The sequence below is a fragment of the Lathyrus oleraceus genome, chromosome 7 (assembly GCF_024323335.1).
Source record: "Lathyrus oleraceus cultivar Zhongwan6 chromosome 7, CAAS_Psat_ZW6_1.0, whole genome shotgun sequence".
Classification (NCBI taxonomy): Eukaryota; Viridiplantae; Streptophyta; class Magnoliopsida; order Fabales; family Fabaceae; genus Lathyrus; species Lathyrus oleraceus.
Window position 1 is genome coordinate 346,495,891 of NC_066585.1, and position 72,089 is coordinate 346,567,979.

General features: G+C 35.8%; 1 protein-coding gene across 1 annotated transcript; it reads left to right on the top strand.

Annotated features, from left to right (window-relative positions):
• Positions 1–7,262: 7,262 nt before the first annotated feature.
• LOC127101419 (structural maintenance of chromosomes protein 6A) lies at positions 7,263–35,711 on the top strand. Its single transcript, XM_051038844.1, has 28 exons — positions 7,263–7,625; positions 8,451–8,556; positions 8,749–8,882; positions 12,289–12,344; positions 12,728–12,814; positions 12,892–13,212; positions 14,679–14,792; positions 16,766–16,900; positions 17,102–17,178; positions 17,268–17,343; positions 18,332–18,406; positions 18,533–18,637; positions 19,174–19,343; positions 19,463–19,565; positions 20,546–20,658; positions 26,776–26,980; positions 28,297–28,428; positions 29,105–29,219; positions 29,328–29,413; positions 29,504–29,599; positions 31,931–32,067; positions 32,200–32,302; positions 33,570–33,649; positions 34,432–34,510; positions 34,675–34,732; positions 34,952–35,049; positions 35,243–35,337; positions 35,463–35,711. Exons 1-28 carry the CDS (start codon positions 7,463–7,465, stop codon positions 35,518–35,520), a joined length of 3,177 nt encoding a protein of 1,058 aa, XP_050894801.1. The 5' UTR covers positions 7,263–7,462; the 3' UTR covers positions 35,521–35,711.
• Positions 35,712–72,089: the final 36,378 nt, after the last annotated feature.

Below are 72,089 nucleotides of genomic sequence, written 5' to 3' on the forward strand. Positions count from 1 at the left end.
AACGCAGACAGAACAGCAATTTCTCAGAAATCACAACAGTGTTAACCGGTTAACACCCTGGGTTAACCGGTTAACGCAGACAAAACAACAATTTTTCCCCATTTATAACAATGTTAACCGGTTAACACCCCGGGTTAACCGGTTAACGCAAGACAGAAAGCTGTTCCTGCGCTAACACGAAGCAGAATGCAGAATTCTCCGCATTTTCCGCCGTTGGAGGACTTCCGGACCTCCGATTCCGATTCCGTAAAAAGCTATACGTTCGGGAAATCACAACTCACACAAATACAGATTCAATTACAGCTTTAACACAACTTATCCAACACAATTTTTCAGCATTCAACATCCCAATTAGGGTCAATTCAACGGTTTATCACTACCCATTACATGTTAACCCATAATACCCATTAAACGACGATAAACCCCCCTTACCTGAGTTAATCCGGCAATCCTTTAGCCTCAAGCTCTTCCCTTCTCCAACCTTCTTCCTCTTGCTCTGCCTCTTTGCCCTTTTCCTCTTTTTGAGCCGCTTCTCTGTTTTCACGTGAAAACTCTTTTTACCAAAATGGAACTCTTTTTCCTTATTTCCAACTTATATATATTTTCCAATAATTATTATTCCAATAATAATAATAATCCAATAATTCCAATTATTTAATTAAATTAATAAATATAATATTAACTTAAATTAAATAATTATCTTATTTTTATCGGGGTGTTACACTGCCCCTAACAAACCCGCAAGGGGGCGCTGCCCCCTTGACCCCCGTCCGCCGAACGGTTAGCGTAACCCTCGTCCGTTGACCGAGCAACGGACCCCCGCTAACTCTGCGTAGTATGATCAATCGTTGAAATTTAATTTGGTTTTAATTAATTAATAGAATTTAAATTAATAATAATAATGTGTTTATTATTATTATCTTGTGGTGATCAATTATGGCCTTAGTTTTCCTTTATTTTGTTTTGGGATTTTAAAATACGACCTGTGTGTCATGCCTCTCTTTTAATCTCTTAATGTAACTTCTTTTCTCATCTCACTCCCTCGTATGTAAAATGAGTTTCTTTTATATAATGTAATTTTATGAAGAAAGAAAAGAATATAATATCAAAGGAGGACAACCTTGAAGATCTTGCTTGGAGAAGCTTAGATCGTTATTAGGTTAGCTTAGGGTCTCTCGTTGGCTTGGGAGAACAACTACGCTAGGGGTCATAACTGTTTCATTATGTATGTTGATGCATGTGAATGAATGTTGATGCGTGTGAGAGACGATTTATATGATAAATAAGTCGGTGAGATCAGAATAATTGCAAATTCCCTCAAATTAAATATTAAGTTTATGCTTTCCAAGTTTTAGCACTCATCAAGACTAGTATCGAATAATGTAGGTTTCGCCTACGCGAGGTACATATTCTATATTAGTAAGGTGCGATGGGATAATTGTAATATTCAATTGCTAAAACAATGGGTCAAACTTAACTAAATAAATTATAATAAGATTATATATGTTTAAAAGCAAGAGTTGGAAACGATCAATATGATGGATTGGAATAAGGAGTTATTCACCCAACTAAAATATTCGAGAGTTGTATTAGATACAATTGGAAGGAGTTCCTACCTAAATAACCTAGTTTTGTGTAATCCGCCTACACGAACTTAAAACAAAGTGAAATGTGGATCTCGACCCACTAGAAAATCTTCCAACGAGATTTTTCGAATCAAATGGTGAGGGTCATTTGTTTTGAGTAAAATAGTGTGAGCATATTTAATTAAATGCCCAACTAAATATGTTATTGATACTTATATTTTCATTATTTTCATATAGATTACCATGACAACAAACACCTCTAACAACATTTTACGATCAATCCTTGATAAGGAAAAATTGTTTGGGATAAATTTTCTGGATTGACACCGAAATCTGAGGATTATCCTCAAACATCATAGAAAGCTGTATGTCTTAGAGAAACCTGTTCCTGAAGAGGAACCCTAGTTCTGCACCTAAGGCAGAAAGAGATGCTTATAAGAAGCATGTCAATGATGCCAATGAAACTGCTTGCCTCATGCTAGCTACTATGAACTCATAGTTGCAAAAATAACATGAGAACATGGCAGCGTTCGATATGATCGAACACCTGAAGATGCTCTATCAAGAGCAAGCAAGGCATGAAAGGTTTGAAGTTTCAAAAGCCTTTTTTCAAGGAAAGTTAACTGAGAGAGCCCCTGTAGTTCCCCACGTGCTCAATATGATGAGGTATGTGGAGAACCTTGAGAGGTTGGGTTTTTCCCTCGGAAAGGAACTTGCGACTGATTTGATCTTGCAATCGTTGCCAAATAGATTCAGTCAATTTATCCTTAATTTCAATATGAATGATATGGACAAATCTCTTCCTGAACTGCTAGCCATGTTAAGAACTGCTGAGCAGAATCTAAAGTCAAAAGGGAAGTCCATTCTGATGATCGGAAATGGAAAGAGACAAAACAAAAGACCCACCAAGCAGGCTGATAAAGGGAAAGGCAAGGAAGTTGCCAAACCCAAACCCATTATTCCTTCTTTGAAGCCTAGTGGAGGCATAACAAAGAAAGGCACCTGCTTCCATTGCAGTAAGACCAGACACTGGAAGAGAAATTACCCAAAGTACCTGGAAGATAAGAAGAATGGAGTAGAGACTTCAACTTCAGGTATTTTTGTTATTGAAATTAATTTATCTACTAATGCATCATGGGTATTAGATACTGGATGCGGTTCTCACATTTGTACCAATGTGTAGGGGATAAAAAGGAGTAGAGATTTGGCAAAAGGTGAAGTTGACCTACGAGTTGGCAATGGAGCAAAGGTCGCTGCTTTAGCCGTAGGAACTTATGTATTGACTTTACCTAGTGGTTTAATAATTCAGTTAGAGAACTGTTATTATGTACCTGCAATTAGCAGGAATATTATTTTCGTTTCTTGTTTATACAAGTTTGGTTTTTCATTTATAATAAAGAACAATTTTTGCTCCATTTATTTGAATGATATATTCTATGCTACTGCACAAATGAACAATGGACTATATGTCCTTGATCTTGAAATGCCTATTTATAACATTAATACTAAAAGGATGAAACCTAATGAGTTAAATCCAACTTACTTTTGACATTGTCGATTAGGCCATATAAATGAGAAACGCATTCCCAAACTCCATAAAGATTGACTGTTGGACTCTTTTGATTATGAATCATATGAGACATGCAGATCTTGTTTAATTAGAAAGATGACAAAGTCTCCATTCACTGGAAAAGGTGAAAGAGCTAATGATCTTTTGGGCCTCATGCATACTAATGTATGTGGACCACTGAACATACCAGCTAGAGGAGGTTTTCAGTACTTTATCACATTTACTGATGATTTCAGTAGATATGGTTATGTGTATTTAATGAAACACAAATCATAGTCTTTTGAAAAGTTCAAGGAATTCAAGAATGAAGTACAGAACCAACTAGGTAAGAATATTAAAACTCTTCGATTAGATCGAGGTGGTGAGTATTTAAGCCTAGAGTTTGATGACCATCTGAAAGAGTGTGGGATCCTATCCCAACTTACTCCTCCTGGAACACCCTAATGGAATGGTGTATCTGAGAGAAGAAATTGAACCTTGTTAGACATGGTCCGATCCATGATAAGTCACGCCGATCTTCCAAACTCCTTTTGGGGACATGCACTATTGACAACAGCTTACACATTTAACCATGTTCTATCCAAAAAGGTTGAGAAGACACCATATGAGATATGGAGTGGTAAGAAACCACATATGTCTTACATGAATATTTCGGGTTTCGAAGTTTATGTGAAACTACAAATTTCAACTAAGCTTGAGCCCAAATATGACAAATGCTTATTTGTGGGGTATCCTAAAGAAACAAGAGGTTATTACTTCTACAATCCTTCTGAGGGCAAAGTGTTTGCCGCTCGAACTGGAGTTTTCCTAGAAAAGGATTTTATTTCCAAAGGAATCAGTGGGATGAAAGTAGAGCTTGAAGAAATTCAAGAATCATAAAGCCTTCATACACCTATGGAGGAACTAGAGCAGGAAACACAAGTAGTTGTGGAAGAGAAACCTGCTCAAGTAGAACAAGACCAACGTAGGTCAAGCAGGATACGTCACCTACCTGAGAGATATAGATATCTCATAATTGATCAAGGTGATGTATTACTCATGGATCAAGATGAGTCTGTGACCTACCAAGAGGCAATAACTGGTCCCGAGTCTGAGAAGTGGCTAGAAGCCATGAAATCTGAAATGGATTCCATGTACACAAACCAGGTTTGGACCTTGGTAGAGCCTCTTGTAGGAGTTAACCCTATAGGATGCAAATGGGTATTCAAAAAGAAGAATGATATGGATGGTAAGGTGCATACCTATAAGGCAAGACTGGTTGCAAAAGGATATAAACAAATTCATGGGGTTGACTATGATGAAACATTTTCACCAGTTGCAATGCTTAAATCTGTTCGAATTTTACTTGCTATCGCTGCATATCATGATTATGAAAAATGGCAGATGGATGTCAAAACTACTTTCCTTAATGGGAATCTTCTTGAGGATGTGTACATGACACAACCTGGAGGATTTGACATACTAGAAGAAGCCCAAAATATATGTAAGTTACAAAGATCAATCTATGGATTGAAGCAAGCTTTCAGAAGCTGGAATCTTCGTTTTGATGACATAGTAAAACAATATGGATTCATCAAGAATGAAGATGAGCCTTGTGTCTACAAGAAGGTTAGTGGGAGCATGATTGTCTTCCTGGTATTACATGTAGTAGGAGATTGTTGGTGTAAGCCCTAGAGGCCAATACTTTTGGTACTTGTATCAAATTATTTATTAATAATAAAAGGTTTTTTATTTATCATGTTTGCTTAATAAAGTCCCTAGAATAATTAGTCCGTTTAATGTATCAAGTGTGATTTAATAATGAGATCCCATTAAACATAAGGACATTATTCTTAAAGTATCCGTAGTCGAGCTTTATTGTGAAATGGGATAACTTAAAGCATTAAGACTATTATGTATATAGACTGATGATCACATCTCATGGATTATGGATAAGGAGTTATCAAGTCTTAAACATAGGTATGAATATTAAGAGTAATATTTATACTAGATTGACCCGCTATGGGAATACTATATAGAATGTTATGCAAAATGTCATAAGTTATTCTCATGGTGATGATGGTGTATACCACCCTTCGACCTGAAATCACTATGGACCCTAGATGTAGAGTCGAGTGCCTTATTGCTGATCAAACATTGTCCGTAACTGGATGACCATAAAGACCGTTGATGGGTACTCCACGAAGCATGCTGAGGGACATGAGTGACCTAAATGGAATTTGCCTATCCCGCGTAACAGGGTAAATGTCTACGGACCCAATACTGAACTGGACAAGGATGACACGGTCTATGCCTTGTGTTCAATATAGACATAAGGGCAAAAGGGTAATTATACACATAAGTATTATCACAAAAGGATTTGTCAGATCACATGACATTTTCGTGTCTTGGGTAACAGTGATGTGTTGCTAGATATCACTCACTGTTTATTATGTTAAATACGTGATTTAATATAATTGTCAATGCCGCGAAAACCTACAGGGTCACACACAAAAGGACGGATTGATGAGAGATAGAGTAACTAAGGAACACCGTAAGGTACGATGCACTTAAGTGAATTATAGAACATCGTAAGGTACATTGTACTTAAGTAGAATACAAAATATGGTAAGGTACCACGCGCTTAAGTGATTTTGGCATATTATAAGATATGGACCACGTACATTTAAGTGGGTTTTTTTAGCTTGCAGTCCACACAAGTGGTTCTATAAATAGAACCCTTGTGTAGAAGCATTTATGCAGTTGTAATTTTATTTCTCTCTCTCTCTCTCTCTCTCTCTCACACACACACACACACACACACACACACACACACACTCACTCAAAGCCTTCATTCGTAGCAGCTAGCACTGAGATTGAAGGAATCCGTTCGTGTGGACTGAGTAGAGGCGTTGTCACCATTCAATGTTCGTGATCGCTCCGTAGATCTGCATCAAAGGTTTCAATCGCCACAAGAGGTAACGATTCTATCACTGATCATGCCCATTCGTAAAGATCACTAAAGGAGAAAATTTTAAATTCCGCTGCGTTTTGGATCGCTATTCTCCTTCACGATCTACCATAGTTAAGAGCGACTGGAGCTACGTCGAAGGGTACATCAGATGGTTCTTCAGGGTGTCACATTCATACATGGTGTATGATGCTCTAGAAGATCCACCGAGACCATCTCATCGGGAGATACTAGAGGGGGAGCATGCTCAACTAGATCACACCAATGATGTCTTGCATAGGTGTCGTTGCATAATGGAGATTGCACGAGCGGACATTGACGATGGTATCTTTCCTGATGGGTCTGGTGTCAGGCGAGTCCTAGATGCCATCATGGTGAAGACACATAGGGACATTGTTGTACCAGCGACATTACCAGAGGACAAGCAAATTGATGGCCGAGGAGGTAAAGCAGACAAAGGAGGTAGATGAAAGGTTATCACACACACACAATAATAGTCTCTTATTATTTTGTTGTAGTATTATTATTTGTACTTTATGTTGACGATCTTACTATATTTTAGATCTCGATTGTACGACATTTTCGACATGTATTGCTATTTTATTTTCGACACACAGAGTAGTAGTCTCTTATTATTATGTACGTCAAATAACTTATAACATTAAATACTTGTTATGATACATTATAGAGATGTATCTCAAAAATATTCACGTATATGCATCTCCGGTACAATTCAAATGTAAATGGTTTCTGAGTTGATTGTATTGAATGTTTTAAATTATTCCGGAGATGCATCTCCAGAATATTTCAATGTTTATTCAGAAATAAGTGCGTCTGAAGATGTATTTCTGAAAACTAAAAACATTTAAATAATTTCGTGTGGTGGCTAAGAAGTATCTAGAATGCATTAAGAAATTCTCTAATATTTAATTTTAACTTTAAAAAAGAAAATGTTAGCTATGTTTTATGGTTTGTTAATGTACTTTTTAAAAATGTCATATTTTTAAAAATTTATGCAATTTTAAAAGATATTTAAGTATGATTAAAAATAAATTGTAGAGATCAATTGACCGAGAATATAAAAGAAATTATAAGTAAAAATGGAAAATGCAATAATAATAATAATAAGTTAATAACTAAAACACCCAAATCCAAACTCAACTCACATTCACAACCCAAGTTTTGTGCTGATATCGAGTCTTTCCCGCCAGTGACACTTTCGAGATTAGATTAGAAGCCTCGCCAAAAACACATAATTGGGGTTTCTCTCCTCAACTTTGGGGTTTCTTCCTCTTCATCAATTCTGATCAATCTCTATTTCGCCGTTCAAGTTCTCTCGCAAGAGAACGTTCCAGAATGAAGCGTGCGAGAAACACATGCGAGTCTAGCTCTTCTAGGGTTTCGCCAAGTCTCGAAGCAGGAGTCATCAAGAAGCTCCGGTTAGAGAATTTCATGTGTCATTCAAATCACGAAACCGTGTTTGGAAATCACGTTAATGTCATCACTGGACAAAACGGAAGTATGTTCTCTTCTCCTTCACTATTCGCATTCACGTTATAGCTTTATTTGTTTGATTTTCCGTTATCAATAGTCTTTTGTGGTTTATTATTTTTTGACTTTGTGATTTTTCTGTTTGATTGACATCATATTGATGATGTACCTAGTTTTGATGAGTTTATTTACCTAGCAATAGTCTTTGAAGTGCTCTACCCTGATGGCAGGGTGAAGTTGAAGAATAAGTTATTAAAGAGCTAACCTGTTCATAGCATTACTTAGGATTAAAAAGTAATTTTGTGAAACTGGAGTTAGTTGTGGAGTGCACTTAACCACCCTGAGGTGAAATTTTTGGAGCTCTTTAAAATTATGTACTTTAGTACTATTAGAGATACTCTAATGTTAGCTTAAGTAGGCTATACTTGTCTAGAGTGACACCTGTCAACTTGATTGTACCAAAACCCGCTATAGCAGGTCAACTGGTTGCTGGTATAAAAGCAAACAGTTGCAGTATTTTGTAACTAACTTTTTAGAAGTAAAAAAATTGTTACGACTGAAAATGAGAGACCTATCTTCATTTTCTATTATGGTATCAGATTGCCAGGTTCGATCTATCTTCACTTTCTATTAAGTACTACTAGTGTGTAACTATCAGTATTAAGTGAGTTGATTAAAAAAATGTGCTAAAGTGAGACCCACCGAATCATGCAACCCTTGGAATAAGTGTTGTACAACGGGCTTGTGTTTGACTTGTTGCGAGTCATGATATTTTCAATTTTATTCAGAACAGTGTTTGTAAATTTTATTTTCTAATGAATCCATGCTGTTTGTTTGACTCTGACATCTTCAGGTGGTAAAAGTGCAATACTTACTGCGTTGTGTGTTGCATTTGGTTGTCGAGCTAAAGGGACTCAAAGAGCATCTACTTTGAAGGATTTCATCAAAACTGGTGCTAGGTAAACTTTCATAGATTTATATTACGGGCGAATGAGGATACCTTGTTTCCTTCTCACGTCCTATGCCAAGACTACTTGCTACTGTTGTTTTTAAGTTGTATGAAAGAAGGCAACACAATTTCTGGTAGAGTTGATAATCTAAACGACCAACATAATGTTTTTACATAGTTCTTTATTCTATTGTCTTTGTAGTAATGCTGTCATCCATGTTGAAATTCAAAATGAAGGAGAGGATGCTTTCAAGCCTGAAATGTACGGTGATGTTATCATTGTAGAACGTAGGATATCTGAGTCCACAAGCTCTATCACATTGAAAGATCACCAAGGTGTGTGGACAACAATTTCTTTTATGAGATATATGTCATTTGTTGGCCTATTGAAACAATGGAAAAGTTGCAACAATATATCTCTAGATTCAGCAATTCATCTGTGTGAGACATTTAGTATAAAATCCATCACGTCTTCGTTTGAAGCTTTTAGGATAGTTGGTTGGTTCATGATATCTTCAAAGCCTTTAGTGAAACAGCCGAGAGTTTCATATATGCTGCTTTTATACTTTTATGAAAAAATGAATTAGCACAAAGTAGGTGGTTTGTGCATTTTCTACACTTCAAGCCTAAAGGGATCTTGTATGAGGGGATGTGTGGGCATATTTCCTATATTCTCTTAAAAGTAGCTTATATACCTATCCGCTCATATGGGTATATTTCCTTGAAGCTTCTAAGATTATCTTATTACTAAGCTGCTTACCTAAATGCACAGAACCATTGTGTGCCTTTGGTTAACCATGTTGTCAAATTCTTGAGCTAGATCATACAGTCCTAAGATTTTGCAACTCTTGGAGTCAAAATCAAGTTAACTTGCTTACGAATCATCTGTATATATGTGGATGTACTCCCATAGATTTATGAGTTTAACGACAATGGAATGAGTCTAAAATATAATGTTTTTCTTCCCTTTTTTAGTCATACCTAAAATGAAAATGGTTTTGTTTTTAAGAAACAAAAAGTGGGGCAACTGTATTATCAAGCTTCTCAATGCCCTTTCTTTAGTGAAACAGCTGAGAGTTTCATATATGCTGCTTTTATTCTTCTATGAAAAAATGAATTAGCACAAAGTAGGTGGTTTGTGCATTTTCTACACTCCAAGCCTAAAGGGATCTTGTATGAGGGATGTGTGGCATATTTCCTATATGCTCTTAAAAGTAGCTTATATACCTATCCGCTCATATGGGTATATTTCCTTGAAGCCTCTAAGATTATCTTATTACTAAGCTGCTTACCTAAATGCACACAACCATTGTGTCCCTTTGGTTAACCATGTTGTCAAATTCTTGAGCTAGATCATACAGTTCTAAGATTTTGCAACTCTTGGAGTCAAAATCAAGTTAACTTGCTTACGAATCATCAGTATAAATGTGGATGTACTCCCATAGATTTCTGAGTTTAAGGACAATGAAATGAGTCTAAAATATAATGTTTTTCTCCCCTTTTTTAGTCATACCTAAAATGAAAATGGTTTTGTTTTTAAGAAACAAAATGCGGCAACTGTATTATCAAGCTTCTCAGTGCCCAAAACATTAACCTCAGAGTTGTAGTACTCGACTCCATAGGTTGCATCTAACATTCCAACAAGACCCTATTTGCAGTGGAGGTGGGAGTTATTTTACATGCTGGGTTTGGGTCCACTGTTTTTAAATAAACTGAGCAATGCTATAGCACAAAAGTTAGCTGAATTTGAACAAATTGCTATTGCTTTGCAATTAGCTGTTTAGTACAAAATATTGTCAAATTGCTCCCTATAACATTGATATAGGGAAAAAGCATGGCAAGAGGTAATCATCTAATGTTAATTTTACTTGGAACCTTAGAGGTTTTACTATGGGGTTACCGTGGGTTTCCTTTTGCAATACATCTATTTTCAATCAATAAAACAATTTTTCCTCTTCTTTAAAGTTGGTTTCCTATTAATTTCATAGAGTGTAAGGGCTCAGCATGTGAAACTTGGCCCATGCATTGCGCTATCATTCCTTGAACTTTCTGCTACCCAGGGACAAGTAACCCCTGCGACTGGCAACTCAGCCTCTAACCATAAGTCTCTGGTGACTAGTGACTGTGTTATGCTCATTTTCCGTTGATCATGATTTCTCCCCGATTTTCTACACTTTTATGCTCATCTTAGGCGAGAAATCCTTTATTTTTTGTGAACCACCCCCTAATTCTCTTTCCCTTTTGTCTTCGGTAATGGCCAAAATAATTTAGAATATCAATCATCATGCAATGTGCTACACCACAATCTCAGTTCCGTAGTCGGTTGAATGCCACTATTCAAGACTAACAGCTAAGGTAGGAGGTTTGCAATGAATCCATTGATGTGGTGAACTAACCCTATACTGATGAGCTGAAAGCTTGAAGCCTAATTTTGCTGAGTTGGATCCAACTCCAACGAGGTGATCCCAATTTCACTGCAATTAACCATGTGATAACTTTTATCTTGAATTGTTTCGTGATTTCCTTCCTATTTAGGATTTGAACCTTATATGTGATATGAAGGGGTTAGTGTTCAACATTAAGTTTATATCAAATAATATTCAAAGTTATTATTATTTTCTTTATATCTTAACTCAACTCCCACAACTCCACAACAACAACAATGAAGCCTTATCCCACTAAGTGGGGTTGGCTACATACATGGATCAAATGATGCCATAATGTTAGATCAAAACCATATTTCTATCCAACTCGTTAAACTTGAGATATTTCTTAATAGTTTCTCTAATAGTTTTTCTAGGTTTCCCTCTACCTCTAGTTGTTTGACTACTCCATCTGATCTACTCTCCTTACAACATAATTTATATGTCTTCTCTCTACATGCCCAAACCACCCAAGCCTATTTTTTACCTTCTTTTATTCTATATATGCTATCCCACCACCCTCTCTAATATTGTCATTTCTAATAATATCTCGTCCAATTTTACCACACATCCAACACAACATCTTCATCTCTGCTACACATAGTTTATTTTAGTGTTGGTTCTATATCCCCCAACATTCTGTAGTCCCACAACTCCAACAATATAAAAATTATTTTAGAATGTTGGGCATACCATAATCTGTGTCCCGCTGTTCGAGTTTTGGGATGGCTGCTCCGCTCCACAATACATGATGGACCACATAGCTCCGGGTACATGGCAAAAATTTGAGATTTAATTTCGCAAACAAAGACTTGATATGTGGATTAGGAGTTTATGGTGAGTGAGTATCCAGTTGAGTAGGTTTAAAGGGGTTCCAAATAGATATTTGCGGATCCTTGTAATTGGAGTTTATCATGTTGAATTTAACTTTGATTGGTTGATTTCCTTGTAACTCATATATCCCATCTTAGTTTATTGTTGTAATTTGTTGCGATTTGAATTGGAAAGTATGAAATTTAAAACAATTTAGGCGTCTGATCCCAATGCAACGCCGCTTTTATTTTTCTCTAATATTTTTTTTATCAAACCCTATTATTCCTTATTGATAAGAAGCCTACATTGGTCCCACTAAAATAGTCTATATTGAATGTAAAAAGAGAAGTCTTTATCGTTATATTTTGATAGAGATGTCTGACATGTTCAATATAGTTTGTATTTCAAAATTTAATATTACCCTATTCACACCATTGTCAGGAAAAGTTCTACAAATTTTTGTCAAGAATGTTATACACACTCATGTTCTATGAGTTTGATTGCAGGAAAGAAAGTTTTCAGTCGGAAAGCAGATCTTCTGGAAATCATTGAACATTTCAATGTAGGTTTTCTCTCATCTCTGACACTGTTTTTGTAATTCTTGAATTGTTGTTCTGCTCTGCTTCTCGCTAACTTCTGTAACATCGCAAACATTATTAGTATTTGCATGCTTGGTTTCTAATGCTTCTTTATAAAGATGGATGGCTTGAAGAACTACCTGACTCTTGACTAGTTCATAATTACTAATTTTTGTCCCATAAAAGAGTGATCAATAATTATTTTGAAAATTTGTGAAGGCCTCTGTTGTGTATGTATGATTAACATGCAAGGTTTTCAATCTCTTTGTTCACCTAATAAGCAACAAGTCTTTGGCAATGCCTTTTATTTCTATTCCAGTGGTTTTCTCTGTTCTTGCACCTATTGTTTAGTCTTTTTGTTTTGCAGATTGATGTGGAGAATCCGTGTGTGATAATGAGTCAAGACAAAAGCAGAGAGTTTTTGCATTCTGGGAATAACAAAGATAAATTTAAGGTGATCTCTTCATGTTGGTGTTTTTTTCTTTTTTGATAAAGCCTCTTTAGAAGCTCTGCTAACACTTAGTTAAACAGTTCTTTTACAAGGCCACACTTCTTCAGCAAGTCAACGATCTTCTGGAAAGCATTTCCATTGAAATAACTACTGCACGTGGAATAGTTGAAGAATTAGAGACTGCAATAAAACCTATAGAGAAGGAACTCAACGAGCTGCAGGTTAAAATTAAAACGATGGAACACGTTGAACAAATTTCCATACAGGTTCAGCAGTTAAAAAAGAAACTTGCCTGGTCATGGGTTTATGATGCGGACAAGAAACTTGAGGAACAAAATGTAAAGATCGAAAAGCTGAAGAGCCGGGTTCCTACTTGCCAAGCTAAGATTGATAAACAACTGGTATGTATGCCTATATTATCGTCTCATAGTGAAGTTTTCATAGGTCAACCCAATGTGAAGTTCTCTTCGTGGTTGAAGAATATCACATTCCTTACTGTGCTCTTAACACGATGTAAGACTCACATTGGGAATTTGCTAGGGTGTCTGTTTTTAGTGCCCATTTTGACAAGAACTGCCCAAACTTGCTACATTGAAAACTTACGTTGTTAGTTTTATAATGGCAAATAACTGTTAAATGCATTTCATGTGGGATATAATCAAAAGTATGCAGTGAACCTTATATTTGTGATAGAACTTTGAGTATTACTTTATTTATTTCCTATGGTGCTCTACTCATAATCATTTAAAAGGAGTTTGCCTGTTTTTTTGGTTTTCTTTCTTATTAAGCATTCTTTTCCGCTCTCTTGTATATTTCGTTCTTTTCTAGACTCGTCAAAAACTTAAAAAGTTAAATGACCATTTCACTTTCCTTGCTGTAATAACAAGTTAATGTATGAGTTCTAAGCTCATTGGGTTTTCTGCTAAGCGAAAGCAGCTTGTATTTTCAGCTTCTGTTTCAGTTAGATGGCGCCACCTCATAAGCTGAGTTCTGTTTTGAGGTGTGCCACATCAGCTCATGACAGTTTTAACTCTTTAACATGTTGAGCAAGTTTGTTACAGCTGGGTGTAGGTTAATCCCAGCAGTGTGCAGGATAATACTATAGATGCTGTATCTCGAACGGTTTAAGTCAGTTTATAGAATATTCAAAGGAATACAAAGTTTCATCTCTCAGTTTTCTCTCTAACAAAACTAAATTATGATGACGCCGTTAGTATTAGTTGTTCATTAAAAGATCCACATTTTTAATGATATTTTTGCTTGCATAAGCATTTTGAGCTTTGATCCAAGCCATTATGGTTTATCTTTGTGCAATATATTTATTTCCTTGAGTGCGTTGCAACATATTTCATGATAAGTTTTGAAGTGCACAATGTCCCATTTACTTTTGAGAAAATATTTTCCGTTTTCCTTTCATGTTCTTACTTTTAACTACAAAACTGCCATAGAAAATGGAAATAGAAAATGTTTTGGTAAACTAAATAGACCTTGGGTTGTGGTTGTGTCAACCTGGTGTTTTTACCTCAAGTTTTGTCAACTTCAATAATTTAATCAATTGTCTTTTTATGATGCATCACTTTCATTATTACCCCAAGGTTAGCGGATGGAGGAGTTTCATGTCCAACCTGCATTGCTTTTGGTCTTTTCAACTAATGTAAAATATTATTCTGTGTTAATAAACAACAGTGCTATACAGCTTTCTGCTTATATTGTTATTACATGTGCCTGGCTTTAAGATGCCGTCATTGTTCATTTCTGCAATAGCTCCTTTATTTTATGTAGACTCTTAACTATCTTTTATTATATTCACTCTTTCTTTTCGGCCGATATTTTATTCTGTAGAGTTAAATTGGACTCTTTGTTGCAGCATCAGCTTGAAAAATTAAGTGAAAACTGTTCTGCGAAGAAAGCTGAAATTGCAAATATGATGACATCACAAGTAAAGCAAATGAAGGAAAATTTAAGTCGCACGATGTCCTTGGTATGTTTGAGGTGGGAGGTTTTACTCCTACTCCCCCTAGATGAACATTTTATTTAATCTTTGTCAGGTTTACTTTTTTTAGTACCACGACTATTTTATTTGAAGTAAGCTAGTGATCCCAGACAGAGAAAATAAAATCTTATGGAGAGATCCAGAATTTAAGAAAGGAACCCAATATAGAAATATTTTCTTTAAAGCTGTACATTCATTTTCTTAACAGTTTAAAATTTATTTTTTCAATACTCAATTTCTACTTTTAGATTGCTGAACATTCGCCCTTAGGGCACTAGTTAACATCATCCTATAAGAAAATATCTTGATATTATGTTAGAGTATCATAGTTTATCTCGTAGAATTAATTCTAATCTTCGAGTATCTTAGATTATCTCCTAAGATTAGTTTACACATTACTTATTTCTTATCACGATTTGTTTCCTGGTTCCCTTGTTTATTTTGGATCAGGAGTCTTATAATCCTACGAATAGGGGTTAGTGTTTAGTATACTGTATCATCAAGTGATCAAGTTATTATAAAAATTATTACACCATTACCATACTTATAGTCTTTTTATTTCTCTTCTCTTTATTGTATATAAAACACATAACTTCAACAAGTTACACAATGGGGTTCTAATCTCAGAGTATCTTAGTTTATCTCCTAGGATTAGTTTACATGTTACTTATTTCTTTGGTTCCCGATTTATTTTGGACTAGGAGTATTATATTCCTATGAATAGGGGTTAGTGTTTAGTATGCTGAATGAAGCAAGGACACTTGTAGGAGTAGGGTGTCTAGGTGCCCAACACGTATGACACCCGTACGACACATGTTACAAAAGTCAAATAAGTGTAAAAGAAATAGTATTTGTTCTTTGCTTAAACACTCTTTGAATCGGTGTCTGACACCTGTATGATACTCATACAACACATGTCAGACAAATGAGATAAGTGTTTCATTTTTTTTTTCTGTACTTACATACACTTCATATATTTTTTGAACAAATCTCACAAATTTAAAAGGGTTAAACATGGACTGAAGCAATGCTATTAATGAAGGATTAAAGACATTCATTTTGATTAGAATATGTTTAACTTCTTTAATAATGGATGGTTAAGTGAATGTCAAATACTATCATATATGTAGCTGTGTCGGTGTCCTATATTTTTGAAATTATCAGTGTGTCGAAGTGTTGTGTCGTGTTGTCCGTGTCAGAGTCTGTGCTTTGCTGTACCAATGAGTAATCAAATTATTATAAATTTGTTACACCATTACCCTAGTCATAGTCATTATTATTTCTCTTCTCCTTATTTTATATAAAATACACAACTTCAACAAGTTACACATTGGGGTTAAATAATATAGATGAATGCAAATATCATGAGTATCCTAGTTATTTGGGAACTATTTACGTTCTTTCCAACACTTTCCCTGTATTATATATCTCACGTGCACCAAACTTGTTATATAACTTATCCAACAACCTCTCGGAGACTCTGAAGACATCTTGGTTGTTATATAGACTGACCAAGAGAGATAATGTCTCAAGATAAAATTGTCTACTGAAATAATGATTTATCTTAATGTGTTTTTCCGTTTCTTGAAACATCTGATTTGAATTGATATGTAAAGCCACATTCTTTGAATTGATATGTAAAGCCGCATTCTTTCCAATAATTTACATTAGGGTTAAATATATTTTTAATCGTTAAAAAGACTTTTTATTCACTATAGTCCCTATGTTATTTTTTTAAACAAAAAATGGGCACTTCAAGTCCCTCAAAATAGTCCCTATGAAAACCCAAATAGGGACTATAAGTAAATAAAGTTTATTTAGGGACCAGACTTGGAGGGCCATGATTTTATAGGGACTAAACATATTTAATCCTTTCTGCTATAGTGCTTTTGGTTTTTATAACAAATATTAGTTGTTTTGGTTGCTAATGCACTGCCCCCCTTCTAAAAAAAATTATGAAGGCCAAAAAAGAAGTATTTGAACTACAGCGAGACTGCAATCGCAAAACTAGTAACATACAGAAGATGGTACAACAGCTCAAAAGGCTTGAACTACAAATGCAGGATACTCACGAGCAGAATTTGAAAAATACCCAGGTTCTACAAGTCCCTATTATGGATGCATTTAGATTATGGTTCTTTTGCCTTTCTCCATGTCTCTGCTACTATTTTCTTTATGGTGATTTTGCCTTGTTTTACAATTTTATTTGCTTTTGTTCCCTCTCTTTTTGTAGTCTTGTTTGAGGATTTCTTATCATCTTCCAATTTTCTATGCTTATTATTTTCACAACAATGCAGGCTGAAGAATCTGACATGGAGGAAAAACTGAAGCGGCTTCAAGATGAGTTTAATGATGCTAAGTCCGAATATGATAGGTTTTGATTTTATTCGTATGACTTTTCATATCAGTGTTTAACTTGGATTTGAAAAAGTCCCACTTCCTAATATTCCTTTTTTGTTCTAGACTGAAAGAAGAAGAGGCTATGTTAATGAACAGCAAAAATGGGCAAACTGACGAAATCAGAAGGATTGATGTTAAGGTGTGATAACACTTTTGTTGTGTCATTGGTTTTTAAGCCAGATTAACTTTTCATAAAGTCATTTAAATTTCTAATTAGTTGATTAAAACATAATAAGATAAACTAACATAATTGTTAGCTCTCTTCCCATATGGCAAGACCCTACGAGCATTCTTTAATCCTCTCAGCATATTTTTGGGGGCAAGGATCATTCGCAAACGGCTAAAGTATATAGCTCAAACTCAAATTAATTTTTAATAGGGTCCAAACTTGTAGGGCCCAACTTGTAGGGAACAAAACATATTTAACCCAAAATTATAACATCCCCCCTTTCATTCATAAGTAATAAGTGACAACATATACTGTGTAACTCTAAAGGGCTTTGTCTGTTTTGTCTTCCTTGTACCTCATAAGTCTTAAACTATGCAAATAATTGCTCTAAACTCTATAAACAAACCAACATATGGAACAATAATATTAAAGCCTACAACATTAATATATATATCAGTGCAGCAGCCTAAAAGTAGTTGTATCCTGTTTCAGAATCTGAGAAAATATGTGTGGTCTCCAAACCGGCTGCAAATAATTCAAATTGTGTTTTGGAGAAGTATCTGTTTTTCTTTTGAAATGGAAAATCATAGTTGTTAGTTTGTTTGTGGGAGAGTTGATCCCACGACCTCTTCATCACTTCAACCCCTATGTCGTTCCACCAAACTTCCAAGCCACCTTATCTCTCCCAAAATTTATTATCCAGGATTGTTAGCAAAATTCACCTGTATGATTTGAGTGATTGCTCATAGAAAACTTTAATTGGCACTTATTTGTATTTGGAGTGAAGTTGAGGAAAAATTCACCTATGCAACATAAGCAATGTTAATTTGATGTGCTGTACAAGATACTTTTGATGTTAAGCATTCTCTTGCATAGTTTAATTATAATATCCGTTTGAAAGCTCTTCTATTCTTTATAGGTTGTTCATTACTTAATATAATTTATTTGCTTTTGCAAGATCCAAGATCATGAAAAGAAGTATAATGAAATCATGCATAATATTCGCAATCTTAAAAACCAACAAAGCAACAAGGTATGCATATCTTGCAGTTTTGGTTTTTATGTTTATTCATTTTGCTTCGTTCCTTGACAAATCATGAAAATGCCTTGCATGCTGGCTGTGAGTGTTATATGATATTGCCAATCTTTTTGGAAGCAGATCACAGCTTTTGGAGGAAATAAAGTGATTAATCTGTTACGTATAATTGAGAGATATCATCAAAGGTTTAAGATGCCTCCTATTGGTCCAATTGGTGCCCATCTGGTAATATTGTTTGTGATGCCTTCATGTCATATTTAACACATTGCTTTCTGTATATCTTTTCTTCACTCATTTTGATAGTTCAGGAGTTAAATGAAGTAATCTGTTTATGAATGAAAACACTTATATATTATAATCCTAATCTCATCGGCTGCCAGTTTTTTTCCAGTGAATTATGTTTGAGATAAGATGGTTTTGCTCTCTACTATTTTGTTAGACACACGACTAATTTTAATTGTTAGATGATAATATATAGAGGGCTCTCTCCTGAAAATCGTTTTTCTTTGTCTCTTTTCCTAGGCTGTTTGCTAAACTGTGTAAGAGTGTGGGCTGCTTCTTGTTTACACTTTCTATCTGTAATTTACTCTTTGATCTATTGCCATTTCCAAGTTAAAATCACCACTCACCATTATTTGGTATTGCTTTTTATGATTTAATTTAATATAAGTTGCTAAGTTTGATAAATGGGTGATTGGTGTTAATTACTTCACTTCTTTGTGGGTTATCATTATTTGGGATTGCTTTTTATGGTTTAACAGAAGTTACGTGGTGGTAATAAATGGGCGGTTGCCGTTGAACATGCTATTGGGAGAATGCTCAATTCTTTTATAGTAACTGATCACAAGGATTTTCGTCTTTTGAAACAATGTGCAAAGGAAGCAAATTATGATCATCTTCAAATTATTATATATGATTTTTCAACCCCAAGGTATATTGTTTGATCTATATCTGTCTGCCTATCACCATATACCCTTTTGTATTATATGTCTTGTTTCTTTTTTATATCTCATGTCTGATTGTGATCAAAATGTTTTATTCTCTGCTTAGGTTGATGATACCAGAGCACATGCTTCCTAATACAAACCATCCATCAACTCTTTCCATCTTACAATGCGAGAATCACACTGTGATTAATGTCTTAGTCGATCTGGTGATTGCTCAAATTGTTGCTTATACTGCATTAGATATCCTTTTTCAAGACTTTTTTACTGCTTTATTAAAAAGACATGAGCTTTTAGATTTTTTTTCATTTTTATATTGGTTCTTTTTTCCATTCTTTACCAAACACTGCTTTGGGGTTGGTATGAAGTTATTTTATTTTATTTTCTAGCTCTTTATCAATCACCATTAATATTAACTAATTTAAAATATTAATATTATTAATTCTATACTCAGTTCCATTTGTTCTTACTTCTTTCGTACATTGCTCTATAGCTGTTGCTTTATGGATTTTTTTTCTTCGGTTGTACAAAATGTGAGAGAAGTCATAGAAACCAAATTTTTGTGGCAATTCTTTTTCTTTTTTGGTTGTATGTGAGTGGAATATAATTCTCACTTCTTTAAGGGTATTTTTTTTGGATGAAAAGCTCCTTTGAGATCACTTAGATTGGTGTTTCTTTTAAGGATATTTCTTTGGATGAAAAACTGCTTTTGGCTTGTACTTTAGGTGAAGCCCATGGTGTTTTTACCATGGGTTTGGTTTAGTGGAATCTGTAGAGTTTGGGTAGCTTTGTTTCATTGAATAATTTCTTTTTTTTTGGGTTTCCTTTTTTTGTCCTATTTGTATTTTAAATGCAAGGATGATCTCTTGTTGTCGTAAATTATAGTGGTCATCATTTTTTTTCTCTTGATGATTTTCTTATATTAAAATCCTCATTTATTTTTTTTACACTATCTTAGAATTGTGGTTAAACCTAACTCAACATTACAAAACCAGTTTGTAAGGTGAAGATTCCTCCCACTTATAAATATATGTTCATGCCCGACTTTTAATAGTTTTCTATTTTAATCTTGTGATTGTATATATCTCCCTGCTATAGAAGAAGCATAATTTGGCTAAACATTTAAATAGGAATATTTCTAAGTTCCTAATATTTTGTTACCATTCCTAATGTCTTTGTTGCTCTCTAGGGAAATGTTGAGAGACAAGTGCTAGTTAACGACTATAATACCGGGAAGGTTGTTGCCTTTGAAGAAAGGATCCAAAATCTGAAGGAGGTCTTCACTTTGGATGGTTGTAAAATGTAAGTCTATATTGGTTCACTTTGCCTTCCAAGTTCCATGTGTCCAACATGTGCATCTATTGTAAATTTAAAATGTGATATTGTTATGGATTCATACGTATGCCACACCTTAGACTGAAATACAAAGCTGATCTGAACATCTAAATATAAAGTAGACAAAATAACTATCTTATGAAGTGGGAAAGAGCTCGGGGTTCTGATTTCAATTGATTAATTTGTGCTGTTTTTTATGTTCATTCCTAGCAGTAGATTTCCTGCCATGGTCTTTGTTAGAATTATTGAAAATGGGATAGTTATGTACTTGGGAAAATTAGGGTAATTGTAAATCCTTGTATTTGTGATTCCTTTGTGTATATGTGATATTTCCCGTGTAACTATGACACAAATTCCCTCATCCTCTATGTGGTATCTAGAGTCTAATGAGAGACGATCATAGTTCATGTTACCTACCAGGTGGGCTCGGTGTTCATTGTTGCAAAACATTTGTCGGGAAATCTTGTTTCTACCAGTCAGAATTTTACTTTTTTTTTGAATGTTGATGTCAATTTTCGAGCAGTCAACCAACCCACTATTCAAAGCCACCCTTTGCCAGTCAATGATGCGCATACAAACCATTTATTCATGCTGTGAATTCGGAAATTGCTGGACATCTTTGCCTCAAGGGCTACAGTCCTTTGTGGTCGATTTTTCCACTTCAAAAAGTCAGTTGTTCTTCCTTGCCCCACACTTTTCCTCACTTGACATTGCTGGAGCCTCATCTCCCAAACTCTTGGTTTGCTAACCTTGGTGCTCTTTCTTTCTCTTATTTTCTGAACCATGGCTGGTTGAGAACATTCAAAGGCCGACCATCCTTGTATTTTTTACCAACTACGCTAGTGCCCCACTTTCATTCCATTAATTGGCAGTTTACAGACCGCTATTGTGAAGAAAGGGCAGTTTTGTAACTTTTGAAGCTTTTTTAAGGGCAATATTGGTATTTTAGCCTTTCATTTCACTAATATAAAATATGATAATGGTGCTTTAGGTCATTATCATTTGCCTCATTACTCAAACGGTGGAAAGTTACCATTCTCTGTTCTCTCTCTTTTCAAATCTCATTCTTCTCTTTTCTTTTCAACATAAAAATATTGATGAATGTTATGAATGGTTGCAACAAAATGAGGATGAAAATGGAATATTGGAAGATGATTTGGTTTTAGGAGAAGAGGGTTTGACTTGGGAAGTTTTTGGTAATGCCGTTGGGGCTAATGAACCAACAAGAGTTACTAGACATAACTCTAGACTTGCTACATTAGTGTCTAACGGAGATGAGGAGGAGTTTGAAGTTGAATCAAGTGATGAGCAAAATGATATTAATGTGGTGGAACTTAGAAGTGAAGATGAGTCAAATGTGATTTAGCTATTTTGTTAGGTTTAGAGTTTGGTTTAGTTATTTTGAGCATATTTATAGTTTAATTTTGATGAGAACTTATATTGTGGTGCTATTGGAATTTATGTATTATTGCAACTTCTATTTTTAAAGCATTATGTATCTTGTTGAAATTTATTTTAAGTATTTATGAATTCATGTTAAGTATTTAACTTGGTTTTGAAAGCTCACAATAGCGGTCATCCCGCTATCCACTATGCTGCTATAGTATTTTGGGAGTTTAGCGCCATGCGCCGCTATCTGAGATTAACAACCTAGGTGGATATAGATGGTGAGTGGTTTGATATCAGAAACCCGATAGCATGTGATCTAACATATCTTGGATAAATTCTGATACTATTTTGGATAGACTTTGATACCATCTTAAAATTGTGGTTGAGTCTGTTGAGATATTGTTTTATTATTATTATTCTATATTTATTATTTTTATTAGTAGTATCAATTAGGATATTATTTTTAGGATATTATTATATTAAATCTTTCCTTAATTAGTAGGGTTGATTAAAAAGTTTAGATCTATATATATGTGTGTATTTTTTTCCACATAATAATACAAGAAATTCAGATTCAAGATGGTATCAAGAGCTTGATTCGAAACCCTATTTTTTTCTTGGTTCACAACCCGATTTTTTCTTGTGTGTTGGTTCTATGATCTAGAGTTCTTTAGTTGGTGGTGTTGAAATCATGATTGAAATTCCAAGCCCAAAGAATGATGTTGATGAGAAGAATCCTCTCAAAAAGCGTCTTATTTCGTCTGCTTTTCAAGGAACTTCTGTTATTATCACGACTAAATTAAAAGGTAATAAGAACTAATTGACTTGGTATGCTTCAGTTGAGTTATGGTTTTTTGGATAACGTCCGTCAGAGCATCTTACTTAAAAGATTTCTGAAATTAATAAAGAGATAAAAGATGATTGGGAAGCCGCTGATTATCATCTTGTATCATTGTTGTGGAATTCTTTTGAACCAAATCTGATGGCACACTTTCGTGCGAATAGATCATGTTATGAGGTTTGTCATAAGGCTAAAAACCTTTATGCTAACGATATTCAAAGGATGTATGCATCGGTCTGCAATTTAGCTACTCTTCAGATGAATGATCAAGGCTTATCAGAATATCTCACCCGTGCTCAATCTACTATTGATGGCCTCAAACTTATGCTGGTTAGGGATGATATTACAAAGATATTGGACAAGCTTGACAATATGTTCATGGTGTCTGTCTTTCATGGCCTCTCTAAAGAATATAGTTCGGTTAAAGGCCAAACGTTAACAAATACTACCATCCATACGATAGAAGAATTAATTGATCGTCTCGTCCATGTATTTCTACCAAGTGATGACACTTATACTACTCCTGAGTCCTCTGCTTTTGTTTCTAACTTTAGTAATGGATGATGTGGTTGACGTGGTCGTGGTCGAGGACGTGGTAGAGGAGGTAGAAGTAACTTCTATTGCACTAATGGTAGGAAAGATGGACACACTTAAGATCAATGCTTTGACTTACATGGTTACCCGAACAAAACTGCTAATGTTGCCTAAACCACTGCAAACCGTGAATCAAAGGGTGAATTCGAAACTACTTTCTCTGCCGATGAGTATCAGGAGTATTGGCGATTGAAGGCAACACAACAAGCCACCTCCTCGGCTACTATTGCTCGTACTGGTAATTCTATGGTTTGTCTTTCTCATGCTACTCCTATTGGATGGGTTATGGATTCTGGTGCTTCAGATCATGTGACCGGTAATGCCTCACTTCTCTCTGAATTATCACCACCTAAATATCCACATTATATTATTGTTGCGGATGGATCTAAAGTTGAGGCAACTGGTGTTGGATGAGTATCACATATTCCACCACTCTCTTTGAGTTCTGTTTTATTGATTCCTAATTGCGCTTTCAATTTGATTTCTATAAGCAAATTAACCAGCTCTTTAAACTGTGTCATAACATTTACTTCTGATTCCTTTTTGATACAGGACCGGAGCGGGGCAGAACTTCTGATTCCTTTTTGATATAGGACCGGAGCGGGACAAACGACTGAAGTCAGAATTGAATCTAGTGGTCTTTATTATCTTCAACCACCCACTTCTACTATATGTGCTACTACTGAATCTCCTGATCTTCTGCATCGTCGCTTAGGTCATCCGAGTTTATCAAAATTGAAGAAAATTGTGTCAGGTCTTCCTCATTTAGAGTCCTTACAATGTGAGTCGTGTCAGTTAGGAAAACATGTTAGAGTTTCTTTTTCTCGTCGCATTAATAACAAAGCTTTGTTTCTTTTTGACGCCGTTCATTCCGATGTGTGGGGTCCTAGTCGGATTCCTTCTATCCTAGGGTATAGGTATTATGTTACTTTTATTGATGATTTCTCAAAATGTACTTGGATGTTTTTAATGAAAGATCGTTCTGAGTTGTTTAATATTTTAAAGAATTTTTGTTCTGAAATTTTGACACAGTTTGGCAAAGCTATTCGCATTTTACGCAGCGACAATGCAAAAGAATATTTTCTGATCGTTTCAACTCTTTCATGCACTCCAAAGGCTTCGTACATCAATCGAGTTGTTCCTATACACCTCAACAAAATGGTGTTGCTGAAAGAAAACATAGACACATTGTTGACACAGTTTGTACCCTTTTGTTAAATGTCAATTTACCTCTAAAGTTTTGGGGTGATGTTGTTCTTCCTGCCGAATATTTAATTAACCGGATGCCATCCTCTGTGTTGAATGATCAAGTTCTTCATTCCCTGGTGCATCCTATAGATCCCTTATATGCTGTTTCCCCATGTCTTTGGATGTACTTGTTTTGTTCATGATTTGTCCCCAGGTCATGATAAAAGGGATGTTACATTCTTTGAGGACGTACCATACTTTCCCAACTCAGGTGTCCCTGAAACTAATTTAGATCAAGTTTTACCTATTTCTTATTCTGAGTCGGTTGAGTCCAGTTCTTTATCGTCTAGTCCACCCGTTGTGATAGATGAGTCTCCACCTCTGTTGAACCGGTATGACATTACTTCTGAGAGAAGGTTGAGACCACATGATTAAGCTCCTATTTCAAGCGCCTCCAACCCTGCTCCGGCCCCGTCTCCGACTTGCCCATTGCCATCCGTAAAAGTAATCGTTTAACCCGTAACCTTTATCCTATTTATAATTGTGTGTCTTATTACCGATTATCTCCTACCTATTGTGCGTTTGTTACTGCACTTGCATTTGTTTCTATTCCTAAAATCATTGGGAAACCGTTATTCGAATTCTTAAGTATATCAAAGGATCACCTGGAAAATGACTTGTTTTTTGTGATAGAGGCAACACTAATATCATTCGATATTCAGATGTTGATTGGGCAGGAGATGCAAGTGATAAATGGTCTATATCGGGTTATTGTGTTTTTATTGGGGGGAATTTGATCTCATGGAAAAGCAAAAAGCAAATGGTTGTTGCTCGATCAAGTACAAAAACTGAGTATCGAGCCATGGCCCATGCTACATGTGAGCTCTTGTGGTTAAAGCATTTACTATAGGAACTTCACTTTTGTATAGTCGGCCCTATGAAACTTGTATGTGACAATCAATCAGCTTTGCACCTCTCCTCCAATCCAGTTTTTCATAAAAGGACAAAGTATATAGAAATTGATTGTCACTTTCTTAGAGAGGAGATTACCACTGGGACCATCAAAATCTCCTTTGTTAATTCCAATGATCAACTTGCTGACCTCTTTACCAAATCTCTTCGAAGACCTCAAATTACATACATGTGACAAGATGGATGCTTATGATGTATACGCACCATTTTGAGGGGGAGTGTTGAGATATTGTTTTTTTATTTTATTTTATTATTATTATTATTATTATTGTTATGTATCTATTGTTTTTATTAGTAGTATCAGTTATGATATTATTTAGGTTATTATTGTATTAAATCTTCCCTTAATTAGTAGGGTTGATTAGGAGGCTTAGACTTATATATATGTGTATTTTTTTTCCACATAATAATACAAAAAATTCAGATTCAAGAGACTCTAATTAACCTTATAAAACCGACTTGTAAGGTGAAGAAATTTATAACTTGGATTGACTCTGATACTATCTTAAAATTATGGGTGAGCCTAATTTAAACTTACAAAATCAGTTTGTAAGGTGAGAATTACCCTCACTTATAAAAAATATGTTGAGGCAATATCTCATCCGATGTGTGACTTATAACAATAATGAACATCTGTTATAATATTTTTCCTAAAAGTTTAGAATAAAACCTTTTAAAATTTAGATATTATTTTAATTAGGCATTTGAAACATTTTTGCATATGAATGTCATTTCTCATCAGTGTTGTTGGCAGAAGGCAAAATATCCGCCATATGAACCCGCCATACGGCCTATGGCGCCACCATGGTGGACATGCCTTCTCACATACACACATCATCTTCTGCTGTACTCAATAGTGGGGGTTAAAGACTTATTTTTACTCCGTATAATACTCTTTCGATTTCCATCATGTTGAAAATGCAATACCTGTCTGTATATGCATATGTAACATCCTACTTCCTGCTGCTTTTGTTGATTCAATGCAAAAGGTTTTGTATGGGCTAGAGCCTCAAACTGGAAATTCCTAGTTATTAGATGTACATTTAAGCGTTTTCCATCCATAACTTGGAACTATGTTTTCTAATCTAAGTTATTTCTAGGTTCTCGCGAGGTCCGGTACAGACAACTCTTCCTCCAAATAAGAAGCAGCGATATGGTCGTCTAACTAGTTCTGTTGAAGCTGATATTGAGAAACTTAATAATGATGCATCTAATGAGCAAAAATACGCAAATGACTATAAATGGAATAAAAGAGAGGCAGAGCGCAAGCTTGAGGATCTAGACAAGAAGATGAATTCTATAAAGGTGAAACATTATTTAGATTATAGACCATTGTTATGTTGCGTTTTTTCAAAATTGTCTTTCTAAAAATATACAATATTGCTTTGCTTGCATAATTTTTGTGCCATCTTGGTCTATCTAATGTAAGTTGAATAATCAGTTGTTAAAAACTATTAGGATGCAATATAACTTCTCTATACAGCTAACATTTGAGTTTTGTTTTCATAAAAAGAAGTGGCTCTATCTTTTAAAGCCTTTTTGGCTCTATCTTGTCCTAGCACGACCGTGTATCATCCCCATACCCCAGCTTTAAGCAAAGTTCTAAACATGAATCAATAGCCATGTAGATAGAAACTTTAATGCTCACACCTTTACTCTCTGGGGACTTGATAAACTATACCCTATCCATTATTCATACCAGTAAACTTAAATATAGTTTGTGTATTGCATCTGTTGGACAAACAAATGGAATAAGAATGCTATTATAATTATATGGAAAACACCGTGGCAAATAGAGTTATGCTTTATTCATCTGTCAAAGACAGTTCATATAGAGAGATTGCAATCAATTCTCTTCCTTGAATCAAGGATAGATTTTAAAAAACAAAATCATAACAAATAATAATAGAAAATTTGCACTAAAGAAAAAAAGGAAAGACTCACATGGATTCTCTTCCCATTTCAATTGTATCATCTCCGGCAAGGATAATGTCATCAACATAGACAATTAGGGAAGCAAATTTCCCATAAGGGGAGAATTTTATGAATAAGGTGTGATTTGTTTGTCCTTGAATGTACTGTTGTTTCTTCATAGACCAAGTGAACCTTTCAAACCATGTTCTAGGCGATTGCTTTAGGCCATAGAGAGATTTCTTCAATTTACACACATTTGGTCCAAATTTGTCTTAAAAACTAGGAGGACCAACCATGTATTCTTCTTCTAGGTCACCATTGAGAAACTTCAATTTACACACCTTTAATGTATCAGCCAGGTATTCGTGGAAAATACATATGATCCGATCTTCTCACTTGTTTTCTTCATGAAATTTGTAAAAAAATAACTCTTGAGCTCTTGAGTGCCTCTGATTCGATAAATAGAAAAGCCTTCATGAATAAACCTCGTGTTTATGTCTACATAAAGCAAAACCATGATTGCCACAATTGTAATAAGAACAAATATTGGGATGACCTAAAAATCTAACTTATTTAAATCCTTTATGTTGTGAATGGTATGTTTCATGCATGAAGAAAATAATGGTTAACTTTAATTTATTGCATTTCCATATATCTCATATTTGTTGATGTGTACCTGATGCTCCATTTTTTCCCTCTTCTTTTAGAGACTTTGTATAAGTGCTGGAAGAACTTTTAGTTCTACTAAGCTAGCTTTGGAGGAGAAAACAAAGGAACAAGCTGCTGAACGTAGCTCGACACCTTTGTCCTCAGTTGATGAGATTGTTGAAGAAATTTCAGTATGTTCTCTGTCATCTATTCTCTAACAACACGTTACTTGTTATAAGCAGTTTTGTTAAGAATTGAAGGCTCAACGCACAATCATTCACTTTCAAAGTATTCTGCTTGTTTGTTTGGGGGCGCAAAGGGGGGGGGGGGGGGGGGGTGGTGGTTGTTCTGGAATTCAACTCTTAGTACGTGTCTTTCTTTTTCCCTACACTTCTGGTGGAAGAAGATAAGAAGAAAGAAATAGAGGAGCTTAGAGGAAAAAATAAAGCCCAACAACCTCAAATCAACGCCTTTGTTTATTTGTAATATTACAAATTTTGTTATATTAAAATTAAACTAATAATTGAATCAAGAAATATGGACAAAGGAATTGTAGTGTTAAGTTGTGCATCTGCTTTTGAATTTCGCTCAAATTGTAGAACCATGTGAAAATCTTAGTGAGTTTATACAAATCTTAGTTAGTGAAAATATTAATGTTATAAAACTGGTTAATATGGAGTGAAAGCAAAATCAAACAAATAGATACACTACTAGAATTCCAGTTTTGTCTAAAGCAAGCATCTTGCTTCCCTGAGATTTGTTCCGGCCTAATATTTTTGGAAACATGGTTGACTGGTCACTTCTGCATAGTTTGATATTTTTTTATCACAAAGATTAATCAATTTTTTAATTCTAATTGAATGCTAGGAAATAAACAAGAATATAAAAGAAGAGCAGGTGTTGTTAGAAGGCCTTGAACAGAGGAGGCATGAGGCAGTGGGAAAAGCAAATGACCTTAAAGTAAATTTTGACGAATTGTGTGGTATGGTGCATTACGAGTTATTCTTTTTAGTGTGCTCATAAGCCGTTGTGTTGATTCAACTGTAGAAATGTTGTAAAGTGCATAATCTTGTGTACCCTAATAATGTAGAATCAGCGAACACTGAGCTTGCTTCACTTGAGAAAGCTGAGAGTGAACTTATGGAGATTGAAAGGGAAATAGATTCAGCAAAAAAGGTATTTTTTTCTTTATACTGGTGCAATGCTAACCCATATGATAATTTCTATTATTACTGAAATAATTAATTTCTCTTTTAAAATTTGCAGGCGAAGGATCATTATGATAATGTCATGAAAAACAAGGTCCTTCATGATATTAAGGAGGCAGAGGCACAATATCTGGAGCTTACAAAAAGTCGTGAGGTGCAATTTTATTTATATTAGTCATAGTCATCTAAATTTGTAGATTCAATCATCAGTGCCACTTTTTTTGGTCGAAGGCAAAGGTAATATATTCTGTTTAGAGCAATAATCAAAACCAGGCTGAGCATTGAACCGGTGTGGTTCAAGTCTCAAGGGTCTGATCGAGGTAGCACCAGTAATAATTATTTTAATGTTTTAATACAGCGTTAAAGGAAATATAATATAATATTCATAACTTTACACCATTAAAAATTAAATCCCACTTAAAAATGTCTTAAGTCATCGCAATATCATACAAAGGCACATTAAACCAAATCAAATGTGATAAGTATTCAATAATTGCAAATACTATTATACAAGTACTCCTGTAACAATGTTACTATTCATATTTAATTAAAATTTGGTTATAATATTTGCCAAGAAACATTGTTCACTAACAGTTGGTTTTTGGCCAGTTTCCTTTCCAATGGGGGACTCTTAACACCCCTCACAGCAGTTAATAGATTTAATAGGATCTGAGGGGTTTATGGAAGAAGAGGAAGATTAGTTGGGTTAATTGGGAGGTGGTGTGTGAGCCTAAGAAACAGAGAGGGTTGGGAGTTTCAGATCTTAGGGAAGTTAATGCGAGTCTTTTGGCAAAGTTGAGGTGGAGTTTTTTGTCGAGCAAATTGGAGTTATGTAAAGAGGTTTGCTGGTATGCTGTGGCCAGATTATCGTGGGTAATGTGGTTTTAGATGTGGAGGGGCAGATTCACAATTCTTCAGTGTGGTGGAAAGATGCAAGAGAGAAGAGGCCGTTCTTTAGAGAAACAGACCTTTCAGTTTTAGGTTTTAGAGACGTCAGTTTTGGGGTTTGGTTTCACATAATGGGCTTTACATAAAACCAACATTGGGCTTAGTATTTCCCTAAAGTTTTAGAGCTATTTCTGCTGGTAACAAGTGTAAAAACTGAAAACCCATTGTGGGCCAAGCATTTGGACTGCCCTCTTTCTCAATTAATTTAAAATTGACCGAAAGAAAATTGTGAAAAAAATACTTAAATAAAACAGAAACAAAATTACTGAAAAAAACTTCAAGAAATGAAAGACTGAAACATTGAAGAAAATATTTATACTGCAAACATAGAATAAATCACTTCACATAAATAATTTGCAAACATAGAATAAATCAATTTACATAAATAATTCTCTTATTTCTAATCTGATTCAATCTCTTGTATTTTTAAAAGTTTAATAATAAAGTATAACAAAGAAATTTATAATAAAATAAGTATTATAATAATGAGTGCATAGAATGATAAAATATGGAAAATGCAACCAAAATTTAATCTTATTTTCTTTTCTGTTATTTTTATGCATATTTGTACATATTAATATAATTTTATATTTGTTATATGTTGTCTCTGTTTTAGTAATTATGTGTTTATTAGTATTAATGGTTTAATACTCCCTCTGATCCCAATTATAAGAGAGAAAGCAAAAAAGAAATATTAAAACTGATGAACTCATGTATTGTTTAACTTTTTGAATGTTTTTCCTTATATACTATTGTAAATACTTTAGTAGTAATCTGTTTTTGATTAGTCAGACCTATTGGGTTAGAATAGACTAAATAAATAGATTAGTGCTTGTACGATATTGATAATTGAAATATATTATTCAGTTTTCACATATCCCCCTTACAAAGAATTGTGCGAGATTTAATGCGCCAACTGCTATTAAAAAGAAAAACATTTTAAATGAGGGCAAAAAATCTCTTATAATTAAGACCAGTGGGCGTATTTTCTAAATATATCAAATAGCGGTCTATTCCATACTCTGCAATTGCGCTATCCGGGTCTGGCTACATGGACTAGAGTTAGTTTGTGTTTTAACCAATGCAGTTAACGTTTATAAATCAAAATTAATTAATAGAATATTCTAGAATCTTGACGAGTAACAAAGTACTTCTCCTGTAATTAACTGAGAGTTACAGCTGTAACTATTCAGTTAGTTACAGTTGTATTCTTAAATATTTAATAAATCAGAGACACCGCGCTACATCTATATTTAGAGAGTAAGTTTGTGCTTTTACCTACTCTGTTATAGTTAGTAACTAATCTAACAGTTATTAACTTAAATAGAATATTCTAGGATCTAGACGAGTAACATTTACTTCGCCAGATGGATACTCAATCCTGCCACATGAAGAGCATAACTCCAAACACAACCTTATTGTTTTTTTTAAACCTGCGTAGAAGATATCAAATGGTCGATAGTTTTTAGGCATTATAGATCATTAAAGGTATAGTAGTAACTACAGTTATTGATACTGGCCTTGGTTGAAATTGCAGGTAAATGTTGAGAAAGCTACCATAATTTGCTGTCAGAATGAACTTGCTACGTTAGGAGGGTGTGATGGGAAAACCCCAGAGCAAATCAGTGCCCAATTAGAGAGTCTGAATCATACACTAAGGCGCGAGAGCCAAAGGCATGACACTAGACTATTGTTTCACATTATCATAAGACTAACATGCTAGCAGCAGTTCTCTTTCTCTCACACATCAACCCACTCTATTCACAATTAAATAATGCTTTGGTTATTTTTTGTTTCCCTCTGTAGATACTCCGAATCTATTGACGATCTGAGGATGCTATATGCAAAAAAAGAACGAAAGATTGCAAAGAGGCAGCAAGTTTACAGAGCCCTTCGACAGAAATTAAATGTATGTATTCTTTGGTTTTGTCATCTTATCGCTGATACATTTTTTTATGGATATTGTTAGATAATAAAATTATTTATGTGCTTGCTCCCAAAAGCATATGTTTTTGTGATGGCTTGTTTTGTCGGTTTGCATATTGTGTAATCTTAACCTGAAGTCAAAAGGCTCCTGCTCCAAGCATTGTATTAGATATAAAATCATTAATATGCTTTCATGTGCTTATATAAAAGTAGAAGCTTTTCAAGTAGTTGGTTCAGGAAAGTTATATTAATTCATGTAGGACAGTTGCTTTTAACAATATTGTTTTGCAACATATATTTCAAATAAAACAAGGTAATGCAAATTAATCCCTTATCCATGCATGGACTTAGACCATGTTCAGATGTAATATTCTGAAGTTGGATATCTAGTTGAGATATTATGATAATCTTTATCACTGACTTTTGGAAGGTTAGGATCCTTCTATGCCCACAGTTGTGTTTGAGCTATGTTCCTCGTAGGACTTGTAACAATTCCTTTAATGAATTATTATTGCCAAACTCATAAAGGTTCTTGTACTAATTTTTGTTGTGTTATTTTAGTAAGATGATTGGTAGTCACTTAATATTCTCATTTTGGGTTGTCCAGTGTGTGTAGAGTTGGAAAATAATTTTCTGAATTTTATTTCAAACATTAGAAGAGTACAATCACTATCCGAATACCATACTACAAAGTTTAAGATCATATCTACCATGTCTTTAAGAACTTCTTTCGTTTAGGACGTGTCTTTACCATTTCTGGCCTCCACTGCCGTAACTGCACCTGTTATAATAAGTTTAGTAAACTTTAGCTTGAGAGGAATGTTGGAATCAAATAATCAAATCCATCATTTTTAAAATTTTATTTAACAATTCATATCAGTTATCCATCCGTTCCTTTTTAAGGTTATTTGCATATACCAAGAAAACCAATAAACTATTACCTTCGATGTAATAATTGTTTTTTTTTCTAGTATCCTTAATAATTTGTTGTGTCAATTCACTTATTTTTCTTTCAACAATAAATAGTTAAAAGTATTACTGACAAACCAATGATTAATGTTGCTTTGAACTTCAAAAATGACAAGTAAATAATAGAAACGAAGAATTTTTACAAAAATGGAAAGTTTAAATGAATAGAGGATGTAGCATTTAATCATTTTTTAATTAGACTATTATAAATAATGGTGTGGGTTGATTTAGACACAATCCCAAATTCAACATTTTTTAAATGCTTTTGTTGTTTATTGAAGGCTTGTCAGAGTGCTTTGGAGTTTCGAATGAGAAAGTTTCAGGCAAATGCAACTAATCTCAAGCATCAGCTTTCTTGGAAGTACGCAACTTTTCACATGTATCTTTTTAGTTTCTATGTTTTCTTTTAGAAGTTGGGTTCTAACGCACCCCTACCAAACCGGCTTGTAAAACGAGGTTTGTCCAAACTTTATAAATACTACACATGTCATTCTCTAAGTAATGTGAGACTAAATTTACCCCTTTAAACCAGTGTTATCAAATTGCGACGCTATGTCCGCTATTGCGGATATACATGGCGGTTTTTGGACTTGCCGCAATGGTAAATATCATCCGATATTGCAGGTTTTTCTGCCATAATCCGCTATATTGGCGCTGGTATAGCGGGATTTTGGCTCTCCCCCATGGATTGCCATCCCCCGTCGACAACACTGCTTCAAATCCACCACTATATGTGTTTGTGGCCTTTGGGACTAAATCCATTATTTAAATCCGACACAATGAGTCTGAAGCGTGGACGGTGCGGGAGGCCCAACAAGTGATATAGGATAAGCTATGATACCATCTTAGAGTGTGAGTTGTGCCTAATTAATTCCTACAAAACCGATTTGTAAGGTGAAGACTACCTAAATTTTATGAAGAATACACAAGCCATACCTCTAAAGCAATGCGAAACTAAACCCACCCCTTCATATCCAACACAATACAGGTGTTAGAGGTTACAATCAAGACAAGCTAAATGCCGCAATTAGACGATTATGGGCGGACTGCAATAAAGACGAAAATTCCAACATTTTTCATTGTAAAGAGGAGTATATTTTTTTCCGCCTGACATGAACTTATTTAAATTATCTTCATGATCAGATTTAATGGCCATTTGAAAAAGAAGGGGATCAGTGGAGTTATCAAAGTTGATTATGAGCAGATGACCTTGTCGATTGAGGTAAATATTGCATTCTTTTGCTATAGGTAATCCCTTTTCAATTTACTTTCCTTGCCCAATTTTTATGGTAACTAGATACAAATAGGTGAAGTGTTTCTTGGATTTCATTTAGGGCGTGTGACCTAAAATGCTTACTTATTTTAATTTATTTTTTTTGTTTTCAGGTACAGATGCCCCAAGATGCATCAAACAGAGCTGTTCGAGACACACGGGGGCTTTCAGGTTTGTTTGTTTCATAATGATTGTTATGGTGTCATTACAGGATAAAATATTATAGTTTCCGTTTAAGGATAAACTGTCTATATATGGGTTGCTTTGTAATTGTGTATTATGTTAGTCATTAGATACCTCTATATATTACTTAACCTTTATGTTATTTATTCTATAACTTTCTCACCTTTTGTTTTGTGTGCATCTATTTATTTGTTATCTAATAATTAGGTGGAGAGCGGTCTTTTTCAACTTTGTGCTTTGCATTAGCTCTTCATGAAATGACAGAGTCCCCATTCAGAGCAATGGATGAATTTGATGTCTTTATGGTATGGCTGTTTTCTTCTGATAATTCACCATTATTATTTTGCCCGTGTACTCTAAATAATATGTGTTGTGTTTGCTTATTTCGTGAAGTTTATAAGGCATCTTTTGTTTGAAAATAAGCATCAATTATACAAAGTTCTAAAATCTATTTATTAACAAGCTTTTTACTACTATGGATCTGGGTATGATATTCAGGACGCAGTAAGCCGGAAAATTAGCATGGATACTCTGGTTGATTTTGCTGTGGCACAAGGGTCCCAGTGGATATTGATCACCCCACATGATACTAGGTGTTAATTTCAATAATAGATATGATTAATTCCCGAAGTGTTTTTTTTACAATACATGATGGGTATCTTGAATTCAAGCAAGGTGGATGAGCTCTTGACTGTAATTTTTGTGTTTGCATATGCAGCTTGGTGAAAGCAGGGAACAGGGTAAAGAAGATGCAAATGGCAGCTCCCCGTTCTTGATCACCTGTGATTTTCTCTATTTATACCTGAAAATCTTCATTTTTGGTTCTTCATATGCAACTTTATTTGCGTTTCATCGTGTTACATAGTTATATATTTTATTTTTAATTGTTGTGTTTGTGAGGTTGAAGCAAACATACATTTTAAATAATTTTTAATTAATGTAAATAGTAAATATAATTTCCAGATTATGCCTTTTCCATATTCCCTTTAAGCACTTTCCTCATCTTTGATTGGTGAAAAAAATCTGTAGTAGTGAAAATATAATAATGTCTAGAATCTGGAAATACATCTTAAGATGCATCCCAAACACATAATAAAAGTTGATTTTGAGTCATGTCTCAGATTTGTGTCAATTTTGTATCTAAAGATATATCTTTGAAAATTATCAAAACAAAAGAAGCAAGTAGAAAAACTAGCAATGTGTAGGGTGACAAGATAAAATTATCAACGATAACATAAAATAAGTATTACATATTTGATTTTAACATAAATCAAGCAATACATTTCAATGTCTAGGTGTATATTTTAACATTTTCATAATAACTTTAAAATTGATCTTGAAATTGTTGCATCCACTTTGATTGAAATTTTTGTTTTTGAATAGAAAAAAATATTATACATAGTACTTAAATCTGGATGTCTTTAGTTCAAACTTTTTGAATTCAATTTTTCATTTGTTGTCGATCGATGATGAACAGTATTTGATCTTTATAATTTTTTGATTGTTGGAATAGGATTGGAGCCCTATTGTATGTATTTAGATCTAAATGAGGTGTGTACTCATTGATCCTAAATTCCATTGAGGTTTCTGTGTTGTTAAAGTAGACATTGTAGACATTTTTGACATGCCAAATGATGTTCATCCTGGTGTAATGTGTATTGGTATGAAATATGACACGAGAGTTGAAAAATGAAAACGAAGAGCTCGAAAATTAAAGTAGACAACATTCGTAAATGAATTTTTGGAGGAATTCGTATAGATTTCGGAAATAAATTTTTGGATTCAACGCATGTTTTTCCAACTTCAAAATAATATATATGTGAGCAATGAAGTTTGAAATAAATGATCTTTATCTTGAATTCTAGCTTCTCTTAGTTGTTTTGATGAGATGAAACACTAAGATGAAATTTTGGAGTGAAAATTTTGATTTAGAATGTAAGAATTTTTGAAGAGGGATTTAGGAAAAAAATAAAAATGAGTGTGATCATGCCGGTGACTGTTTTAATAGAAATGAGTCGTGAGCATGGAGTCAGGTTAAGAACCATCCCAAAGGAGTGAATTAAGGATAAAATCTGTAGATCATGTTCTAAAAAGTTCCCAGAGTCTTAATTTCATCTATCAGATATTACAGGTTAAGATGATTGACTCATCGGTCCATAATATTCTCAAGAGAAACTCGTCTGAGTGTAGTATCGCGTAACAACTGTTATCAAGTCTACACTTGAACAGTCTCCGCACTACGTCCTAAAATAGGCCAAGAGGGGGTAAATGTTCTACGGTCCTCAGCTTCTCGGACCAAAATTAGAGATAGTAATGCCTAACCACAAATACTTGTGTGACATTTCCAAATTCAAAAGGGTCTCTACTGAGCAGATGGATCTCAAGCCAACTTGTTAAGGACTACTCCACACAAGTCAAACATGACCATACCATCCTCCTATCTTAATTGCACTCAAGTTCGGGTTAGAACTTATCTCACCACTCAAAGATCACCAAACACAACAAGCAGATTATATCACACAAATATACATACATCACATATATACAATTATATACACACAAAAAAGTAGGCTAAACCCACTGGAGACTACTCCCCAACAGAGTCGCCACTTAATTTCTGTAGCGGTAAATTCATGATCATCAAGCTATGGATAAGCAAGATATCAAATAACAAGAGTCGCCACCGCGCTTTTATTGTTTCCAAGGAAAAATGGAAAAAGTACGAACAAAACCCAAAAGTAAGAAGTTTTCAAATCAAAACTAATAAAATGCCAGAGATCACAGGTAAGGGGGTTGGTTACACAGAGGGAAGGTGTTAGCACCTAAAGTGTCCTAGGTACTCCTAGGGAGCCCTTCTTGTGTGCATATGTATTTTGTACAAAATGATGTTTACAAACAAATAGAATGGGGGAATGAGAAAAGAACTCATTAATTATATTTTTTTGTGTTTGACAAGACCTTCAAACTTGTGCCTACGTACCAACATAAAAATGAGGGATCAAAACCTCGTAGTTCGTGATACAAATTTCAAAGTGGGTGCATTGCTTTTAATCAAAAATTAAGTTTGAAAGGCACAAAGGTCTAAAAAAATGGTTTGAATGAGTTAGTTCTTTTTTTTTGGTTTTTTATGAAAGTTTAGGTCAAGTATAATTAAGTCTATTTACAAGTTTGATTAAGAAAAGAAGTTTGAAAATGCAATGGCAAAAGACCAAAGTTTCTAGTTTGCAAAGTGATCAAAGTTTCGAGCAAAACTAGTTCAAGCAAAGAAGAATTTTTAAAAGGAGGGAGAGATTTTGAAATTAAAGAGATGGGGAGGAGATGAAGAGACTAATCCTAAGCATAAATTTAAAAGTTAAGAGTTGAAAAGATCTGACCGATGGGTAGCAATCCAATAGACAAGAATGTCATATAGAAACCCCAAATTCCCTTGGATATTAGAATCAAGAAACAAACAATGCATACAATATTATCTTGAAGAGCAAGACATCAAATAAAGATAGTCCCATCCAAGCTTTAGCCACTCCATGATCTCCTTCAAATTTGCCCATGTAACAGATGAATTTCACAAGTCACAGATTCAAAATAACAGCTACACAATGATCATGTTGCAGATGAATTCAAAGGGATCTTCAATGATGTATCAGATGAAATTTCAAATTGCAAGCACTTGGTTACATGATAGTTGGCATTGGCCAAGTCCTTTTTGCATAAGGATGTTGCCTAGATTCTAAGTCCAATTGTTCAAGATCAAACCAACAGTCCACACAATAGTTTTTTAGGGGTTTTATTTCTTATTATGTACATTGATGGTCAAAGACCACACAAACAAACAAAATATACACAAACAAGATATATCACACAATATGGTCCAAGTGGACAAAGTGAAAAGGCATTAATATAACCAATTAGAATGATATGAATAATGACAAATGAATAGAGCTTAAAAATTAAAGTGCATTAAAATAAAAGACTTGAAATTAAATGTTAGTTGTTAATGAGTTAGAAGTTAGTATTGTTTTTTGCTTTTGCTTTTTAAGTCATTCTTTGGAGAACACTCAACCCACTTATCACAAGCATGGATCCTTGAACCAAGACATCTTCCAAAGGAAGGAAAAAAAAGCCAAGTTTCCACACAATACCATGAAAGAGGGGAGACTTACAATCTCACTAACTAGAATGCTATGCCTTTTGTGTCAAAAATTTAGCGCTATGTTAAGCAATCGTAATTGGACTTATGTAGAAGTCACAACTATTTGAGGCCGGACAATAAAATTTTGGTGTTAATGCATGTTAGAGACATAGTATAATGGATTATGCTCATGAAACATACCACACACAAAAAGAATATGCAAAAGAGGTGGCCTAATCTCATCCATACTCATGTTGATTTTTTAATCAACTAGCTTTAGGACTTTGAGATATCATAGCCCAAATGAAATGTATGCATAAAGAAGGGGAAATAGATGAAGAGGGAGGGGAATGTATCATAACTCAAATTGGCCAAAAGAGGACTTTTACCAAGTTAATATCATTCATTCGTTTTGGGAGATGGAATGTACATTCCATCTATCCTCTAAATCCAATGATACTAACCTAGCAAAGTCAAATCAACCTTGACCAAGACCCAACAACACAAGTCAAACTTACATAAACCATCACAAGAGGTCAACACAATTATTTGGCATTTATTCAATTTAAAAATACTAAAATAATGCATTTAAATTAAATATGGTTTGTCAAATTCCAAAAACCTCATCAAAACACCAAAGAAATGGCCATGAGATTTATCATAGGTCAAACAAGGTCAAAGGACCTTGGAGAAAAAATTTCAGAATTTTTAAACAATTAAAAATATTCACAAAATCAATTAAATCATGAAAAATATTAATAATGATCCAAAAAATAATTTTAATTCAAAATATGAAAGAGAAATTTATTTAAAATTTTTTGGTGAAACTCTCATATTTTTTGGATCAATATTAAAATTTATATGAATTAATACAAATCAAATGAATTAAAACAAAAATCAAAAATAAAAAAAACGTGAGCCACTTGATCTCCCTCATTAATTGAGGTGGCAGATCAAGTGGATGGAAACGCGCGTTCCATGGGGGAACTTAGTCAGCGCGCCACACACGTGGTAATCAAAACCAACACCTAAGATTAAAACATTTCAAATGGATCCTGTGGTCTGGAGACATGCCAACACACCGCCGGAGTCAGAGCTCCGGTCTTCTTCTCCGGTGGACCTCACCGGACTGGTCCACCCTCAACGATCACCAAAATAAAAAAGGAGGACATGATCTGAAAGAAAAAATGGCGTATGGCACGAATATGACCTCAATTTCAACTAACTCCAAATATATAAAAAGATATAAGGACTTCAGACAACTGAGTTGCTTCGTTTGACCTCAAAGCAACTCAATCTTCTTGCCTACATTGGTAGGACTTCAGACAACCAAAGATCCAAGAGAATTGATGAGAATTGAGTGAGAATCGAAGAGATGAAGTTTTCTGAAATTTACCTTCAATGTTGTGCAGAAATGGATCTTGCTTGCTTCAACTTTGATCTGATCACACTTGAGAAGCTTGCAGGAGAGGTTTGCAATGGTACAAAACTTTGGATCCTGGAGTTTCTGAATCTCCAAACAGTGAGATTCAAAATCAATTTTCAAGTTGAAAATTCTCAGGTTTTCCTTTGAATGGTGAGGGTTTCAATTGGGGTGCAAAGCTGGCGCGCAAGGTCTGTTTGAATTGAGCTCCAAGGGCCTGTATTTATAGCAATTGGGACTGATATTTGCACACTTGAAAAATTGCTAAATTTGGACATTTCATGCACAAGCTTGCATGTGCGTGTACATGCCCATGAAGCAATCCAATTTGATCCATGTACAACTATTCTGAAGTTCAAATGAGGCTTGGATGTCAAGGCTATGTGAAATGGGATTTTTGGCATTTGATTTCTTCCAATCATGCAGACCTGTTAAAGCCATGCACAACCCTAGCAAACTTTATCCAAAATGCATAAACTTGGACTCTTTGGAAAGTTTAGATCAAGGGGAACAACTTTGATGTTGGAAACTTTTTTATTTGGAACTTGGATCATGGTGAATTTTGAGGTGGAATTTTGGAAATTTCAACATGTTGAAACTTTTTCTAAGTGTCAAGCCATATATCTCAATATTCCACATTGCTTAACTTTTTATGTGAGCTTCAAATGAGAAAAGTGTCTTCATAAAAGTTGTATCTCTTTCAAAGACCTTAAAAATGGTCAGAAATTTCATGTCATTTGGATTTAGAATGATAGAGTTATGCTTTTTTTTAAGTTGAGGAAAATCACTTGTTCAATGGTATAGGGCAAAAATGACCTATAATGTATCCTCATATCACATGCTCATAAAAGTTGATTTAGCTCTCACTCCAAGCACCAAAGTTTAATTAGACATCTTGAATTGGATTTTGCAACTTGGAAATCTTTCATCTCATAAAAATTGAGCAAGTTATGACATTGGGAAGTTGACTTTCAAATTAGGGTTTAGACAAAATGACCTATAATGTTTCAACATAGAAAATGATTTTACAAGCAAAAATAGCTCTAGGTCTCAACATGAAAGTTGTTTCTAATGTCATTTATAGTAACTTTGCTCTTGGAATAATTTTAATATGGTGCAAATTGTAGGAGATTGGGTCTAGGGAGACCCAGTTTTAATCAAATGAATTCATCTGGCCAACCACCATCAACCAACTTGCTAACCTTTAATTATATTGACTTTTTAGGCTCATGGTAGATCATATATGCATAAAATGGTGAATTTTGAAGTATCCCTTGAGAAATTTGATCAATTGGTGAGATAGCTTTTTGGAGAAGTTACTCAAGATACCCAGTCAAACTAGGGTTTCCAAGGCAAATCACCTCCAAACTCTTGAAGAAAACTTGATCAATATAACATGTAGAGATCATTGGGACTCATATATGATGCTTTGAAACACTATGAATCAATCCTTGGTTGTGCTCTTAGTCATGAGGGTCTCAAACCCTTGATATGGACTTGATAGATCAATGAGGATCATGCCCTACCTACAAAAGAGTTAGACAAATACAAAGACATATTTTTGGTATTTTGGTTAGTAAAATGACAATATATAGGTATGATACAATCACATGGTGCTTGGTGATCTCTCCCAAAACAAACCCAATGAAAGAGGGGTAAAGAGGATGCCAAGGTATGATCCCAATGCTAATGCATATGATGACATTGCATGAGGGATCTTAGGGGTCAAAATTGAGGTCTTACAAGAATGTGCAATAAATAATAAATTGAAATGACATATGAAATTCTATCTTGTACCAGTGGATGTTTCGGAGATCCATCTTCGGATAAATTTTTTGGTATAGAATGGAATGTCACTCATCTGATACATTATTCAGTGATGCAAAAGATACATCTGAAGATACATCTTTAAAATCTAGGATAAGAAATTTTTAGTATTGTTATTTCTCATTATACATATTTCTATCAAAATGAAGGAACCCAAATTACATTGAAGGAAGCTTCTAAATTTTTAAGTACGTTTTTAAAAATTAATTTACTTTGTCATAATACTTATACATTTAAAATATATAATTATAATTGATAGAATTTATCATTTTTTATAAAAAAAATTAAAAATATAAAAGAGTTATATCTTTTTCTTATAGAGTATTATTTAGTTCACCCCATGAGGTGATGGTGAATACATTGAAAATCTGAATTTGTCATTTTGATATTTTTGAGATGCATGACTCACCTTAAATGTGCAAAACGCTTCATAAGTGAGCTATCAACCCTCATATTTGTCAAAAGATTATCTGGAGATGCATCTCCATAATTTTGCAGGATGGAACGGTAAGTTTATCTCTAGACTAACCTCTAAAAGCATTATGAGCTGATGGAATGGAGTTTTTGAATAACGTAAACCCTTCAGAACTGAGAACATAAAGCCTAGACAACAAGTTTGTCTTGAAATTGATATTTTTTAGACCATCTTATATGTATACTAATGTAATTCAAGGGTGTCATATATAAATTCAAACAATAATACAAATTCAGACATTAAATTAATTAATCATAGACGGTATCACGATACACAATTTTTTTAAAAAAATACAAATAATACAACTGTTACTAAAATACAAATAAAAATGAACTAATGTGTATATCTAATCCCATGTTTCTCCTCCATTGTCAGTACTACAAGGTATTTTGTGTCTCAACTAAGATGGTTTGTACAGTGGCCATACCAGAATTGCCTTCCTCAAAATTTTCCCTCTCTATGGCGTCTCTCGTAAGCTTCGTAATACACAGTAAAGTCGACAACACGTCTTCGGCGTGGTTATCTCTAGCCTGCTACTCTTTCAATATCTTTTGACGGGATGACCTAGGTGGTGCTCCCACATCATCTTGTGTCATGTAAGGATGTGACACATTATATAAACATTGGATGTAATCGAATGTTGCAACCCATGAATTAGAAGCTGGCACATTGTGCGCATCATATGATACCAAATTATTATAGAAATCATTGAGTATGGCATCAAGATCTCATTGACTAACTATCGGAGGAGCATACACAAAGGGATCTCTTGGAATAAATTGAAGAAGCCTGAACTGGTTCATAACCCGCTCAAGAAGATGTGGATACATCAGGTGCCACCCACAAGCCAACCGTCCAGAGTAGAAGGCTATGTCATCCAAGGGACGCATATGCCAGTGATCGTCATGCAGACAATAACATATATCGTATACTAAATTGTGGCAATAAAAAACCAGAGCGACTCTACAATTTGATTCCCTCTGAGCGGGATATAAAAGCAAGCATGTGTCCAATCCTCAGTGTAGCTATAATCAAGTTCCCAACCAGATATGCGAGAAAAGTGACAAATGATCCTTGCTTGAAAATGATTAAGATAAAATATTAGTAACAAATTTTTAAAAGTGTTATGACATATTAGTAACAATGAAGGTGAAGATATATTTCTTATCTTCTAAAGACAAGCTTCACCTAGATTCAAGTACAAATAAACTAAACACGCGACTCCCCAGTTGTACTCGTAGATCCTCTATAAGTCAATGAAGTACCAAGTAAACTACATCGATGTATGTTGCACTTTTTGTTGGAGAATTTCCATCCAAGGCGCAACGAAATTTAAAAATTTCTCCATTTAGTGATCCTTACGAATGGGCATGATCAGTGATAGAATCGTTACCTCTTGTGGCGATTCAAACCTTTGGTGCAGATCTCTGATAATGATCAAAACCTTTGATACAGATCCACGGGGCGATCACGAACATTGAACGATGACAACGTCTCTACTCAGTCCACACGAACGGATTCCTTCAATCGCAGTGCTAGCTGTTATGAATGAAGGCTTTGAGTGAGAGAGAGATACAAAATTCTAACTCTTCAGTTGTGTTGTCTGTCTCAGTGAGTTACAATGCTTCTACCCAAGGGGTTCTATTTATAGAACCACTTGTGTGGGCTTCAAGCCAAAAAGCCCACTTAAGTGCATTTTGGCCCATATCTCATAAAATGCCAAAATCACTTAAGTATTTGGTACCTTACCATATTTCGTATTCTACTTAAGTACACCGTACCTTACGATGTTCCTTAATTATTCTATCTCTCATCAATCCGTCCTTTGTGTGTGACCCTATAGGTTTTCGCGGCGTTGGCAATTATATTAAATCACGTATTTAACATAATAAACAGTGAGTGGTATCTAGCAACACATCACTGCTACCCAAGTCACGAAAATGTCATGTGATCTGACAAAACCTCCTGTGATAATAATTATGTTTATAATTACCCCTTTGCCCTTATGTCTATATTGAACACAAGGTATAGACCGTGTCATCCTTGTCCAGTTCAATATTGGGCCCATAGACATTTATCCTGTTACGCAGGATGGACAAATTCCATCTAGGACACTCATGTCCCTCAGCATGCTTTGTGGAGTACCCATCAACTGTCTTTATGGTTATCCAGTTACGGACAATGTTGGATCAGCAACAAAGCACTCGACTCTACATCTAGGATCCATAGTGGTTTCAGGTCGAAGAGTGGTATACACTATTATCACCATGAGAATAACTTATGATGTAACACCCCGATAATAATATGATAATTATTTAAATTAAGTTAATAATATATTTATTAATTTAATTAGATAATTGGATTATTATTATTATTATTATTATTTTGGAATTATTAAATTATTATTATTATTGGAATAATAATATAATTTGGAAAATATATAAGTTGGAATAAGTAAAAAGAGTTCATTTTGGAAAATAAGGTTTTCACGTGAAACTCAGAGAAGCGGCTGAAAGAGGCAGAGCAAGAGGAAGAACCAGAGAGCAAAGGTTGGAGAAGAGAAGAGCTTGGAGCTCAAAGATTTGCCGGATTAATCAGGTAAGGGGGGTTTATCGTCGTTTAATGGGTATTATGGGTTAGCATGTAATGGGTAGTGATAAACCGTTGAATTGACCCTAATTGGGATTGTGAATGCTGAAAATGATGTTGGATAAACTGTGTTAAAGACTGTAATTGAATCGATAATGGTGTGTGTCGTAATTTATTGGACGTATAGCTTTTTACGGAATTGGAATCGGAGGTCCGGAAGTCCTCCAACGGCGGAAAATGCGGAGAACTCTGCATTCTGCTTTGTGTTAGCGCAGGAACTGCTGTTTTGTCTGCGTTAACCGGTTAACCCAGGGCGTTAACCGGTTAACACTGTTACGAATTGAAAATTAGTGCTGTTTTGCCTGCGTTAACCGGTTAACCCAGGGCGTTAACCGGTTAACACTGTTAAGTTTTGGGTAGTGAGCGTGTTTTGCCTGCGTTAACCGGTTAACCCAGGGCGTTAACCGGTTAACGCTGCTGCAGAGTGGAAAAAGTGTTAATTAAAATGATGTGTGCCTAATTGGTGGTTGCCTATATCGGTGTGTGATATAGTAGGGATTATTTCCCGCTGTTTTGAGCAGTATATGTATTAGTAGAGTGTGCTAATACTATGTTTAATTAATTGACATGATATGATGTGTTGATACATGTGTTGATGATGTATGATGATATGCATAATGCTGTGAATGTATATATTATGCATGTATTTGTGAATGGACTGTTGTATGGCTTAGAGTATGAGCATATGTCCATTGTGGATTGTTGTTGATGTTGCATTGCTAGATGATTAACGTGCATAGCATAGCCTTGGGGCTGTAGCTAATTCCCATGGTGAGGAATTAGTGAGTGAATCATTGTGGATTTGTTGTTGATGTTGGCATGCTAGGTGATTAGTATGCATAGTCTAGCCTTTGGGGCTGTAGCTAATTCCCATGGTGAGGAATTAGTGAGTGAGTCACTAGGTCTCAAATGAGTGGGACTAGTGAGCTTAGTAGCCGTATCTGGATTTGATCGGTGAGCTTGAACTATATGTTTAAGAATAGTCGGTACCGCATGTGTGGAGTCTCATTGCATAATGTATGTATGGCGTATAATATGAATGGATGTATTCCAATATTATACGTGTGGTTGTGTTGACATTGAGTATGAATATGATTGAGTTGATGTTGCCGTTGCTGAATGTGTAATCTGATTTGGGTGATGAAATGTGTTATTTACTTAACATGACATGATAATTTATAATGCTTATTATATCGATTGAGGAACTCACCCTTACAACTATTTTTCAGGTAACGAGCAATGAGTTGAGTAGAAGCTAATGCTTGGAGTCTAGTGTAGTCTCCCTAGTGGGTCGTGCTCTGATAGATGTAACATCGGGATGGGATGTTTTAACTTGTTTTAAACGTTTTATTGTTGGTTATGAACCATTTTACATGTAATGTTTTACATGATTGATGAGATTTCTATCCGCTGCGTTTTATGCAAATGCTTATGTTTTGAATTAATAAAAGAGCATGACCGTTATATTGGTGAATGGTGTGGAATATTGTGTGACACCCTTAAATGGCATATTTACTCTGATTTATATTTGTTGTTTTAATTAAATATTTGGGGTATTTTAGAAGGGTGTTACATTAGTGGTATCAGAGCCTGGTTGGTCGAGTCGAGTCGTAATTATTCTGTTTCCCCTGTACGGTATAGGTGTTGTGTAACCCTATCAGTACTCATTGTTTTAGTTGTTTGGGTTTTCAGAATAGAGATGGCTGGAAGAGGTAGAGATGATGCTGCGATTGCTGAGGCTCTGGGTATGCTAGCTGGAGTACTTGGAGGAAATCCGAATGTTGTGGGAATGGGAGCTGCTCGTCAACTGAGTGAGTTCCAGAAGAACAATCCTCCAATGTTCAAGGGAGCATACGATCCAGATGGTGCTCAAAAGTGGTTGAAGGAGATCGAGAGGATCTTCCGAGTGACTGAGTGTGCCGATAACCAGAAGGTCAGGTTCGGTACGCATATGCTGTCAGAAGAAGCAGATGACTGGTGGGTTGCTACCCGTACTGAGTTGGAATCTGCTGGGAATGCTGAGATCACTTGGGATGTATTCAGAGAGAGATTTCTGAGGAAGTACTTTCCAGAGGATGTCAGAGGAAAGAAAGAGATAGAATTCTTGGAATTGAAACAGGGTAACAGGTCTGTTACTGAGTATGCTGCTAAGTTCACAGAGCTGTCAAAGTATTATACTCCCTATAATGAGGCTGCTGGAGAATTTTCGAAATGTGTGAAGTTTGAGAACGGGTTGCGTCCTGAGATCAAGCAGGCTATTGGATATCAGCGGATCAGAGTGTTTTCTGACTTGGTTGACTGTTGCAGGATTTTTGAACAGGATTCCAAAGCCAGAGCAGAGAGCTATCAGCAAAGGGTTGATAGGAAAGGCAAGAATCAGAATGATCGTGGAAAACCGTATGCAGCTGGCAAAGGTTTCCAGAAGCAGAGTGGGATGAAGAGGCCTGGTGGGGGAGACTCTAGTGCCCCTGCTAAGTGTTATAGATGTGGTCGGGCTGGACATCGTGTCCATGAGTGTACCAGTGCCGAGATGAAGTGTTTCAAGTGTGGAAAAGGTGGTCATTTGGCTGCAGAGTGTCGGTTGAAGACTGTAACTTGTTTCAACTGTGGAGAGTTGGGTCATATCAGTCCACAGTGTCCTAAGCCGAAGAAAGAGAATCAGTCAGGAGGCAAGGTCTTTGCTTTATCGGGTTCTGAGACTTCTGCAGATGACCGTTTGATCAGAGGTACGTGTTATATAAATGGTTTTCCTCTTGTAGCTATTATTGACACCGGTGCTACTCATTCCTTTATATCTTTGGATTGTGCTGTGAAACTTAAGTTAGAGATATCTGAGATGTATGGTAGTATGGTGATTGATACTCCTGCAAAGGGTTCAGTGACTACTACTTCAGTTTGCTTGAGTTGTCCTTTGAGTATTTTTGGTAGAGACTTTGGGATAGACCTTGTGTGTCTTCCACTAGTGCAGATTGATGTTATCTTGGGAATGAACTGGTTGGTGTTTAACCGAGTTTCTATCAACTGTTTTGATAAGACTGTGATATTTCCTGAGATTGAAGAAGGAAAGAGTTTGTTTCTATCAGCCAGGCAGGTGAATGAGGAAGTAGCAGATGGGGCGGAGTTGTTTATGCTGTTAGCGACTCTGGAGGCTAAAGATAAACTGGTGATTGGCGATCTAGCCGTGGTGTGTGATTTTCCTGATGTGTTTCCAGGAGAAGTGAATGAATTACCGCCAGAGCGTGAAGTTGAGTTCTCGATTGATTTGGTACCTGGTACTAGGCCGATATCGATGGCTCCGTATCGTATGTCTGCTGTTGAGTTAGCTGAATTGAAGAGTCAGCTGGAAGATCTGTTGGATAAGAAATTTATTCGTTCGAGTGTGTCACCGTGGGGTGCACCAGTGTTGTTGGTTAAGAAGAAAGAAGGTACTATGAGGTTGTGTGTGGACTACAGGCAACTGAATAAAGTGACGATCAAGAATCGGTATCCTTTGCCGAGGATTGATGACTTGATGGATCAGTTGGTTGGTGCGAGTGTGTTCAGCAAGATAGATTTGAGATCTGGGTATCATCAGATACGTGTGAAAACTGAGGATATTCAGAAGACTGCTTTCAGAACAAGGTATGGACATTATGAGTATTCTGTACTGCCTTTTGGTGTGACTAATGCGCCTGGAGTATTTATGGAGTACATGAATAGGATTTTCCATCCGTTCCTAGATAAGTTTGTTGTGGTGTTTATTGACGACATTTTGGTGTATTCGAAATCTGAAGAAGAGCATGCTGAGCATTTGAGAGTGGTTTTAGAAGTCCTACGAGAAAAGAAGTTATTTGCTAAACTCTCTAAATGTGAATTTTGGTTAGAAGAGGTTAGTTTTCTTGGTCATGTGATTTCAAGAGGTGGTGTTGCTGTGGATCCTTCTAAGATAGAAGCGGTATCTAAGTGGGAAGCTCCGAAGTCTGTTGCTGAGATTCGAAGTTTCCTTGGTTTGGCTGGTTATTATAGGAAGTTTATTGAGGGATTTTCTAAGTTGGCGTTACCGTTGACGATGTTGACTAGAAAGGGGCAAGCATTTGTTTGGGACTCAAAATGTGAAGGAGGTTTCCAAGAGTTAAAGAGAAGGTTGACTACTGCTCCTATTCTGATATTACCAAGTCCGTCGGAACCATTTGAGGTTTACTGTGATGCTTCATTGTTGGGTTTGGGTGGTGTGTTGATGCAGAATAAGCAGGTTATAGCTTATGCTTCGAGACAACTGAGGATTCATGAGAGGAACTATCCGACACATGATTTAGAGTTGGCAGCTGTGGTATTTGTTCTGAAATTATGGAGGCATTACTTGTATGGGTCGAGATTTGAGGTTTTCAGTGACCATAAAAGTTTAAAGTATTTGTTTGATCAGAAAGAGCTGAATATGAGACAGAGGAGATGGTTAGAATTTCTGAAGGATTATGACTTTGGTTTGAATTACCATCCGTGTAAAGCAAACGTAGTGGCTGATGCATTGAGTCGGAAATCGTTGCATATGTCTATGTTAATGGTTAGAGAATGGGATTTAATTGAGCAGTTTAGAGACTTGAGTTTGGTGTGTGAGAGTACTCACAATAGTGTTAAATTGGGAATGTTGAAGTTAACGAGTGGTATTCTGGATGAGATTAGAGAGGGTCAGAAATCCGATGTGCTTTTGGTTGATAAGTTGACTCTAGTGAATCAAGGTCAAGGTGGTGAATTCAGAGTTGATGAGAATGATGTTTTGAAATTTGGTAATCGGGTATGTATTCCGGATGTTATCGAACTTAAGAAGAGTATTCTTGAAGAAGGACATCGTAGTGGCATGAGTATTCATCCTGGAGCTACGAAGATGTATCATGATTTGAAAAAGTTATTTTGGTGGCCGGGAATGAAGAAAGAAATTGCGAGTTTTGTTTATTCCTGTTTGACTTGTCAGAAGTCAAAGATTGAGCATCAGAAGCCGTCTGGGCTAATGCAACCGTTGGCTATTCCAGAGTGGAAGTGGGATAGTATCAGTATGGATTTTGTTTCTGGTTTACCGAGGACAAGTAAGAATTGTGAAGCCATTTGGGTGATTGTAGATAGATTGACGAAATCGGTTCATTTCATTCCGATCAGAATGGATTATTCGTTAGAGAGGCTAGCCGAGTTGTATATTGAGAAGGTTGTAAGTTTGCATGGTATTCCGTCGAGTATTGTTTCGGACAGAGATCCTAGATTTACATCGAAGTTCTGGGAAGGTTTGCAGAGGGCTTTGGGAACTAAGCTGAGATTGAGTTCTGCATATCATCCGCAGACTGATGGTCAGACTGAGAGGACGATTCAGTCATTAGAGGATCTTTTGAGAGCTTGTGTTTTGGAAAAAGGAGGTGCTTGGGATTGTTATTTACCTTTGATTGAGTTTACCTACAACAATAGTTTTCATTCGAGCATTGGTATGGCACCGTTTGAAGCTTTGTATGGTAGGAGATGTCGGACACCGTTATGTTGGTATGAGTCCGGTGAGAGTGCTGTGGTTGGACCGGAGATTGTTCAACAAACTACGGAAAAGATTAAGATGATTCAGGAGAAGATGAGAATTGCTCAGAGTCGTTAGAAGAGTTATCATGATAAGAGGAGGAAGTCACTTGAGTTCCAAGAGGGAGATCATGTGTTTCTTCGTGTTACTCCGATAACTGGTGTTGGTCGAGCTTTGAAGTCAAAGAAGTTGACACCTCGATTTATTGGTCCTTATCAGATTTTGGAGAGGATAGGGGAGGTAGCCTATCGTGTCGCTTTACCGCCGTCGCTTGCGAATTTGCATGAGGTTTTTCATGTGTCTCAGTTGAGGAGGTACATTCATGATCCGTCGCATGTAGTCCAAGTAGATGATGTACAGGTGAGAGATAACCTGACTGTTGAAACATCACCTATGAGGATCGAGGATCGAGAGTTGAAGCAGTTGCGGGGTAAAGAGATTGTCTTGGTGAAGGTAGCTTGGGGAGGACCAGCAGGTGGCAATGTGACTTGGGAACTTGAGAGTAAGATGAAGGAGTCGTACCCAGAGTTGTTCGCTTGAGGTATGTTTTCGAGGACGAAAACTCTTTTAGTGGGGGAGAGTTGTAACACCCCGATAATAATATGATAATTATTTAAATTAAGTTAATAATATATTTATTAATTTAATTAGATAATTGGATTATTATTATTATTATTATTATTTTGGAATTATTGAATTATTATTATTATTGGAATAATAATATAATTTGGAAAATATATAAGTTGGAATAAGTAAAAAGAGTTCATTTTGGAAAATAAGGTTTTCACGTGAAACTCAGAGAAGCGGCTGAAAGAGGCAGAGCAAGAGGAAGAACCAGAGAGCAAAGGTTGGAGAAGAGAAGAGCTTGGAGCTCAAAGATTTGCCGGATTAATCAGGTAAGGGGGGTTTATCGTCGTTTAATGGGTATTATGGGTTAGCATGTAATGGGTAGTGATAAACCGTTGAATTGACCCTAATTGGGATTGTGAATGCTGAAAATGATGTTGGATAAACTGTGTTAAAGACTGTAATTGAATCGATAATGGTGTGTGTCGTAATTTATTGGACGTATAGCTTTTTACGGAATTGGAATCGGAGGTCCGGAAGTCCTCCAACGGCGGAAAATGCGGAGAACTCTGCATTCTGCTTTGTGTTAGCGCATGAACTGCTGTTTTGTCTGTGTTAACCGGTTAACCCAGGGTGTTAACCGGTTAACACTGTTACGAATTGAGAATTAGTGCTGTTTTGCCTGCGTTAACCGGTTAACCCAGGGCGTTAACCGGTTAACACTGTTAAGTTTTGGGCAGTGAGCGTGTTTTGCCTGCGTTAACCGGTTAACCCAGGGCGTTAACCGGTTAACGCTGCTGCAGAGTGGAAAAAGTGTTAATTAAAATGATGTGTGCCTAATTGGTGGTTGCCTATATCGGTGTGTGATATAGTAGGGATTATTTCCCGCTGTTTTGAGCAGTATAGGTATTAGTAGAGTGTGCTAATACTGTGTTTAATTAATTGACATGATATGATGTGTTGATACATGTGTTGATGATGTATGATGATATGCATAATGCTGTGAATGTATATATTATGCATGTATTTGTGAATGGACTGTTGTATGGCTTAGAGTATGAGCATATGTCCATTGTGGATTGTTGTTGATGTTGCATTGCTAGATGATTAGCGTGCATAGCATAGCCTTGGGGCTGTAGCTAATTCCCATGGTGAGGAATTAGTGAGTGAATCATTGTGGATTTGTTGTTGATGTTGGCATGCTAGGTGATTAGTATGCATAGTCTAGCCTTTGGGGCTGTAGCTAATTCCCATGGTGAGGAATTAGTGAGTGAGTCACTAGGTCTCAAATGAGTGGGACTAGTGAGCTTAGTAGCCGTATCTGGATTTGATCGGTGAGCTTGAACTATATGTTTAAGAATAGTCGGTACCGCATGTGTGGAGTCTCATTGCATAATGTATGTATGGCGTATAATATGAATGGATGTATTCCAATATTATACGTGTGGTTGTGTTGACATTGAGTATGAATATGATTGAGTTGATGTTGCCGTTGCTGAATGTGTAATCTGATTTGGGTGATGAAATGTGTTATTTACTTAACATGACATGATAATTTATAATGCTTATTATATCGATTGAGGAACTCACCCTTACAACTATTTTTCAGGTAACGAGCAATGAGTTGAGTAGAAGCTAATGCTTGGAGTCTAGTGTAGTCTCCCTAGTGGGTCGTGCTCTGATAGATGTAACATCGGGATGGGATGTTTTAACTTGTTTTAAACGTTTTATTGTTGGTTATGAACCATTTTACATGTAATGTTTTACATGATTGATGAGATTTCTATCCGCTGCGTTTTATGCAAATGCTTATGTTTTGAATTAATAAAAGAGCATGACCGTTATATTGGTGAATGGTGTGGAATATTGTGTGACACCCTTAAATGGCATATTTACTCTGATTTATATTTGTTGTTTTAATTAAATATTTGGGGTATTTTAGAAGGGTGTTACATATGACACTTTGCATAACTTTCTATATAGTATTCTCATAGCGGGTCAATCCGTTATAAATATTACTCCTAATATTCATACCTATGTTTAAGACTTGATAACTCTTTATCCATGATCCATGAGATGTGATCATGAGTCTACAAACATAATAGTCTTAATGCTTTAATGTTATCCCACTTCACACTAAAGCTCGACTACGGATACTTTAAGAATAGTGTCCTTATGTTTAATGTGTTCTCATGATTAAGTCACACTTAATACATTAAACAGACTATCTATTCCAGGGGCTTTATTAATCAACCATAATAAAGAAAATGCCTTTAAATAATTCGATACAAGTACCAAAAAGTATTGGCCTATAGGGCTTACACCAACAATCTCCCACTAGCACTAGAGCCAATCAGGCATACCCCGTATGCCCATTGATCTAGTATGGCCATCATGCTTCTGCTGCGCAAGAGGCTTTGTCAGTGGGTTAGCAACATTGTCAAGTGTAGGTACTTTACATATTTTCACACAACGTCTAAGTATGTGTTTGGATCGTTGGTGAGATCTAGGCTCCTTAGCTTGTGCGATAACACCATTGTTATCATAATAGAGACCAATGGGATCCACAATGCTAGGGACTATGCCAAGTTTATTGATCCAAATAGCTTCCTTTACTGCATTTAAGGCAGCAATATACTCGGCCTCAGTTGTAGAATCAGCAACTGCATCTTGCGTTGAACTTTTCAAGGTCACAGTGCCACCATTTAAGCAAAACACATAACCAGATTGGAATCATTCATATTAAAGCGTCTCAACACTTTGTCTACGTATGTACTCTGACTTAGGCCAAGCATTTCATGATCTATCTCTATAGATTCTGATAGGCTACTTCACCCAGGTCCTTCATAGAAAAGCATTTCCCCAACCAAGACTTTACTTGTTGCAAAGTAGGGATATCGATTCCAATGAGTAATATGTCATCTACATATAATACCAGGAATACAATCATGCTCCCACTAACCTTCTTGTTGACACAAGGCTCATCTTCGTTCTTGATGAATCCATACAGTTTTACTGTTTCATCAAGGCGAAGATTCCATGAGTAGGTCACAGGCTCATCTTGATCCATGAGTAATACATCATGTTGATCAGATATCCATATATCTCAGGTAGGTGACGTATCCTGTCTGACCTACGCTGGTCTTGTTCTATTTGAGAAGGTTGCTCTTACACAACTACTTGTATTTCCTGCTCTAATTCCTCCATAGGTGTATCGATACTTTGTGATTATTGAATTTCTTCAAGTTCTACTTTCCTCCCACTGGTTCCTTTGGAAATAAAATCCTTTTCTAGGAAAACTCCAGTTCGAGCGACAAACACTTTGCCCTTAGAAGGATTGTAGAAGTAATATCCTCTTGTTTCTTTAGGATATCTCACAAATAAGCATTTGTCAGATTTGGGCTCAAGCTTAGTTGAAATTTGTCGTTTCACATAAACTTCGCAACCCCAAATCTTCATGTAAGACATATGTGGTTTCTCACCACTCCATATCTCATATGGTGTCTTATCAACCTTTTTGGATGGAACACGGTTAAGTGTGTAAGCTGCGGTCAACGACGCATGTCCCCAAAAGGAGTTTGGAAGATCGGCTTGACTCATCATGGATCGGACCATGTCCAACAGGGTTCGATTTCTTCTCTCAGACACACCATTCCATTGGGGTGTTCCAGGAGGAGTGAGTTGGGATAGGATCCCACACTCTTTCAGATGGTCATCAAACTCTAGGCTTAAATACTCACCACCTCGATCTGATCGAAGAGTTTTAATATTCTTACCCAGTTGGTTTTGTACTTCATTCTTGAATTCCTTGAACTTTTCAAAGGACTCTGATTTGTGTCTCATTAAATACACATAACCATATCTACTGAAATCATCAGTGAATGTGATGAAGTACTGAAAACCTCCTCTGGCTGGTATGTTCAGTGGTCCACATACATCAGTATGTATGAGGGCCAAAAGATCATTAGCTCTTTCACCTTTTCCTGTGAATGGAGACTTTGTCATCTTTTCAATTAAACAAGATCTGCATGTCTCATATGATTCATAATCAAAAGAGTCCAACAATCCATCTTTATGGAGTTTGGAAATGCGTTTCTCATTTATGTGGCCTAATCGACAATGCCAAAGGTAAGTTGGATTTAACTCATTAGGTTTCATCCTTTTAGTATTAATGTTATAAATTGGCACTTCAAGATCAAGGACATATAATCCATTGTTCATTTGAGCAGTAGCATAGAATATATCATTCAAATAAATTGAACAACAATTGTTCTTTATTATGAATGAAAAACCGAACTTGTCCAAACAAGAAACGGAAATAATATTCCTACTAATTGCTGGTACATAATAACAATTCTCTAACTGAATTATTAAACCACTAGGTAAAGTCAATACAAAAGTTCCTACGGCTAAAGCAGCAACCTTTGCTCCATAGCCAACTCGTAGGTCGACTTCACCTTTTGCCAAATCTCTACTCCCTTTTAGTTCCTGCACATTTGTACAAATGTGAGAACCGCATCCAGTATCTAATACCCATGATGCAGAAGTAGATAAATTAATTTCAATAACAAAAATAACTGAAGTTGGAGTCTCTACTCCATTCTTCCTATCTTCCAGGTACTTTGGGCAGTTCCTCTTCCAGTGTGCGGTCTTACCGCAATGGAAGCAGGTGCCTTCTTTTTCTATGCTTCCACTAGGCTTCAAAACAGCAATAGTGGGTTTGGGTTTGGCAACTTCCTTGCCTTTCCCTTTATCATGTTTGAGGATAATCCTCATGTCTTGGTACCAATCCAGAAAATTTGTCCCAGACAATTTTTCCTTGTCAAGGTTTGATCGCAATATGTTGTTAGAGGTGTTTGTTGTCATAGTAATCTACACAAGGATTAATGAAAATATAAGTATCATTGACATATTTAATTAGGCCTTTAATTAAACATGCTCCCACTATTTTATTCAAAACAAATGACCCTCATCATTTGATTCGGAAAATCCCGTTGGAAGATTTTCTAGTGGGTCGAGATCCATATTTCACTTCGTTCTAAGTTCGCGTAGGCGGATTACACAAAACTAGGTTATTTAGGTAGGAACTCCTTCCAATTGTATCTCATACAACTCTCGAAAATTTCAGTTGGGTGAATAACTCCTTATTCCAATCCATCATATGGATCATTCCCAACTCTTGCTTCTAAACATATATATATATATATATATATATATATATATATATATATATATATATATATATATATATATATATATATATATATATAATATATATATATATATATATATATATATATATATATATATATATATATATATATATATATATATATATATAATCTTATTATAATTTGTTTAGTTAAGTTTGACCCATTGTTTTAACAGTTGGATATTACAATTATCCCATCGCACCTTACTAATATAGAACATGCACCTCGCGTAGGCGAAACCTACATTATTCGATACTAGTCTTGATAAGTGTTAAAACTTGGAAAGCTTAAAACTTAATATTTATTTTGAGGGAGTTGCAATTTTTCTAATCTCACCGGCTTGTTTATCATATAAACCATCTCTCACATGCATCAACATACATTCACATGCATCAACATACATACATACATAATCAAACAGTTATGGCCCCTAGCGCAATTGTTCTCCCAAGCCAATGAGAGAACCTAAGCTAACCTACAACGATCTAAGCTTCTCCAAGCAAGATCTTCAAGGTTGTCCTCCTTTGGCACTGACTTCTTTGCTTTCTTCATATCATTACATTACATGAAAGAAACTCGTTTTGCATACGAGGGAGTGAGATGAGAAAAGAAGTTACATTTGGGAGATTAAGAGAGAGGCACGACACGCAGGTCGTATTTTAAAAATCCAAAGCAGAATAAAGGAAAACTAAGGCCATAACCGATCACCACAAGACAATAATAAACACTTTATTATTATTATTATTATTATTATTATTATTATTATTATTATTATTATTATTATTATTATTATTATTATTATTATTATTATTAATTCCTTTAATTAATTAAAGTCAAATTAAATTTCGACGACCGATCACACTACGCAGAGTTAGCCGGGGGTCCGCTGCCCGGACAGCGGGAACGGGTGTTCCGCTGCCCATTCAGCGGACAGGGGTCAAGGGGGCAGCGCCCCTTGCGGGGTCGAAGGGGCAGCGCCCCTGCTCGAAAATTTTAATGAACAATTCATTTAAAATTGACGTCGTTTTTCGTATCAACACTTGATACTTCAAAGCACTTTTTCTAGCCGAACGGGTGAATTTTTTCTTGCGTTAACCGGTTAACCATATGCATTAACCGGTTAACACTGTTTGAAAACTTTTAGAAAATTCTTTTTTGCCTTGCGTTAACCGGTTAACCATATGCGTTAACCGGTTAACACTGTTTGAAAATGTCTTGGAAAACTGTTTTCCGCCTTGCGTTAACCGGTTAACCAAATGCGTTAACCGGTTAACACAGTTTGAAAATCTCAAATTTTTTATTTCGCATTGCGTTAACCGGTTAACACTGTTCCAAAAATGTTTAGAAGGCTGTATTCAGTTTCTCATTAACCGGTTAACCCTATGCGTTAACCGGTTAACACTGTTCGAAAAAGTGTTTAGAAAGCACAACTCTTGTGCAGTCAAACCCCAATCGCATAACTCTCTGACAACACAACCCTTGTGCCGTCACTAACCCTGATGCACCAATTTCAAACCGTCAAACACATCTCGATTGTTAATTCAGTATGATTGATCAACACGTCATTGCTTCACTATACTAATGTCGGATCAAGAAGCAAACGGCCATTGATCGCTCAAAGGAAAATAATCATCGAGGGTTTGAATGAACGTATTTTGCATCAGGATTACATATATCACATATATGTAACTTGATCGATCTCAATTTAACCTTTGATTCATTCTGTCTTTAATCATATTATTACAGAACAAAAACAAATATCAGATTCATGGTTTCATAAGTGGCTCTGATACCACTGTTGGAGAATTGCCATCCAAGGCGCAGCGGAATTTAAAAATTTCTCCATTTAGTGATCCTTACGAATGAGCATGATCAGTGATAGAATCGTTACCTCTTGTGGCGATTCAAACCTTTGGTGCAGATCTCTGATAATGATCAAAACCTTTGATACAGATCCACGGGGCGATCACGAACGTTGAACGATGACAACGTCTCTACTTAGTCCACACGAACGGATTCCTTCAATCGCAGTGCTAGCTGTTATGAATGAAGGCTTTGAGTGAGAGAGAGATACGAAATTCCAACTCTTCAGTTGTGTTGTCTGTCTCAGTGAGTTACAATGCTTCTACCCAAGGGGTTCTATTTATAGAACCACTTGTGTGGGCTTCAAGCCAAAAATCCCACTTAAGTGCATTTTGGCCCATATCTCATAAAATGCCAAAATCACTTAAGTATTTGGTACCTTACCATATTTCGTATTCTACTTAAGTACACCGTACCTTACGATGTTCCTTAATTATTCTATCTCTCATCAATCCGTCCTTTGTGTGTGACCCTATAGGTTTTCGCGGCGTTGACAATTATATTAAATCACGTATTTAACATAATAAACAGTGAGCGGTATCTAGCAACACATCACTGCTACCCAAGTCACGAAAATGTCATGTGATCTGACAAAACCTCCTGTGATAATAATTATGTGTATAATTACCCCTTTGCCCTTATGTCTATATTGAACACAAGGTATAGACCGTGTCATCCTTGTCCAGTTCAATATTGGGCCCATAGACATTTATTCTGTTACGCAGGATGGGCAAATTCCATCTAGGACACTCATGTCCCTCAGCATGCTTTGTGGAGTACCCATCAACTGTCTTTATGGTTATCCAGTTACGGACAATGTTGGATCAGCAACAAAGCACTCAACTCTACATCTAGGATCCATAGTGGTTTCAGGTCGAAGGGTGGTATACACTATTATCACCATGAGAATAACTTATGACACTTTGCATAACTTTCTATATAGTATTCTCATAGCGGGTCAATCCGGTATAAATATTACTCCTAATATTCATACCTATGTTTAAGACTTGATAACTCTTTATCCATGATCCATGAGTCTATAAATATAATAGTCTTAATGCTTTAATGTTATCCCACTTCACACTAATGCTCGACTACGGATACTTTAAGAATAGTGTCCTTATGTTTAATGTGTTCTCATGATTAAGTCACACTTAATACATTAAACGGACTATCTATTCCAGGGACTTTATTAATCAACCATAATAAAGAAAATGCCTTTAAATAATTCGATACAAGTACCAAAAAGTATTGGCCTCTAGGGCTTACACCAACACTTTTGTCCATAAATATGGCTGCTCCAACCAGGTACATGAGGTATGAACTCAATGCACATTATCTGTGGTACAAAAACTGTTCATCATCATCTTCGGCCTCCACTGCCGCATCCAGGTGGTATTCGTACAACTTCTCTAGATATAAAATTATAGCATGAACGCCTCTCGTGGCATCAATCTCTATTTGGGCTTCACCTGGGCCAGTTCCTAAATAGGTAACCATTATGTCCAGTGACTCAAATCTAGAGATTTTAGAGTGGTTTAGTAATCTCTCCCTGATTGGAAGATGTAGGAGGCATTAGATGTCGTCAATGGTGATGCACATCTTACCAATATGAATATGAAAATATGACGTCTCCTTGTGCCATCTTTCCACTAAATCCGCCAACATGTCATGGTTAATGGTCTTGTACCTAGTCACATATAAACTTTGTAGCACAAAAATAGATGCAAGATATCACACCTCTTTATGTTGTGGTAGATTCGAAATATTCATGTCGTGCTTTATGCTTTTTACTGTTTCACAAAATTGTAAAAAAAATACAACAACATCAATCAATTTAATTACTATAAAACAAATATAAATTAGAAGTAATTAAATATTTATGCTATGACTCCTTCCCACACATGCTTAGCCGCATGGTCTGCATAAAAAGAAAGTAGAAAGGTGCTATATGGGCCTCCTAAAAAATTACGAGGAACGTGAGCACCACCACCAACAAGTTCCTCCTATTGGGATTCAGGGGTTTCAAGGCTATATGGGAAGCATGGGAAAATGCCTTTTGGAACACGACACCGGAGACACGTGAGCTCTATAAGTCGAAACTTCCAAAAAAAATAAAGTCGCACCAACCGGCGGTCGCAAGGGTCTTGCCATCTCCTTGCAAACTGATGCATGTTAGGCCATTCGACAGTTCTTAATTTGTCAGGGTTTTTAGTCATTGTACCTTTAATAAAATCCAAAAATCATATCACAATCTTGCAGGAACACATGAAAGCAAAATCAAGCAAAACATGGAGATGAGTCTCTATAACATATGCAAGCAAAATCTGGAGATGCATCTCTATAAAAGTTCGCGATGGCAGAAAATGCTGAAAACCCCTATGATGCCCTAAACACCAACAAATGGGAATGCGTGTCTGTACAAGCTATGCATTTTGAAAGTAACTACAACCTAATGCATCTTAAACAACCTATTTTACCTAATACAGGCATCACAACTCAAAAAATAAAGGAAATGAGAAACTTACCGATTGAGAGTTGTTGTGTGAAATCTTGAACGGAGTGAACAAAATGTTATAGGATTTATTGCAATAAGGTAGAAGTAATGTTGAAGCTTGAAAAATGACCTAGTTGATTATTGCTCACGAGATCTTTGAAGGGTTTTCAAAAGTGTAACAAATGAAGAAGGAAAGGGAAGCGTCTGGCGCGAGGTATATAAATTAAAATTCGCCCGAAGATGTATCTCCATAAAACTCATTGAGTTTTGAAATAAAGGTTATTATGAAAATTCACATTCAGATTCACCCTAACATGGATATGGAGATGCACCCCAAACACATTTTTGAACAACATGAAGTGACTCACTCATGAAAGCATTGAGTGCGTGTAATATGAGTATGTCCGAAGATTCATCTCTAAAATCTAAAGGTATTTGTAACTTTTCATGATGGTGAACTAGCACCCTATGAGGTGTACAAAGCAACCACTTTTTTTATTGGTATTTATGCTTTAGTTAGTTTTATTGGTAGAGATAAAGGTAGTGAAGCTCATAGGATAATGGGGCCTACAATGTGTTGTGGCTCCATGACTTAGTTTGGTGATAATGCTGAGCACCAAAGGCTGTCACCCTATTGTAATCAAGTTCGTTACAGTTGAATGAAGTTTTTAATCATAAAAAAAGAAGAAGACAACACTCAAACAAGAGAATTTTATTTTGACGTGTTTTTCCGTGGGAGAATCTCAATAACGATTTCAATATCATATTTACCACTAGAAGGTGACCGGATTGTTAGATGACATGCATTCACATGATAATCTTTCTCCTGTGGCTACACATAAGATAATATTTAGCTTTAAAATAATTCTATGCAACCCTCAAAGTCACCCATGATTGCTATTCATATAGTGTTTCTGAAGTGAACAATGCCTAACATTTCATCTAGTAGGAAACAAATTCTAAAACTAAAAAGTGAACATCCATGCTTGGTAAACTAGCGAGATCACAAAGAAATTACCTAAGTGATTATGTTGGCAAACTCGGAAACATGGTATAATGAACATGCACTACGCCAAAAACTGGAATAGACAGCGCAACTTAGAGGGCGCTTTATTAAAAAAGCGCACTCTAAAGTGAAGAGAAAAAATAAGGAGCGAACAACTAGAATAGACAGCGCACTTTAGAGGGCACTTTTGTAACAAAGCGCCCTCTAAAGTGAAGCGAAAAAATAATGAGGAAATGGAGGGACACCAATAGAGGGCGCGTTTATAAAAGCGCCCTCTAAGGGTACCCTTAGAGGGCGCTTTTAAAAAAGCGCTTTCTAAGTCCATGTACATTTCCAGTTTATAAGGCGCTTTTGGAAAGCCTTAGAGAGCGCTTTTAGAAGCGCCCTCTTAGGCCCCCTTTAGAGGGCGCTTTTTTTACACAAGCGCCCTCTAAGGTCCCCTTTAGTAAACATTAAAATTATAACATATACTGCATGTCTCTTTATTTTCCCTCTCTATATGCTATTTCGTTTACGTAACTGGGTTTTCTCTCTACTGCGATTACTCTCTACTGCGATTACTCTCGTCCTCCGTTCGTTCTCCCTCCCTCACCGTCGTCGTCGCCATCGCCTTTTTCTGCTGCTGCGTTCACGTTCACTGAGTTATCTGCGTCTACCGTCGCTGTTCACTTTCTTCTCCATCGTTACCGTCACCTTGAAGGTATTTCTCTCAATAGTTTGTATTTTCAGGCATTTGATTAGGGCATTTTCTAAACTGAGTTTTACATTTTGTGCATTATGTTGATTAATGTTGTTTAGGGAAAACGAGCACTATATGGTGTTCATGAGCACCTTGTTGAAAATCATTTTTTGTTATTTTTTGTGTGTATGGTTTTGATCACTGAATGTTGTATGTTGTATGGTTATGTAAGGTTTTTTATTTCTGATTGAAAACTGATGTCATTTGGAGTGTGTTTGAGCTTGTGCTTGGAAGTTTGATGATTATGGATGCAAGTTTGTTCATGTTCCAAACACCATAAGTTTGCATTGGTCTTTTGTATGCAGTAGGTGTGTGTGAGTTTGTATTCAATAATGATGAAAAAAAGAGAGAGTTTAGATTGTTGTAACATGAGAGAAATGGAAGGTATATGAATGTGTTTTTTGTGTAGCTTCACGAATATGGTCATTGTCTTACTTGGGTCTTATTGAATCATTTCTATATTACAGATAAAATGGCTTGTAACAAAGACGATACCCATGACACGAGTGGATCACGTAACAATGTTGAAAATGAAATCAAACGAGGATTGACTGTTATGAAGTCAATCATTCGTGCAAGAGACAAGGGTGAAAAATTCGAAGTACATTGGAGTGCTGAAGACCAACTAATTGAGCCTAACGGTTCAATGTTGGCAAGTTACATTGGTTTCCTTGTTCGACAACATATTCCGATTACATGTGATAATTGGAGAAGTCTGGAATTGAAGGTTGGCAAAGAAAAAATATGGTCCGAGATACAGGTACTTACCATATATTGTTATATGTTTTTTTTGTTGACTATTTGTTGACCATATATTGTTATAATATTACTTATAATAACACACTCCATGTGTATGTTTTTTAGAGATCCTTTCACATCGATGAAAGCCGGCAAAAATATTGTATTCAATTGGCCGGAAAAAGACTCCGAGGATTTCGATCCTTTTTGTCCAACAAATTTCTCAAGGATGAGGAAGGAAAATTTGTTGAAGCAGAACGACTAATGAAGTATGCGGAGATTATTTCAGCCGAAGAATGGAATAACTTTGTCGCCAAACGAAGAAACGAAAAATTCCATGTAATGTCTATTAATTATGGTATTATACAATTGTTAAGTTACTTGGTTCTGATATGCCTTAAACTTTTTTATCCAGGAAGTAAGCGACAAAAATCGGAAAAGGGCATCAAAACCCGCGTATCCGTACAAAAAAGGGCGTACGGGATATGCACGGTTACAACAAAGAATTGTGAGTATATTCAAATGCTATGAGCTTATACATTGTCACAATATGTTATAATTGATGATCTTATAATCTGATTCAATGTGTAGCTAGCCGAGGAGAAAAGTGACGCAACATCTCTTCCGGAGCACGTATTGTGGAAGGCTGCTCGGGTTGGGAAGGATGGGGCTGTCGTTGAAGCGGTTCAAAATGTTTATGACGAATGTGTAAGTATATATAACATTATTTCTTTAATTATATCGAAAATTTTGTTAGACATATAATTCATTTTTAATCTCCTCTAATAATATTTCAGGAGACTTTATCCCAAACCTTACCTTCAACCGAGGTCCAGGATTGCAGGAGCGTACTTAGTCGAGTACTAAATGTTCCTGAGTATTTCGGTCGTGTGAGGGGTAAGGGTTTTGGTGTGACACCGTCGTCATTTTATAAAAAACCAAAAACAAAAAATCCTACCAACAAAGAGGTGATGGAGACCTTGGCGGAGTTAAGGGCACAAGTACTCGAACTGCAAAAGGAGAATGCAAGGTATAGAGAGGAAAAATGCGGTTCCGAGGCAAAAGATACTAGTGACCGAGCTAGTATCAATTGTCAACCGAAATTTCCCGAGGTAATTATATATGTTATTATGAAATTAAAATATAGCACTTTTTTACTTGACACATATACACGTTAACAATAACATTTATTATTGGTTTAGGGCATTACACCTTGTCAGCTGTATCTATCGTCACCAACTTATCGCATAGTTGGCAAGGGAAAAGTGCACAACACTTCAGGTGAATTACTTCACCATAATCCCCTCCCGGTGGGATATATGAAAGTTTCGGTTGACCTTGTATTAGATACGGACGCGCTTCTACCATTACCTGACGTTGTTTCAGAGACAACGTTGATGCGAGATGCAGTCGGATCCTTTGTTGGATGGCCGTCAGATCTAACTTTCCTAGATGCCGATGTATATATGTTCTAAATGATTATGAATATTTAGTATTGACATTTCAATTCAGCTACAATTATGATATTTAATCAATCCTTATTACATGGTAATGTTAGACTCCTACAAGACCCACACATAAAGCTGGTAAAGGGATTTCAAGACGCATCGAGTCGGTTGCATCTCAAAAAGAGGTACAAATATATATACCCATTGAATTATATACGCAACGATTCTGTTGCATCACAAAAAGTCATGATTTAATTTATATGAATTTTTAAGTTCCCGGTCGAAAGTTGAAAAAAGCTGGTAAGGATATTCCAACGAAGTCCGGGTCAAAAACAAATCCTAAATCTCAAAAAGAGGTATAAATATATATACCCATTGAATTATATACACAACGATTCTGTTGCATCACAAAAAGTCATGATTTAATTTATATTTTTAGGTTCCCGGTCAAATGTTGGACAAAGCTAGTAAGGAAATTCCAACGACGTCCGGGACAAAATCTCAAATTATGATGCGTCTTGAGAAAATGGTGGAAGAGTCAGATATTATGCACGGCGCCATCCGTAGTGTAGATATTGATGAAGGTGTTTTCGGAATTGCTCATTCCGAAATAATTGCAAAGGAGGACATGCAACAACTTTTTGAACACGAAGAATTGGGCATCGCTGTCATTCATACATACATATGGTACTCCGATCAATCTATTATTTACTTAGTTGAACAATTTATTTACACATTTCAATGAGTAGTCTAATGTTTATTATGTTTCTATTTAAGGTATATGTATGACACATTGATGCGGGGAACTGAATTGTGTAACCGATTCAATTTTATTTCTGCTTCCCGTATCAACACAACGTTTATAACGAAAAATCCAACATCCGTAAAGAATGAACTAGTCGATAGATTCATGGTGGCAGGCGATAATACTACACCCAGTTTGTATTTTTTACCGTTTAATTCTGGCAACGGGTTAGATTTTCTTTCTAATAATTTCATTCTAATCTATGTATATCTTTTACGTAGAAAATTTTCATGCATCTAAATTTTTGTTTTATTTTACAGTGGTCACTGGGTGTTGGTTGCTATGGATCTTTCGAGACTAATGGTGTATTATCTCGATTCGTTATCGGGTGATTGGAGTAAATATCCGAGTATGAAGAAGACGGTTGACGCGTAAGTGAAATTCCCCTAAATATTCGTGTGTATTTGTATATTTAATTATGTCTGTCAGATTGATCTCAATATACGTTTTTATTTTGTTAGGGCAATACTAAAATTTAGATCGAAAAAGAATTATCGTAATAGGAAGGACATTACCTGGGTCAGAGTTCAGGTATATATTAAGTTTCTTATTTTTGCTTATAATAGTGTTTGTTTTTTTGCTTATAATAGTGTTTGTAAGAAAATAACTATATATATATATATATATATATATATATATATATATATATATATATATATATATATATATATATATATATATATATATATATATATATATATATTGTTTGTTTTTCTGTGTAGTGTCCTCAGCAAAACAATTCGATCGATTGCGGATTTTTTGTATTGAGATTTATGAGAGATATCATTGCGTTGAATCGTATAGACATCCCAAAAATGGTATGGAATAATAACAATTAGGGTTTATTTTAATATTATCGGATATTTCATCTAATTTGTTACTAAATCATGAATATGTTTTATTCTCTTAATTGTAGTACTTTGACGAATACAAATCTTACTCAAGAGCTCATTTGGATGAAATGAAGGATGAATTGTGTCAATTCATTATTGATCAAAGAATCATATAGGTTGTAGTTGTTGTACATATATGTATGGAATGTTGTTGTACATGCATGAATATCAATATATTAATGTTGTATATATGGAGGATTAATGTTGTATATAAATGGATTCATGTTGTATATATCAATGGATTAATAGTGTATAACATTGGATTAAAGGATGAAATCAATATGAATTTTACACTTTTGCAGCATGCGAACAGGTTCCCAATTAAATACCCACTTCAAACAATTTTTTTTAAAATAACTACCACTTTAGAGGGCGCTTTCTGTAGGAAGCGCCCTCTAAACACTTTACATTGACAACTTTAGAGGGCGCTTTGTCCAGAAAGCGCCCTCTAAGGTGGCCCTTTATGGACCACTCCAGAGGGCGCTTTTTTCTGAAAGCGCACTATAATGTGGCCCTTAAAGGGTCACTTTAGAGAGCGCTTTCTCCAGGAAAACAAAGCGCTGTCTTTACCTATGCCAGCGCCACTTTTGAGGGCGCTTAAAAGCGCTGTTATAGGCCAAAATAAGCGCCCTCTTTTCCCTTATTTGGCGTAGTGATGAAACAGAAAACAATTGTTTAGTCCAGAAGTGCGATCCTAATCTGAATTCGAAGTTAACTTCCAAATTTTTTTCAGCTTCATTTTGGCCTATTTCCGAGACTTGGTTGAGGTGTCTACATTTTTTGTGCGTCCGGAATTGCATCTATAAATTTTAGGGGCATTATTGGTTTTTCACCAGATGTGGGAATCTTTGACCTTCTTTCATAAGTCTTCAACCTTCTTATGCAAGTATTCAACTTCCTTCCACGACTATACCATGAAGTCTTCATAAGCCTTCGCCTCCTTTGAGTGATCTTCATTCTCTTTTTGAAGGACAATTTCCGCCTCTATGGCCCTGGAGGAAGACTCATTCTCTTTTTAGAGGACGGTTTCTACCTCTATGGACCTAGAGGAAGAAGAAGCAGTGGTCTCCCATGCATCCACAATCTCTTTCTGCAGCTGGGCAAGGAAGTATGTGCCTCCCCTACGATTTTCTCTTTCTCTGTCAATGACCCACCTAGAAAAATGACCTTTGTAGAAAGTTTGAAAAGAGCATCATGCTTCTTTACTTATTTTTTGGGTAGCTATTTTCTCCCGAAGTTTGTTCCACAACGGGAGGACAGATTCATACTGCTTCTTTAAAATCTCTTTCTTCTTCCTGAAATGGTTGAGTACCTGAACCTCACCCCGACCAGCGGTTGCAATGGTCATCAAAGAAGCACCCTGATATATTTGGAACACCATATCTTCCATCAATTCCTACTAGGCAAAATCATACAGGTTCGGGTTGCATGCATAATCTCCTTCTGAGAAGCAACATAATACTTTTTTAATTGTAGGGGGTCCCCTATTTAGGAAAAACACTGGTAGAGAATATGAAGAAGAGGCGTCTCAGTTACCACCTAAGATAACCTTCTCGTGGATAGTTTGTGTTGGTTTGGACTTTTAGTTGGGTTTACCTCTAGAGCCCTATCCTTGCACAATCCCCTCTTGGCGGGATCACCACCAGAAGGCTTCAGAGTAGTGCTCGTTGGGGGAGGATGCAAATGACTATTATTTGATGCATCTGCCTTGTTCTTCCTCATGATATCACGAACAAATCCTATGTTATTTGCATAACAAAGTGAATGTAAAGGTAAGGTCAAATGCTACAAGAACAATAGAGAAAACAAAAGATGAGTTCTCCATCTGTCACAAAACATTTTCTTCTTTCCTACACATCAATGGCTTCTACAACCAAACATGTATCAATATACCATCTCTTTTGTTGCCTAGGCGGCATATGAGAAGTGCTCCATCTTTGAAACCAAGGCTCTCCTAGAGGTGACCAGGTCCTTCATAAACATCCCCTATTTTAAGGTCAGAGCTTCTGCTGGAAATGAATATTGGTTCAGATCCTGGAAGAAGTGGTCCCGTTCAACCTTTTTGGAATTTATTCCCACATTCGGCCAACTCAAAACTAAGGGGCTAGAAAGGGAAAGGTTATCTGCTGGAAGAACACAAAAGCTGGAATGAGCTTCCGTACTTTGAGGAACAACTAGAAAATAAGGATATTTGAAATTCTTCCAGCTATCAACATAAACTCCACACACCTTCTTCATTTGATGAGAAAGCAACCCTTGCCCCATTTCGCTATCGTAGAAGTACATGTCACATTGAAGATGTTTAAAAATAAATTTAATCTAGGTATTCAATTTGGGACTCACACTAATGTTGGGATACCTTCACAAAAGCTCACGCAACCAGAAGCAGTTGGGAGGGAGTGATTATCAAATTGTTCAATACCTCCACTTCAAAATCGTTGAAGAGGAGCCTAAATGTAAATCTGGAGAACAAACACTCATAAAACCACACATAACATATGTCAAAGGATATACACAACCTTTTTCCAGGTTTGATAGGAAACATAAACCAGCAACATGACGACCCCATGCTGGTTGGATCTCTCTAAACTCTAGACACTAATGAAGGAGAAAAATATCACCACCATGTCCACATCCACTAAAAAATAACAAGTAATGTCAGTAGGAAACATAAGGCCTTGTTGGTCCTTTCGAACCATCTCCTCTCTATTATCAACAAAAATAAAATGTATGTCATAAATTTTAGAAAGCCTCCGAAAATTAAGATGCTGCATGCCTTTCTTATCACCAAGTTCCCAAACATACAAAGACTTAAAAATCCTAATGAAATAGAAAGCCTTTAGATTATACTGATACACTTCAAGAGGCTGAGGATCTGCCATGGGAAATGCAGAAGAAGGGGAATTTAGTCCGACTTCTCAACTAATAGGAAGATCCAACTTTATCCCTCAAACTCCTCCAACTGGGTTATCCGCAGTTACACCGAAATGGGGATTCATTGGGCCACTACAACTTTTGATAGAACCCTCCATAGACTCAAAACTGTAACTTAGGACTGAGTTTTTCCAAATGACGACAACCCATTATATTAACAATGCTCTATACTTTTAGGTCAACCAGTCCTTGTGCGAGGCAAAGCGTCGTTAATATCATCTCCACATGGTCTGTCATAACATTTGCAGATTTATCTCCTAAATTGGCCATTGCTAAAGGAAAAAGAGCATGAAGTGAATACACTAACAAGAGGGACAGAAACCATACTTGAAGAAGATTGAAGATGCAAAGATAAAGTTACAATTAAAATCACTTGAATCACGAGGAACAAAAGGTGTTGAGAAATTTGAAAAGGAAAGAAAAATTGACAGAGAAAGTTGTCACCGAAGTTCAAGAAAGAAGATCAGAGTTGGCAAAGAAAGAAAAAGATACTTTGCACAAACGGTGAAAGATAACCTTAGAAGAGAAACTGCATTTATATAATGCAACAAAGGAGACATATGATAACATGAAATTATATCACATTTTAGGACTTAATTCAATTAGATTATATTATCATTTACTTTAATTTATCTCATTTTATCAGATATTATGCGGTATTTCCTTTCTATTTATGTCAGGTATCCATTTTGAAGCAAAAGTGAAAAAGGGAAGAAAAGGAGGTGTAAAAAGGAATAAAAAGGAAACAAATAACAAAGACCAAGCCCAGCCCAAAGAAAGCGCACGTTGTACCTGTGACGGGCGTCACAAAGGTTGTGACGAGCGTCACACTAAGCACACTCCTGTGACGAGCGTCACACATGGTGTGACGGACGTCACACCATTCCCCTATATTTTTGGCACTAGGAACTCAACTGACCACGTTGAAAGCTATTTCCACGCTTGACCCTCGGAACGAAAAGACCGCGCATACGGAAACCCTTGGAAAGCCGTTACACAAGTAGCAGTATAAATAGCAGCTAATTGGGAAAGCTCTGGGTTCGGAGATTTTCCACGCCTTTTGCCGTTTTCTCATTTTTTTCTTCTTCCAGCAGTTTAGGCTTATATTTTTATAGTATTACTTTGCAGAATTTTTATTGTTTTACCTTTTTGCAATTCTATTTTCTTTTCTAGCATTCAATTAATTCTTTTCGCACAATAGTTTCTACACCGGAAACTATTGTGCAACTTTTACCGGATCTAACCTTACGTTAGAATCTAGTTTTTTTTATTTTTCCTTGGTTTAAGTTATTGTTTAATTGAAGAATCCGAGAACAAATCCTACCGGCTTGTGGTGGAGTGTTCAAGACTATTGTTTAACGCATTCAGGTTCTTTAATCATTATTGAATGCTTTGTTTTATTAATTATTTATATTATCTGCCTGGGATGAGTCTGTTTATGCATGATATGTATTTTTGTTTGTTTAGCATGTCTGGCTAATTCGCCTAGATATCGGTATGTAAAGTAAGCGGAATAAGGGATCAAGACTAAGTCGGCCTAATTAAACTTAAAATTAAAATCAATCTTTTTACGGTCTCAATTTACAGGTTTAATAACAAGATTTTTTACAAAAGTAAAAGACATAAAGAAGTTAAAATCAATAGAGCGAGAGTTTGAGGTTTTAACTGGACAGTGTAAATTAGGCATTAATTCTAGATCAGGGCGAGAGCAAGTTTTAGAGTTAATTAAATTCTGACCTTTTCCAAAAAGTATTCTTAAAGATTGAATGTGAGGACGAGAGTTAAGCATTCGGGTTTAATTGTATAACCTAAGTCAACAGAGCGAGAGTTTGAGATAAGGGTGTTTAAAACGGTCAGTGTTTTCTTAAAAAGAGTTTCTGCAACTTTATTGCTTTCAAAAAGTGGTTTTTGACTTAATTATAAGTGACAGCTACATTAACATAAAATCATGGTTTATTCAACAGAGCGAGAGTTTGAGATAAAACCTTTAATCAATAAAGTTAACTGAAACGATTTATTTTAAAACCAAGAAACCGACAAAGAATTGATTCCCTAATTACGACGAACTACATACCGATATCCGCTTTATTAATATTTAATCTAGATCTTAGTTTAGTTTTTAGCTTCTCCCCCAAACAATCAACCATTATTCACCTTAGCTTTACGTAGTAACCTTAGATAACGGTATATCGATTCATAAGTCCCTGTGGGATCGATATCTTTTAAAACTACGCGATAGAACTGTGCACTTGCAGTTTGTACCCCAAATTCGACTCATAAAGTCGAGCGATCAAGTTTTTGGCGCCGTTGCCGGGGACTTCTATTTAATCGATATCGTAACTCTTCCGTTACGCTGTAGAGACTAAGGTTTCTCTTTTCTTCTATTCTTTCTTTCGTTGATTTGTATGCCACGCACTCGCTCACAAGGCGAACCGCTCTATTTACGAATCAACGATATCGAACTATATCTCCGAGTCTTACGACGAATTCGGGAATATCGTGCTGCAAACAATCTCCCTCCTATAGAACTTCCTGATTTCAAAAACCTTTTTCCTTCGATAACCGAGATGGCAGAACCAGCTCGTGCTCTTAGAGATTACGCCGCTCCA

Coding starts and splice junctions, on each gene's coding strand:
- LOC127101419 (XM_051038844.1), top strand. CDS start 7,463: ATGAAGCGTGCGAGAAACACATGCGAGTCTAGCTCTTCTAGGGTTTCG. Junction 8,883..12,288: donor CACATTGAAAGATCACCAAG/GTGTGTGGACAA, acceptor GTTTGATTGCAG/GAAAGAAAGTTTTCAGTCGG. Junction 32,303..33,569: donor CCCTTCGACAGAAATTAAAT/GTATGTATTCTT, acceptor TGTTTATTGAAG/GCTTGTCAGAGTGCTTTGGA.